The 72089-nt window shown below is 42.8% G+C and overlaps 1 protein-coding gene and 1 pseudogene across 1 annotated transcript; one reads left to right on the top strand and one right to left on the bottom strand.

Moving 5' to 3' along the window:
* The first annotated feature begins 40368 nt into the window (after positions 1-40368).
* On the top strand, positions 40369-44686 carry LOC103595430 (chromosome unknown open reading frame, human C16orf47). The gene is given in 3 exon segments (XM_008578831.1): positions 40369-40519; positions 44440-44529; positions 44532-44686. Coding segments are annotated over 3 exon segments (396 nt in total).
* Positions 44687-66907: 22221 nt separating this feature from the next.
* The window catches only part of LOC103595419, a 17335-nt pseudogene continuing 12153 nt past the window's right edge, over positions 66908-72089 (bottom strand).

Here is a 72089-nt window from a genome sequence, read left to right as displayed (position 1 = left end):
GTAAACACCGGGTTGGGTAAGGCTTGGTACTCCATTCCACTTTCTTATTCATGTGCTTATTTACTTCGTACTTATTGTGCTAAATTGGTAACATTCTTTGGTCATGCAGTGTCCTGATTTCATTATCACCTTTGACCAGAATTGCTCATGATCTCCTTGATGGTCAAGATAAAGCAATGAGGACTTGATAGTCGTGAAGCTAAATGAAGTCAAAGCAGTCTTAAGAGGCTCCAAGGTTCTGTGCTAAGCTACTTGTGTTACTTGTAGTAGCCCAGAATTGAAAGGAATGGCTTGATGCTGGAGGACAGGGTCTAGATTCACAAATGATCACAGTGAACTGAAATTAATGGACTGAAACTTAACAGGACAAAATCAATGCAAAATGCTAGGCTTTGGTTCCAAAAACAAATGCCAAGCCATTGAACAGGGCAATCTGTTTAAGCATAGGTTTTGTGAGAATGTATTAGAAGTTTAAGTGTCCACAGTTTAAGTTTAACCATGACCCATGGCTGGGTTCTTCCCACCTTTAGAGTAAGGACACCTGTATTCTTGAGGTTCATGATACTGCATACATGTTTCATATGCTTTCATACAAAGGTAATCTATAAAATACTAATAAAATCTTAGGTTGTGTTGGTACAAGTATGTATTCCTCCAACTGCTATCTCACTAAACTTGACTTTCATTGAAGTTTTTCATTGTTTTATCCCCTGTAGTAACTAGAATAGGACCTCATACCACAGAAGCTTATTTAAGACCATTGGACTGGGCCGGCCCGGTGGCGCACTGGATAGTGCGCCGCTTGGGAAGCGCGGCAGCGCGCCCGCCCGAGGGTTCGGATCCCACATACAGACCAGTTCCTGCTCACTGGCTGAGCGAGGTGTGGGAGCAACAACCAAGGGTTGCGATCCCGTAGCCGGTCCCGGTCCAGTACGGGGGCAACACTGAGGGTTGCGATCCGTTGCTGGACACGGAAAAAAAAAAAAAAAAAAAAAAAAAAAAAAAGATCATTGGACTGGATGAATGGGTAATGGGAAGAAATAGACCCTCTGGTCAACACAAGTCTAAAATATTGTGTTGAATTTTCAACACCACATTTAAGGATGAACCTGAATAAAACAGAATGTGTCAAAAGAAGAATATGCCCAGACAGTGAAGGATTCGAGAATCATGAGGTCGAAGAAACTGGTATATTTAATCTGAAATAAGAGATGGCAAAGGAAGGAGCACAGGGAGAAGAGGAGAGAAATGTCATCCAGATTTAGAATTTTGAAGGCTGGTGTGTGTAAGCGAGATTAAACTAATGGACATTGCTTCAGAGAATAAAGCTAATGGTAGAAGCTACAAACAGGTAGATTTCAGCTCAGAACAAGGAAGGGCGAAGGATTCCCTGGTGCCCACAGGGAAACAGCCTGATTCTGCTTATGGGTCATTCCCTTTGTCCCTTAAGGCTGACTGTCATAGGCAGCCCCTATCCCTAGCAGCTCTTCATCTAAGGTCCCTCCACAATGAATTGCCAACACTCCTTCCTCGATGGTTTATTTAAGAATGCTTTACATTAAAGTAAGTTTAGATGTCTGTCTCCTCCACTAAGCTATAAATTCCTTGAGAGCAAGGCCTATGCCTCTCTCATTCTTTACACATAGTAGACACTCAATCAACATTCACTTTATTTGCTGAATTAAATAGAAGTTGGCTGCCTCTTTGATTCAAGTCTAATACCAAAAAAAATTCATTTGGTCTAGTCTGAGACTTGTGGAAACACAGAAACTCTGGAATGGCAATACAGCAGTGTTGGCTGTGCTCCCACATTCTGTGTATTCTGGTAAAGATGACATCTATGAATCTGTTCTTCCCACCTTTGGAGTAAGGATACCTGTGTTCTTGAGGTTCATGATACTGCGTACATGTTTCATATGCTTGCATACAAAGGTAATCTATAAATTCAGGGTGCCATTATGATATATATGACATTAAAGAAACATTTTTTTCATTCCCTCTTAACATCAGCCTTCTCTTTTGTTCCCCCAAGTTCCCACTATGAAATTCTAGAAAATTAATTTCAATAAAACCCAAACATCTGCTATCCATTCAAACATCTACAAACCAGTGGATTCTCTTTTGCATGTGAAGGAAGAGATCTTTATTCTCCTCTTTTTAAAGAAATTAGTAAGTATTTGGAGTTTTCCTAATAATGCAAATCATTGAATACTTTAGACTGAGAGATATACAGACTTCACCTTCAGATCACTTAATAAGATGGAGTGTCTCAAATGTGCTGATGAGATAGACTTGTTTCTATGACTTGGTCACACTGATGGTACGCATCCAGGTGAGGCCAAGGATGAAATGTTGAAGGCTCTTATCTTTATGCTTATTCTGTGGTTGAAAAGAATCACTCTAATGCAAGCCTTGTGCTACTTCTCATTATTACATCATTGCAGGGTAGGGCTGGACCAGCACTTCAATGAGAAGACTTTTCCTGACACTTAGCCTACCTACATTCCATTACACTGTCACATTCTTTCCCAAAGGTGGCAGCATTCTGGTGAATGGTAAAGCGAAATGATTTCCAGAGAAGTAATTAGCAAAGTGCATGAAGGCTTAAGGGCAGGAAAAAAAAAAAAAAATGAGGCTATCAATCAATAAATAATAAAAAATTCAGCCGAGGGCATTTTCCATCTTGGTGTTCTTGGCTATGAGGACAAGAGAGAGATTCATGAGGACAGGTCAGGTTACCCCTTCCTAGCTTATGTTACACAGCTTCAGTATAACACAATGTGCACACCTAATGGGTGGTAATAAGGATCAAAAATGGGAACTATGATTTTACTTCCACCTGATTTCCTGCCATCACTTCAGGCTTTCAGGTAGGACCAGAAGATACCTTATCTTGGATATTTATGGAGTAATTGCACAGACATTGATCTCTTAATGGTAGACAATGAGTTAATTCATCCCCAAACCCTTCTAACTTGGCAGATGAGGAGTTAATATTCACTGAACTCACTCTGGGCATTAGATATTCTATTATTTATCATTTACATATAAATGAAAGTGTGAGCCTCTCAAAGGAGAAACTGGCCTACAAGCAAGAGAAAGAGTGAAGGGGTCAGTGCCTGGATGATTGAGAGGTTTTCCATCACCAACAGACCAGGGTCAATGATGCCAAAAGGGTGAGAGAATTCATAAGCACCAGATCTGGGGAGGAGAGTGTGGCGTAGGGGATAAGATGGGTTGGGGATGTCTCTGTTATTGGGAGAGGAAAGTAAGGAGTTACAGTCATTCATTTATGCATTCATTCCACAAATATTTCTTGTGCTAGATGAGAATATCAGACACCCCTGCCCTTAGGCAAATAAATAATATGTGATCACAAGTTGGAAAAAGTGCTATGAAGGATACAAATAGGGTGTTATGGAATAAAAATAATGGGAATGGGGGTTAAGTTTTGGGAATCTGAATAGACTGGTCAGAGAAAATGGCTAAAGGGTTAACATTTAAACTTGAACTTGAATGATAAGAAAGAGCCAGCCATACAAAAAGGAAAAGATGAGTGACAGGGGCTTCTGTGAAGGCCTTGAAGCAGGAGAGTCCTTGGCTTTCTGTTAATGGCACTTCCATTGACTGAGCGCCTATCATGGCGGACCCTGGTCCGGGTGCTTTGTGTGTTAATACGTTTACTCCTCCCAATCCTGTGAGGCATCGTTACTGTCCCCACTCTACTGGTGAAAGAAATGAAGTTGGCCTGGCTGGGACATAATAGACAAAAGAGAAAAGGCTCAAGATCAAGTTGGAAAAGTAGGCAGGGGCCAGTGGGGTTTTCAGCAGGGAAATGGGCTTAATCTGATTTGGGTTTTTAAAGGATCCCTCTGGCCACTCATGAAGAAGTGGATTGAAATGGGGCAGGAGAAGAAGTGGGGGACCCTTTGGAAGATGTTACTGGTCCCAGCAAGAGTAGATGGGACCAGCCAGGAAGGTTAGAGCAGAAGCAGAGCAGTGGTGGGTTGGAGGCATGCTTTGGCTGTGCTGAGATTTGAGAGGCCGCCCAACCGGGAGGACACAGAAAGAAAACACAGAGACTCAGGCCTAATACCAGCCGCCTTCTACCACTAAAGAGAGGGAAGGGAGAGAGAGTTGGGAAATAGACTCCTGGAAATTGGAAGATTTTCAGACACCTGATCAGGATCCTGCTTTGCTATCAGTAGAAGATGTAAATACCCATTGCCTGCATGTTGTGTTTTGGCTGCCCTTGTTACCCCCGTATTTTTCTAAGTGGACACACAAACGCACACATCCCTTCTGATTTGCTGAGCTCTTAGAAGGAATCATCAAGTGAGGCTCCTGCCTATGACCAGGGCAGTCTCTGTGCAGAGAAAAGAGACCTGCCACCCAGAAATTGCAGTTAGAAAAAAGAAAAAATGAAAGAAAGATTAAAAAAAAAAAAAAAACACTAAAAAGTGAAGATAGCTCACCTGGGGGAACAGATCCAGCTAACCTCAAGCCAGTCATTAACTCTGTCCAAGGCCTTGAGCACACTCACACAGGGGAATTTTAGGAGCCAGGAAACTAAGAGAAAGTTTATCTTCAGAATAAGGCCCAAAGAAGGAAGCAAAGGATAAACAGGGACCTAATGTTTTAATTATTTTAAATGGCTTCCTCCTCAACACCATTCCCCAAATCTTAAAGGAATGAAAGTCAGGGAGGATTTACGTGAGATCATTTTTCTTCCACTCTGCCATCCAGGCTTGCAACAGGCCCATGCTCCCACTTCCATGGCATTTCCTTAATGGGAATGGCTGGCTATATCTGTGGCCATTTTGTGACTTTGCCAAGCCTGGGTGTCAGGGCCTGGTGAGTTTTCCGGGCAGCCACGGTCGGCTTCAGAACAGTAGCCACAGCATGCTGTCCAGGGACTGCCTCTGGGTTTCATGTGATACGGTTCTTCATCTAGGTTTTACAGAGAACGGGGGTCTCGACCCTGGAGTGGAAGAGAGGAGAGCCTTGTTAGTATCAGGAAAAACTTTAAGGAAAACGAATGTGGCGGAGAAAATGGAACCGGGGAATGTCTGAAGGCATCCAGACCCCCCATCACATCTAGGCCTGAACAGGCTCCCTGGGTGTGGCCTTCAGACTAGCAGAATCAACTCCAGATATCTGGGGAGAGCAAGGAGAGGGGACAAATGTGTCGGGGGGTGAGGGGACTGACTGCTAATACGATCGAATTCAATACGAAAAGCTGTGGCCTATCGAAGATCTCAGGAAACACAGCTCCAAAAAGTACAAAAGTCCTTCAGTGGGAGGTAATGAGGCACATCTAATTATATTTAAGAAAGACACAGCAAGAATTACTTTAAAAGCCTTCCCCGTTTCTTCCCTCACAGATGAGTCCAAATCCCAAACTGAGAGACACCGCTCTCAGAGAAAGTGAGGAATTTCAGAGAGCATCACGGGAAGCAAGATTGTTATTTTCCCAGAACTGAGAAAAACTATCACACCAACCCTTTTCTGCCCATTCTCTTTTCCCCTCCCTGCAAAAAAAGTCCCACCAGGAAACAGCAGGGGGAGGAAGAAGGAAAAAAAAGAAGACAGGCAGCCCCACCATGAGAAATCGAGGCAGTCGAAATGACATTTGACACCGCCAGGCCACAGCTGAAGAACAAGGGAAAAGTTTTAGGGCGACTGTCATTGACCCATAGTCCCTCACTCCTAACCTTGCTCTCCAACATATGTTTCTCATTTCCTTGCTTATAGCTGGTCCAAGCTAATGATATGTGTTTTGGCCGGGATCCCGTGCTTGGCATACAGCCGGGCTTGTTCTCATTGTCCGGGCTACTTACAGAAACCTCTTTCTCTGTCTCTTTCTCTCTCTCAAAAAACCAGCTTGAAAGAACAGTAAATATGCAAAACAGCCCCCGCGCTCTATACAGCTACCATCTTGAACATGGCCCCCGCCACCCCCACACACCCCGTCCATAAAGGCCTGAAGAGACTGCCCACGGGTGAGGGGTAAGTTCAACACAAAAGCAGTGGAAATTCAAACAAATTGGCCCATTAGAGTCTCACACGGCTATAAATACAGCTCGGCGCGGGCTATTTTGAGGGACGGTGGCATGGGAAAGTTCGGCCTGGAATCTTGAGTCTGTCACAGGAGACGGATCTCTCCCAAGACATGGGAAGGAGACGAAGCGCTGGTTGGGCAGGAGGAAGGAGGGCATCGAATCTGGCCGGTCCCCCAGGCAGGGTTAGAAGTGGACGCGGAGAAGGAGCCAGGCCTCGCCCCTGCTCTCCGCGCCGCTGGCCCTGCTGTGGGAGGCTCGGACTCTGGTGTCACTCAGAGTGTCCATAACCTCTAAAAAAGCTGAACATGCCCTTTTGCTCCTCAGGGGTCAATGGACCATTTCAGTCTTCCAAAGGCCCGGCCGGCGAGTGGAGGAGGGGTGGGAACCAGAGCGGCCTGGCCAGTCTGGGCAGGCCCCGGGCTGCAGTCAGCGTCTCTGGCTGCCCCAGAAGGGAATTCTGAGGAGACCATCTTTGCCGGTCAGACCCCAAAGGGTGGCACCCAGTACATACATATTATGAAATTAGAGACACGGTAGCACAGATTTGAGGAAATGGGGGCCCACAGATGAGAGTTAGCCAAATATGTAGGCAAAGAACACATATGCAAATGTCGAGAACTGCTTAACATTTCCCCTGGGGTGTGTCAACAGATGGCAATTAACTGCTAACAGCGAGGAACCAGCAAACACAGAACACACGTCTACTGACTCGTGCCTGCCTACTTTTTATGAACACAGACTGCCCTTTGCAGCCTCCCTGCAGCCTGTGAAACTGCAAAGGACTTCCGGGTCTGCTCTGCCTTCCCTATTTTCTGTTCGGAAAGCACACCCTGGACAACTGTGGATTTGCTCCTTTGGTTATTTAGATTGAGCACCTACTGTATACCAAGCCTTGTTTAAGGCTCTGGGTCACAGCCCTGTCCTCCTGGGACTTTCAGCCCAGTAGATATATTTGATCTGTCCCTGACCCTACAGTTTCCTTGACTACGCATCCCAGTTTGCCCAGGACAGCCCTGCTTATATCTGTTGTCACAGTGTAATTATTATTAGCACTTCTTTTCACTCTCAGAATTGTCCCTCTTTGGATGATAAATTGTATGGGCTACTCTATCTGGAGTCCCTTTTTAAAAAGTGCTTTTTTGGTATGAAATCTAATACACAGAGATAAAAGTGCAAAAATACAACATCTTCTATTTTAGAGGCTCTTTGGAACTTTCAGAAGAGAGGGTTCCCAAATTATCGAGCAAATGGCTTTCACAGATTAAATTTTAATTAGTTCAGGAACAGGCTCCACTGCATTCTGGGCATGAATCCTTGCTGCATGCTGAAGTTGGTTCTGTAGTTACAGACAGTGTTGGCTCTGGATTTTCCATGATGCATCTGAAACCTCAAACCTACTGGCCTCTGCCACCAAGCACAGTGACAGCTAGGGCACATGAGGGCACTTGTCCCCTACAGCCTGGAGGGGAAGAGCCAATTCAGGTTACCATGACAACACCCTTTCCTGAAAATATCTGACTGACACTTCCTGGGGAGACAGGAAGTAAGAACAGGAAGACACCAAGGACATTCTCTTCTCACGTCCAGCTTTTCCCACCCCCCAGATTCATCTGATGTTTGGCTTTTCCTAGTTCAGCATTTCTTCTCACATTCCCATCAGCAAAGCTGTACTGGGGGTAAAAGCAACCAACTGCTCCTGTCCCCTTTCTCCCAGCAGACCAGTGGAACTCCCAAAATATTTCAATAATAACCTGTATAGAAGTAACTAGTGCGGTAATGATGTTTCACGAAGTTATGCTAATGATTCCAAAGTAAAAAATAAATGATTTCTGGACTACCTTGCACTTTTGCAATCAACATCACAACATTAATAATTGTTTGACAAGTGTTATTGAGTGCCTACTATGTACCAGACACTGTGCTAGAGACTGGGCACAGAGTATTGAACAAAATGGGCATGGTCCCTTCCTTCGTGGAGTTTACAGTGTCCTGGAGGAGACAGACATTACAGGAATAATCTCAAGATAAATATGTAACTACCAATTATGATAAATGCTACAATGGAAAAGTACAGAATATAAGAGAATATACAACATTTGTACCTCATTTGGATTTGGGCAGACCAGAGAAAGCCCCCCAAATAAAAAGCAACTTTAATCTAGGGTCCGAAGGACGAATAGGAGGTAGGCAAAGAATGTCTACTGTCCATTTATATCAAGAGTCCATGAGGCTCCACCACCTTGGGCATAACCTTTATGCTTTACTGAAATATTTCACCTCAAGGCCAGAAGAGTTTTGCGGGTATGACTTTCAAACCCACATATTTATAACCTGCATCAAAAAATAGTAGTGGTGATACCTCACTTCTAGATTCTAGATTGTTTGTTAGTTGTGCTTGAAATGTAGAAAATGTTCAGAGCATGACTTTCACCTCTCTGGAACTGTTTTAGCAAATGTAGGCTCTCTCATATGTGTATCCCCTAGCACGATTCAAAGTATTCTTACCATGTAGTAGTTTTATGTATCAAGTGCTCAATATACATTGAATGAATGAAGGTATTGAACAAATGAATGAATTTTTATAGAAGGTTTTCTAAGGACCAGGCTCTGTGCCAGGTATGCTCACGAATATCCTCCAAAGGCAACACCGTAACATGATGGCACCTTTATCGAGGACGGGATTCTAATGTGCTGAACCAAACAATAGTTCTGAAAATAATTTAAAAATCTAACCCAAATGAAGTTTGGAGAAGCAGATAAGGGAGAAAATGCATTTTCAGCAGCACTTTGAAATAGCAAGGAAAGATGCCAGCCTGTGAAATGAAAGGGTGTAAATGCTCCAAAGAGTCATGGAACTAGGACGAGGAGGAGACACAACAGGGAGAGGAGGTGCGGGCAGAGAGGGATGGGCAATGCTGCTAAAACCCAGAGAGCAGTCGGAGATCCCCAAACTGTCCACAGAAGGTTTTGTGGGTAGAAGTGACGCATGTGGATCCTGTCGTTCTTAGGGCAAGTGCTGATTACACCCCCAAAAGTCTGGGGGAGTGGGGAGGGTAGGTATGGAGAGAATGGAGAGAAGAGAATTTGGGCTCAGTGGAACACTTAAGTGCATAGAAATGGTAAAGTTAAAAGGCTGGCATTTATGGGGCAGGTGGTGATAGGGAAATTTTCTGAAACAAAAGTAATGAAAAGAACTGTGAATTCAGAAGGAGCTTCAACTCTCACTGGTTTCAGAAAAGACATTAGATAAGGAAGGAAACTAAGCAGATGATTTTATATTTCAAGAGGCTCCTCTAGTCTAAAAGAAGCAAGTCTTACTGTGAACGATTTAGACAAAAGAAAAGTTTAAACAGAGTTAGGAGTTTATTTCATCAAAGATGGCAGCGGGAAGCATCGAGTCGATTTAGGGTCGGAAATCTCTACATTTTAAAACCATTCACATTCAACTGGGGATGAATGGAAAAGGGAAATGTCTGAAAAGGGTTCAAGGTAAGAAAAAAAACTGAAAGCAGAAATTATTGCCCCTGGTAGGGAGCTCTGATGTTCAAGAGAATTTTCTGCAGACACGGACATTGGTTTAAAGTTGCTGCTCCTTGGTTGAATCCCTGCAGTTCCCTGAGATGGTGACAAGTTCCATAATTGTTCTAGCTTTATTGTTTTTCTCCACAAACCTCTTTTTGAAAGTACCATAAAATTGTCTTACCCAACACTCTCAGTTTCCAGAAATATGATACACAGCAGATCAGGAGAAATTATTATTTTTTCCAATTTCATAGCATCTTGGCACAAGTTCAGCACTGAAATGGTTAAAATATCAGCACGTTTCACTCGTCTTGGGTTACTCATAAACATTCAGCAAAGCAATTTCACTCAATCGCACATATTAACTGCTTAAGTTCTTCTCTCTGAGGATGTGGACTGTTATTTTATGCCAAAAGTCCTGTAATTAAGTTTGACATAAGCGCATGGATTAAATATGTGGTTGGGGGGTGGGGGGGCAGGCGTGCAGAAAGGAAGGTTTTCTCCCCTCGCCTTCTTGCCATATGGAGACTGTAACCAAATAATGTGCAAAAAATTTTAAGAGAATTTCCAATCTTATTACTCAGTGTTGTTTATCAGGTAAGTCTCAAGGCCAATCCAGTCACAAAACCAGTTTTTCTTTCCCCCAATAACAACAAAACACGACCCATGCAACAGCCCAGGACCTTCACATTATAATCTTCACAAGGCCGAGAACAGCACAGCTATTGGAAACTCTTCCGATGGGCAAGGGACGGTGGCTATAGTTTGGAGCTAACTTATCAAACTTATCCAGTTCAGGGATATCTTTTAAATGCTGAAACCATCCTGAGAAGGGCTGCGCGTTCTGTCGTCAATTACATGAAGGCGCGTGACATTCAGACACACGTCGTTCTCGTGGCTCTTTCATCTCGTGATTTTCCCTGTCTGAAGGATCCTCAGGAGATTCCGAAAGGCCCAAATCACTTAAGTGGCATCATAACAAATTTACTTTCAATTTCTGGCCATATTCATGAAGGTTTCTTGTGGTTTGAGAGAGGAATGCTCTTCTTCCTCCCTTCCTAAAAACAGCTGAAAATAGCTTTTTCAAGTGTTTAAAAGAGAAACATCCTCCCTGAGTTTCCCAAATCAGAGGTTGCACTCAGGAAATTAACCCTAAAAGAGAAGGTAGGCAGCAGGCCACCTCCCTGTGTCCTTCCTGGTGAACCTGTTCCAGGGCTCTTGCCCAGGCCCAGCTCTTTGCTTCTCTTCTCTGCCCTGGTTTAACTGGGTTGACTACTCTCTCCGTGGCTTTGTCCTGCCATAACTTCCTCAAAGCATCAAGAAACACTATACAAATCGCCACCAGGCTCAAGTCCTTTAGACTTAGCCATCATTCTGAAACATCTCCCTGCAACTATTCCCAGCTACGTTCTGATTCGTTTCTGTTTCTCTGAACTCGACTCCGAATCTTTTCCTGTTGGAGGGCCACAGACCAGGAGGCTCATAACATTGGCATAGGAAGCCCCATAAATCTCTATGTCCCATTGACTCCTGGCATGCGTTTCCGACCATTTTAGCATTTCCATTTTTATTTTATGATAGGTGGCTCAAACCAAGCACAGTGTTGAGATAAAAACCTTAACATTTGCTACACAGGAGTGAGAATTATTTACTTAGGCTCAATGCAACCGTCTGTATTCCCCATAACTTGGGGGAATATCTGTCACATCTTTCAAAAGCCCATCCCAAGCCCTCCAGGAATATCCTTGTTTCTTAGTTTTCCTTCCTGGTTTTATGACTTATATTTCTGCTCATTAAATTACATAAGACCAATCTTAATGTATTCCAGGCATTCTGAATTTTACCATACTCTTCCATATTATCCCCCTATTTGGTAAAAAATATAATTACCTTCGACTCTACTATCCATGTCATTGCTGGGAATTGTCTGGTTCTCTTAAATGGCTTTTGCTTACCCATGGTTTCTTTTCCTTCGATATCACAGGTAGTTCTTTTTATTCCCAAAACATAGTCTTTAGAGGGGCCCGCTCATAAGACTTGCCCAAAAGAGGTAATGAAATGAACGCATCTACCACATTGCTGGGCTCTTGCTTTGGTCATGAGGAATGGGGAGAGAAGACTCTGGTGGTTTGCCATTCCATGTCCAGTCCAGTGACTCAAGCTTAAGGGGCTGACCCAGGCCACTCTGAGAGAGGTGGCCCCTTCTGCTTTCTATCTGTGGCTGGTTGCATTTTCCATGGATTCAAGTCTGCCATTTTATTCTGTCAATGTCCAATCCCTCCACAACTCCAGACAGAAGCAAAAGCCAAAGCCAGGACACGCATTGCCACAGGCTAGGCACCAGGCAGAGTGTGGCTGGGGTCACATGTAGCTGATTGAAGTAGGGTGTATTAGTCTGTTTTTGTTGCTTATAACAAACTACATGGAACTGGGTGATTTATAAAGAAAATGAAATTTATCATTTACACTTTCTGAGGCTGGGAAGTCCAAAGTTCACCTGGTGGTGGTGACAGCGGCCCAGGGTCTCACATTGCAAGACGGTGGAAGCAGAGAGAGCACAGCAAGCAAGAGAAACATACTCTCTTCCTTTAAAGCCCTCAGAACCATGCCCTGACCACACTTTAAATACATTTACTACTGCACAGTCCTACAATCTAATCCCCTCTTCAAGGCTCCACCTTTCAATTATCATAATAGGATTTCCCACCCTCTTAACAGTCACAGTGGAGGCTAAGTTTCTAATACATAGAACTTGGAGGACACAATTCAAGCTCCAGTGAGTTTTGGGGGGTCATAATTCATTCCACTACATAGGGCAAAGTATGGTATGTTAAGATCCGGAAGCCCGAGCATGGTCGTGCAGACCTTCATGGAGACCTGTTGAAACCTTTCTGCACTTGAACCTTTCCCACCTTTAGACCCAAATAAGAACCTACCTCCATTTCCCTCTCAGATGCTGTCACATTTTGTCATGAGGCTGGGGTAATTCCAGCTTTGATCTTGCATTTCTCTTGCATTTCCTGTCTTCCCTCTGAGAGATCTGCGAGACTGAGAATGTGTTAGGATCTTTTGAGGTCTGTGTGCACAGCATTCTCAATCTGACCACAGCCACACTGAAGAGCGTGGTCATTTTTCCTGCACTTTATGCATAGTATCCTTTGATTGCAGTCTTCTCGAGCATGACTCAGAATTACAAATCTCCATGCTTGTCAGCGAGTGGCAGTGTATAATAATACAGTGAATAAGAATGCAAACTCTGAAGTCCTACCACCTGGATTCAAATCCTGACTCAGACATTTATTAGCTGTCTGACCCCAAGCATGTTAACTTAACGCTGTGACTCATCTGCCTCACCTGTATAATAGAGATATAACAGTACCTTCCTTGTGGCCATGGGGAGGGTTAAACACATAAAGCATTAATGAGAGTACTTGGCCCATGGCCAGCCTTCAATAGGTGTCAGCTATAGCCACATAGATGGTTTGGATTCCAAATTTTCTAAAGAATATCAGCCACATTGTTTTCAGTTTGAGACGAACTGGTCTTTCAAAGATCTAAGATGCTTAGACTCTCACATGGATGAGTAATAAGCACTTCCATATCTCCAGGTTGCACCAGACTTGGCAGGAATTGAACACAACCTTACATCAAAACTAACACTCAACCCATGCGTGACTCAACCTCTCGCAGCCTAGTATTATTTAAAGATATGGAGATTCAGGAAATGAAAAAATTGGTGTAAAAATTGATAAAAGGATTTAGTTTCAAAATTCTTATTGTTTCCTCTGCACAAGTAGATACAAATTGTGGGGTTCTCATGTGGGCTTCTTGTAAAAGCCAGAACCTTGCTACAATTGCAGGGTGGGCTCAGCAGCTCTGCAACCTCCAGCAAGACTTCCAACCAACCTCTCTGACCTTCATCTGCCAAATTGGGGTAATCCACTGCCATGCCTGCCTCACAAAACCGTGGCAAGCAAAGAAGTGAGTAAAAACATTTAGAAATATAATCCTTGTTATTATTAATCATATAGCTTCTGTTAAATAATCTATCTTGAACTCTGTTGAAATTAGTAATAATACTTTTTGTTTTATTTATTCTTTTATACAAAATACTGCTAAATACCCTTGGAGTACTCCATCGCTCCCATCTTCTTGTTTAAGTCCTACCCTTCTCTAGGGCGTAAATTAAATCTCATTTCCTCTAAAATGTCAGATCTGCACATACTCACACAAATGCTACAGTAAACTTTCACTCTTCTGAACTGTTAGTCAACTTACTACCGTACTTTCCATTTGCTTTGGCATTTAATCATCTATTTCTAGAAGTCAGCAGACTTTTTCTGTAAAGTCTCAGAGAGCAAATATTTTAGGTTTTGCAGGCCATGCTGTCTGTGTCACAACTACTCAACTATGCTGTTGTAGCACAGAAGCACCATAGACAATATATCAATGAATGGGCATAGCTATGTTCCAATAAAACTGTATTTACAAAAATAGGCGCTGGGCTGGATTTGGCCTGTGGACCATAGTCTGAAATCCCTAATCTATAGCCTGATTTTGTTATTGAGCCCCTTTTTTGTCTACCCAATTTAAATTGTCAGACCTCAAGGACAAGAGCCATTGTTTAATTCTAAACAATGCTCTGTCTCCCCCTCTCCAGATCCCAACACCTGGCCCAGTACATACTTTTTGGAATAAACTGTTTCATGGGAAAATTGTATATTGTGAATAGGTGAACTTAGGCACTCAAGCCAGGCAGAGTGCCCTGATGAGTTAAATCAGGAAAAAGAGTTGTGTTGTCCCCACTGAATGAAAGATGGCCATCTGTGTGTCAAAGATGTTGAGTGTCGGAGAAACGTTGGCCACTGATCACTGTCAAACCCTGAGATGAAAGCTGTGGAAAACATCTCAAGACCACACGTTCCTGGAATCTGAGGTCTGTCCATGAATAATGCCATCTAAGACCAGTAACATGGGTAACCTGACACTTTCCTTAGGACATAGTTTTTACTCTGAATTCACAGATGACTGTCATCCTTTAGAGGCAACTCTTTCATCATTATTCTTGAGTTTAGAAGAATATCTCTATCATTCTGCATTTAGATTCATTTGAAAATTAATATTATTTGTGGAAATATGACACTCTAGGGACAGATAAGCGGTTAAGAGCAGCAGGTCCTGGAGTTAGACCTATATTCAAATCTGTGAACCTTCCAGTAAGTCCCTAAACCGCTCTAAGTCTCAATCTTCCCTTCTGTGAAATGGAGATTTTGTGCAGATTAAATGAAACCATGTACATGAAGAACTGAGCAGAGGGCTCAGGACAGAGTAAACCCTCAATAATTATTAGCATCCAATAATAGAAGTAGTAGTACCAGTCAAAGTCACAAAAGTAGAAGATATTTCCTTAATCATAGAGCTACTAAATGACCCAAGAATTCCACTCCTAGGTATATACCTGAAAGAAATGAAAACATATGTCCATACAGAAACTTGTACACAAATGTTCATAGAAGCATTATTCATAATAACCAAAAACTGGAAACAATCCAAAAGTCCACCAACTGATGAATGGATAAGCAAATGTGGTATATCCATACAATGAGTATTATTCAGCCGTAAAAAGCAATGAAGTATTGATACACACTACAACATTGATGAACCTTGAAAACATTATGCTAAATGAAAGAAGACTACATGTTGTATGAGTCCATTTACATGAAATGTCCAGGATAGGTAAATACATAGAGACAGAAAGTAGATTAGTGGTTGCCAGGGGCTGAGGGAGATAGGAAGGAACAAAGAATGACTGTTAATAGGCTTAGAGTTTCTTTTGAGGATGATAAAAATGTTCTAACAACTCTGTAAAATATTAAAATCCACTGGATTGTATACTCTAAAAGGGCAAATTTTATGATATGTAAATTATATCTCAATAAATCTGTTAAGCATTTCCTTAAAAAAATGCAAATTAACTCAGCCATTCCCATCAAAAATTAATCTATAGTATATGCGTTTTTTATCCTTGATATGTGCTAGAAGTTTACAGTTTAAGAATTCCACACCAAAAAAAGTATTATGTATAGACACCTTTTAAAAGCAGAATAGTTATTAAATTCATACATCCATGATGTTTAAATGTAATTATTGAGGGTGGGCATATATAACCTTCATTTATAAACTCTAGTTAATTGTAAGAATTACTCAGAGTCAAAAAATATGTGTTAAAGATCTATTATGTGTTGTGCATTCCCTTGGACATGGGGAACATAGATGAAATAAGATCTTCCAGGCATGAAGTTTATCTTCAGGAGTTCTTTGTACCCCACACCAACCAAGACTTGATCATGCTCCACTTTTCAGTAATTTGTATCATTAGAACAATGGTACTGTTCTCAAATATAAATCATTTTATTATCTTAAATCTGCCTTTTCAAACCCTCCTCCCCACAGGCATACCAACCTCATTCCCAGTTGAAAATTCACAGATTCTAGAAGTGTCAGTAAGTCTAAGACCCCTAGATTTTGCATAAAGAAGTGAGGGGTCCACCAGGCCATATAGGGATTGCATTTTCTCACTTGAGGACCTGCAGTAAAAGAGAGATTCTCAAATTTTTATGAACCTATGAGTCCCCTGGGAAGCTGGTCCACCATGCAGATCCCTGGGCCTTCCCAGAAGACAGACCAATTCAGTAGGTCTGAGCAGGAGCCCAGGTGATGGTGTTGTTGTTCACAAGCACCCCAAGTCACACCGATGCAGGAATGCATGAGCCACACCTTGAGAAATACTACTTCCAAAGACTGGAAACCAATGCATTGCCGGCTGTGTCGAGCACCAACCTTAACCACAGCCCTCTGATAAGCACTTTGGGGAATATGAAAATATATATTCCATCCTGAAAGGAGCACATGATCAAGTCTGGAAGACTTGAAAGACGTGACAATAATAACTGACCATACAGGCAGAACATAATCAATAACCGATGAGTGACTGAGACTCTGAGGACCGTGAGAACTTAGAAGAGCAAAACAGCTCTATGAGAGGTGGCTGGAGAAGACTTTACAGAGGAGAGGGGTCACTTAAGCCTAACCTTGAAAGGTGACTGTGATTGTAAGGAGGAAAACGGAAGAATTTGGAGCAGACAGTGAGGGAGATTTGTCTCAGAGCAGTTGGCAATATTGTGTTTATATGAGGAATAAAAAGAGGCCCAGTTAGTAACACAGAGTGAGGCCACATTGTGGAAGACCCTAGACGGTTGGCCAAGAGACTGGGACTTTACCCAGAGTGTGGGGACCCACTGAGAACTTCTGAACAGGAGAGTGGTAGGCTGAGGCCAGTGCTTTAAAAGGATAAATCTAATCATCAGTCATGGTGAGCATTTGGAATAAAATGGCATACCAGTAATGGGGCAAGCACATGACAGAAGTATAATCCAGAACGGATTGGAACAAGAGTGTGTCTGTTCAGGCTGCCATAACAAATACACCATGGACTGGTGATGAGGGCACTAATCCCATTCATGAGGCACCACCCTCGTGATGGAATCACGTCCAAGGACCCCACCTCCTGATACCACCACAATGCGGGGGTTAGGATTTCAGCATATGAATTTGGGGGAACATAGACATTCAGTCTGTGGCAAAGAAGAAAATGAAAGATAAAGAAACTATTTGGGGGTTCTAGGATTGGTCCTTCACAACAGCCGTCTCCCCAAAAGAATAAGCATGCCATGACAGAATTACTGTCTTACTTAAAAGGGCAGAGCAAGACTCATAGCCTTTCTTTCTTACACTCAGGAGAAGAGAGATGCTCACTCGAAAGAAGCAATTAAAAAGTGAGATTGTAGGTTTCGGTGATGGGACATAATAATCAACTACATTGTATATTGACAAAATAAAAATTTTAAAAAAAAAGCAGACTTTACAAATAAAAAAAAAAAGTGAGATTGTAACAACAGTAATAAGGGGCATGTAGATAGAAGAAAGGGTTTAACCAGGCTTGGATATCAGTAAAAGTGACTATGGGGTAGGGAAGAGGAGATAGAAATCCACACCTGCAGCCCTGTTTAGAGTTCTTGTCCTTAGCTCTGTTCACAATAGCTAGAATGAGAAACACTGCTTCCCAGGACAAAGGGCAACGAAAACGTGAGAGGCAGCCTTAGCAAATGATCACACTGACTACTTGGGATTACTTGATAAGACTCTTAACCAGAAAGGGAGCACAGTCATTGTGTAACAGATAATAATCATATACCCAAACAATGCCTTCTGTTTAAGGAAAGATATCCCTATCAGCAGAGCTTAAGGGAGAAAAATAACAAGTGTGGTTATGACTTGTTATGCAGCTTTTGGCACTTAACAAACCACCCCCAAACTGAGTACTTAAAACAATAAATCATTTCTCACAATTCTTGGGGGAAGCTGGACAATCTCCTAGTCTGCATCAGCTTGAGCAAGATGGATAGAGAATGGCCTCACGTTCATGGCTGGCAGTAGGCTCTGTGCTGGTGCAGTGGTTCTCTTATCCTTCAACAGGCTAGCTCAAGCTTCCCTGCATGGGGTCTCAGGGTTACAAAGGGCAGCAAGAGGACTGGCCTCAATGCACAAGCACTTTTCCAATTCTGGCGCACGTCACGTTTGCTATTGTCCCATTGACAAAAGAAAGTCACATGGCCAGACCAGAGTCTGTGAAAGGACCCCACCCAGGGGCATAGATAAAAGGACAGAAAAATGTGCGACCATTTTTACTGCCCCAGTAATGTATGCCTAATATATCACGTACCTCTGACGGAAATGGTGATTATTTACTTAACTCTGCTTAAAGGATCTGGAAAGGTAAGGGTCAATGTTGGGCTTATGTTGTCCATGTCTGGATGTGAATGTTTGAACTATTGTGAAAGAAATTTATAAATGTATACAACTGATAAAAAGTTTTAAAAAGGAGGAGGGGGCTGGCCGGGTAGCTCAGTTGGTTAGAGCATGGTGTTATAACACCAAGGTCAAGGGTTTAGATCCCCTTACCAGCCAGCTGCCAAAAACAAAAACAAAGAAATAAATAAGAAGGATGAGAGAGAGAAGGAAAGAAAGAAAGAAAGGTCTTTCTTGGCATATCCAATTTCATTACATTGCCTTGGCAGAACACTACCAGTCTTATAAAAATCCTAAACTATTTGGTTGTCATTACTGGTCTTGTAAAATAGCCTCCTATCTCCTGAACTCCTGCACCGGTCAGATTTCGGCACTGTGGAGGTGCTCACGGCACGTTTCCAGGAGCCCAGGTTTCCCATCCATGGTGTGGTCAATGCTTGGACTGTTGGCTCAGCCTTGGAAAGACCAAAGATACAGAACAGCAACACTCCCTTCTTAGAACATAATTAATGTGCTGTTAATTTTTTTTTCATCAACAAAGGATTACCAAAATACCGCATGATTTCCTTCAAAAATGTGACCCTCCCTTTCCTGTCTCATTTTTCTTTTCCTGGATCTGAACATGGTTTCCATTGGCCTCACGAAAACAGTTACTTCTGTTCATTTGCTTCAACTCGTCTCAGTTCCTTGATCTCAAGAAGTCCAGAAATACTAATGTGAGTTATTAGTAGAAATTCGGGGGGCTGCTTCTCTCGCTCATAGGCTCTTCTCTGAAATGCTTCTCCTTGTGAGGCCAGTGGCTTCCTCTGCAGCCCACAGCAAACCTCATGGTGTTATAAAAAGCCAACTAACTAAATAATGCCATAGGAATCTTAATGACTAGGTCATTTGGCCAACAACATTACACAGTTTTTTCCTTTCAAAATTCAAGCATTCAAAATTACAAATATCCCATCCCATCCAGATTTAATCACCACTGTCTAAACTTTAGGAACCTTCTCAGTTTCAATTATATAAAATTGGAAACAATGAATTACTGCTAAGGATGGTGAATTGAATTCTTTTTTAAGGGGGAGCAGGAAAGTGGTGTAATTGTTATCTCTTCCTGATAAAATCTCTATCATGGACTGTTCATTTCTTTACCAAACATCCCTAAATCACCCAGGACAGCTTCTCCACATTCATCATCACAAAGAATGATGTTAACCTGTGATGAGCCCTGATGTCTCATTTGGCCACAGAAACCATAGTTTCCACAGCAGAAGTCCATGTCTGAGAGCGTGGCTGATGTGAGCTTCACCATGGCAGAGGGCATTTGAAAGAATAACTGTCGTGGAAATCACTGGACTTAACAATCACCATCGACCCAAACAACCTTGGAACTACTCTGTGCCATCTGTTCAGTAAAGAAAGGAACTGGAGGGGCCAGCGCCTTTGGGGCTTCCAAATGACCACACTCTCCACTCATCCCCTCCTTCCTGTGGAAGGCTAGACTGGAGGGTCGGGCACATCTGGTTGTGCTTTAGAAACGTGGCTGCTGAGAAAGCAGGGCCAGGAGTGAAGGCACCGTTCAAGAGAGCCCTACCTGTTTGGGAGGTGTGTCCTTGAAATAATAATGGATTCGGGGTAGCAGTTCTCTGAAAATCCATCTTGGTATGCTTTGCAATCTAGTCTATTGTCTTTAATGATCATCTTTAACTCACACATTCACACACGCACAGTTTTCTTTCAGTATCTAAAATCATTTTTTTAAATAGGAACTACCCACCTACCTATTCGGTAGTTCTTAGAATGACCCTGACTTTTATGTTACCAAAAAAGAAAGCTGCATATATGAGGGTACTTCAAAACGTTCATGGAAAGATTCATATTATCTTTTAATTCTATTTTTCCACAAACTTTTTAAAGTACACTAGTTTGTGTGTGTGTGTGTGTGTGTGTGTGTACACACATCCATGTATATGTGTATGCATATATATAGAATTACATATATCTAAGCTATGTCTGTATAATGACATAGATGACAGATGATGGATAGATACCAACACGTATCATTATATTGCTAGCATCCATTTAAACAGTGCTATACCTTGTCCCCACCAGCAATTCTGTTCACACGGAAGGCTGAGGGATTAGGTGAGGACCATGTTTTCACTCGGCTTGTTCTTTGGCAACAAGGGCTCTGGTGTCTGGGAGATCCCCCCGTCCCACATAGAAACAACATCTTTGGTATTGATCACTAAAGCCCAAAACCCTAAAGATGATTTACCCTTAGGGGTATGCTGACAGGCTTTGTGGATCAAGGAAAACTGTGTTTAAGGGTATTTATGCCAGCTAGGGGGAAAAAGTCTGTCTTTATCTTTACACTGGAATTTAACTCATACTTCATTTCCACAGTCTTAGCTTTTGACTTTTTTAAAAAATCGGCCTCCGCTACGACATCTCCCCCATTCTTCCCCCATCTTTAGTATTATGAGGTTTTCTAAAGGTTGAGCATTTTGTATCTGACTTACATTTTAGGGACTCTTGCTAGTGACTATGGTAATTTGAGATTTTGGTAACTAGATATAGGTTCTGGAGAAGAAGTATAAGTCACCTCTATTACCATAGTCACTATCGAGAGTCTGTAAAATGTATGTGGCTTTTTCTGTTCTCAACCTGTTGCAGAGCCACCATCAATGGCCACAGAAATTGAAAGAGAATTACATGCTGGGCTTACAGCCGCCCACCCCCAACTCATTAATTTCTTTCCATTTTAGAGTGTCTTGGGGAGACCGAGTGGCAAGCCTACGAGGATACTGGAGTCATTCATACAGACTCTTCTCGTTATGTCACAGACAGGGAGCGGCTGGCCGGTGGCTGTGTGCCCCAGTCTGGGGGGCAAGAGAGAGAAGAGGAAGTGTTGAAAAATGGAACAGGAAACAGATGGGAGACCTGATCTCTCAAAACTCCAAAAATTCTGAAAAACCTCAGACTGGCCTGGCTGCTTGAAGATTAGGACAGAACTGAGATCTGTGCATTTACACCAAGAGAGGGCCTCTGGAGCGGGCACAGCAAGGAGACTGTCACATGAGCGCCAAACCCTGGGGGCTGCAGTTCAGCACTGCTGAGGGGAAGTGAGAAAGGGAGACAGTGACGGGGAGTCAATTTGAGCCGAGATGGGGAAGCAGGTTTATATTCTTGCAATGATTGCACCAACTCTAGCTTCACATTGACAGCTGAAATCTCTGCAAGCAGGTTATTTCTGGTTAAGAAGACTTCTTTCTTCTTACGAGGAGGCCTTAGGAGGTATTTATTTACTAAGCATTCAGCCCCTAATGGTGCCCAGAGGAAAAGGACTCAGTCTTTCTCATCTGCAGCCATTAGGGCTCATGTAAGGGAAAGGAAAGGGGCAGAGTCTGGAATGAATATGTTGGGGCCATTTTCGGTGACCCCAATGCAGAAACATCAAAGAATCTAAACGGGATCATTAAAATTCATCCCAAGGTGCAATTATGAAACAGTCTGAATTATGATTCCTGAATTATGTCTGAAAATGATTCCTACACCCCAAGCTCAGAGCTCTGGGAGAAACTTTTCAGATGGGAACAAACATCCAGCCTGAATTTTCCTTTCAATCCCCGGTTTGGCGATTCGGGTGTGAGGAGAGAGGGAGGGATTGCTCCCTAACAACCAGAAAGTTGAACCTGCTTCCTCAGGAGACCCTAAAATCTGACAGTCCAGCTGACCTCTTCCTAACAAAGCCTGATAGCAAAACCATCCAAAAATCCCAGACGCCCCTCCCCCTTCCCGGCAACTGCATTTCACTTGTGACCTTGCTCAGCCTGTGGTCAGGAAAGAGCCTTTGAACACATCTCCAGAGCCGCAGCGATGAGAAGGGCTGTGATGACCCGGCTCAGCTGGTCCCCCTTGGCTCTGTTCCTCTTCTCCCCTCCCCCAACCCCTTCACGTGCCTCCTCACCCAGTAGCCCAGGCAGTTTTTTTTAAAGCAACCTATTTCTTTTCTCTTTTCATTTTCCTATAGCATCCTAAACCTCAAGATGTGGTTAACACTAATCCTGATTTATTTAGGGTTTATCTGCATTATTAATTCCAATCATGTGGGGGGGAAAAAAGTGCTCCAGGCCCTCATTTGTATACAAAGTTTGGGTGTCCATGCAAGGAGCCAGCAATCCCTGAGAAGCATATTTTCTTTAGATATCTTTTAAATCCAAACAACTTTCTTTTCTAGTCTGGAAATATTCCTTGAGATGGGACCCGTTCTTAACAATTTCATTTATTATTATTTCTCCCCCCGTTGATATCCTTTGAAGCTGCTTCCTGCATTAATCTGGACTTAATATGGATTTAAACATTTACAATGGAAAATAATTTGGGTTAAAAAATAATCTCCCTTGATAAAGCTAGAAAGCCCCCCACAACTGTCACCATCTCTGACAGCTAGGAATGGAATGAGAGTCTTGAATATGCATATTGGAGAAAAGGAAAAGCAAGATGCACAGGGTGTATATTATATTTTATATTTGTCACCTGTTATGACTGACTGGAGTTGTGATATCCAGGGTCCTGACTTGTTTGAATGAATTCAACATCATTCGGGACATAGGAACAGTTATTTAGTGCCCAGGATATACTAAAAACATCTGTTGGAGTGAGGGAAGGCTGTCACTCAGGGGTAGCAGCTGGATCCATCCCCCACAGAGGGGCTCTTCAATAACTCACAGGGCTGAGAGGAGGCTGAGGTTCCAGCCCCCTTCCCACCCACCTCTCCACTCCGTTCCTCTCTGTTTCTTGCATTCTTCAGTCAGTGACCTGGTATAATGCTGGAAATAGAAAGTTCACATTTCTTTGGGTAGGCCCCTGGCAAGGCCAGTGTTGTCAAGTGCATTGTTCCTGGATTTTACTGAGGAGCACATGAGGACTGGAATATGTTTATAGGAATTTGGAGGAATTCAGATGAGACCGTCAAGTCTACTTTGTCAGACTTCAACACGTAAGGTAGACTTACATGTGTTTTGATTTCTCAGGGACTTGCAGAATGAAACTAGGCTGAATTCCAGTAGTGCACCTGCTGGGGTAGAAAATACGTGGCATGCATACCATCACTCCCCATTCCCATGCCTGTGGCAGACATCACTAATCAATCACAGCATTCTTTCTCACTGAGCGGGAGGCAGTCTCCATATCTGGGTATCAGACTCAGACTCTTCTTGCAGGTCCTCAAGGCCTTACTCCAACTTTGCTCAGTTCACCCTGTTCATTCCTCCTGTGGCCCCATGTGACTTCTCTGTTACTTGAGCCACTTGCCATTCTCCACATGTGACATTTCTTTCCCATCCAAGAAGCCTTTTCTAATCACCATACACCCTTGTTTCCCCTCTAAGAGGCCCGACTTAATTAACCATCTCTCACCTTCACTCCATGTCCTGCACCACTTTTTATTTGTGTTGTACATTTTTTTAACAACACTTACCTCTTTCCAAAGTAATGTAAATTCATTGTAGAAATTTTATAAAATACAGGTATGCAAAGAAGTAGAAAATTAAAATTACTTACAATTCCATCAAGATATACATATTGAGATATACATAGGCTTCCAACTCTTTTTATGAAATATTTCTTGTTTTTGTTAAAAAAAATTACACCTAAAGTAGGTGAATTTTATAACTTTTTGTACATGAATTACACCTCAATACATTTCAATATATTATACATAGAAAAGAGTATATGTGTGCGTCTGAACTGCATATGCATTTTTAAACAATTTCATGCCTTCTATAGAAAAGTCTGTAAACTTTGTTGTCTGTAAACTTTTAGATCCTAAAGCATGTAATTGAACAGTCTCAGAGCACTTACCTGTATTTCCGATATGCCAAAGATATCTCAATGTGTTTGCCCATTCTGTTTTACGTTTTTAACAGTTTTCTTAAGATATAGTTGACATACCAAGCAATTTACCTACCTAAAGTGTACACTTTGATGGTTTTTAGGGTTGTGCAACCATCCCCACATTTGATTTTAAAACATTTTCATCACCCCAACTTTTGTTTCTCTGCAAACTCCCTCAGTTCTTGGCAACCATTATTCTACTCTCTGTCCTATGAATTTTTGTGTTGTGGACATTTCATACAAACAGAATCATTCACTATGTGGACTTTTGTGACTGGCTTCTTTCACTTAGTATGTTTTCAAGGTTCATACATGTGATAGTTTTCCTTCAGTCCTTTTTATTGCCAACCAGTATTCCATTGTATTTACCCATTCTCTGTAAGAGTTTATGTATTGCTTTTGTTTCAGTGATATTGACTTTAATAGTTTACTGATTTGGGTGGCCCTCACCTCTCCCATCTGTGTGCACTTGAGTTGTGCCAGTGGCTTTTTTTTTTTAATAGAATCCTACTGAATTTAAAAAGAAATCCAGTTCAGTTCAGTTCAATAGACACATAGTCAGTACTGAAATGTGTAAGATTCTTTGCTAGAAAATACATCAAATTATGAGAGCAAGTCATGTCCATGAGTCACTCTGGTACCCTTAGTTTTTAATTAATCTATTCGTTTACATTATTTGGATATGGATGTGTAAATGTTTTTTCATGTTTACCTCATGCATTTTTATGTTTATACCATGCTATCCTTTAAGCCACCCCAAAACGGTAACTATGGGTTCTAATTCTTTTCCATTATAATGGTACAATGATGATTACAGCAGCTACCGTTCACTGTGTATTTCTTTTACTGGATGTGCAAAGCAAGGTATGAGGTAGTTATTGTTATTGTCATTTACTGATGAGGCAGCTGAGGCTCAGAGTGATAAAGCAACTTGCTGAAAGTCATCTGGTGTGGTGCAGGGGGAGGACTTGAACCCAGGGCTGTCTTACTTCAAAGCTAAAAACACTTGACCAGTGGGCCACACTGGCCCCCAACTATATGAAGGACATTCTTAGCAGCCAGTAGATGATACTGTCCACCACCCTGGCCGGCTGCTCTGCCAGCCGAAAGAGACAAAGGTTGAAGTCAAGGGGCCTCAAGCCTTCACCAAGTGGCATTCGTGGCATGTCCATTCTGTTATCCTATTGACAGTGGTGGAAAACATAGCTCCCACTGCTTGGCACAAGAAGTCATTGAATGTCATCTTTGGACACTACCATCTCGGAATCAAACAGTAGAAAATTCACTTAGGAATTACAAATTAGGAACCACTCAGCCCAAAACGTGCCAATTGACAGAGCAGCGTGTCAGATGACAGCATTGCAGAGCCTGGGCCTCTGGAACTGTCCCACGACTTTCCTGAGACGTCCTGACTGTGCTGTGCTGTGCTGTCACCTTTAACCACAAGGTAGGTTCTGTCTGTGCATCTACACGTCACAATGCAGACACACAATAAATATTAAATAATAATTATTGTTTCTTTCACATTCGCTGACAGGATAAAATCCTGGCAAAGAGCCTTTAAGGTCTAATTACTTTGTAGGCATTGAAACCAAACTGCTAGTTGAAAATTAATTGTGGAGCAGTCAAAGATGGAGTCGTAGGAAGTTGTTTTGAGCAGTAGTGTCACTCTGAAACTCCCTGTGAGATGTAGTGCAATAAATGCCAATGCAAACTGCGGAAAATGACTTAGCAATAGAAGGCCAGGCATGCAGCTGGCATTGAATGGACTTCGGTTCATTTACTGACTACTTTGGGACACAACATAGGTGTTGAATGAGTGACCAACTGCATTAATTAGCTAGTTAACATAAATGTTGTTAGGGATATTTAGAAAAATATGAAGATGATCTCCACAGCATGTATGAAGGTCCAAGATATTAATAACAATAATTACAAGGTTATTAATATCTGTATTAACATTAATATATATTATTGTACTTAATGTGAAATATTAATACTACTGTTGATATTGATATTATTGATAAACACTGTATAGTAATATTATTAATATCAGTGTTAAGAATATATCATATTAATATAATTAACATAAAATTTCAACAATAATTACTAACATTTACTGAGCCCCAACTATGGGCCAGGCCCTATTTCAAGTGTTTTAGATATATAATATCTATATAAGTATTATCTCATTTAATTTTCACAAATTGTGAGGCAAATACAATTATCCTCATTTTTAAAATGAGGAATGCAAGCACAGAGAAGTTAAGTAACCTGCCCAACATCACACAGTTAGTTGAAAAAAAAAAAAAAGACCAGGATTTTGTAGGCAGAGGCAGATTTACTATGCCATTCCCTAATTTCTTAAGAGATCACTGGGTTCCTAGGACCTTAAAGAAGTATCCAGAAATTATTCAGTCCATAGTTTTCAAACTGCTTCAGGGAACCATGGAAGTTGCTCCAGAAGTTCTACCAGCCATAAAGTATACAGGCCACATAAGAAAAAGTTCAGCTCCCTGGGGAAACATTTATTGCTTAAACTTGCTTTGCAGATTGTATTTCCACACAAGAATTCATTTTTAAGCAAAAGAGAGAAAGAGTGTTCCATTGGTATAGGTCAGAGGCAGGCAAATGTTTTCTATAAGGGCCAGATACTAAATATTTTAGGCTTTGCAGGCCACACTGTCTCTGTTACAACAACTCAACTATGCTGTTGTGGTGCAAAAAGAGCCATGAGCAATATGTAAATAAATGAGCGTGGCTGTGTTCCAATAAAGCTTTATTTACAAAAGTAGGTGGTGGGCCAGATTAAGCCTGCCATAGTTTGCCCACCTCTGGCCTACGTCATCCCCCTGTGGTCAAGCGGAGTTTGCCTAAACTTTCTAAATATATGATTGTCTTGCTTGCTCACAAAGAGAAGGTATATTGTCCAAGATGCCATATTTATTAATGTCCATCATCAGAAAAGCCATGCCACAGTTTAAGGGAGAAGGAAACCTGTGTTTTGAATGTGGACTTTGTGCCAGGTACTCTACTAGCAGTTCTTCATCTGAATTAATCCCCATTGTAACTGTGTTGGGTGAATGATCCCCTTTAACAAAGAAGAAAACTGAGGCACGAAGAAGTGAAAACAATGCCTAGAGTCAAGCCAAAGTCTCACCAAATGCCATCACACCATATTGACATGGCCACAGCCACATCCCTTGTCCAGTCATGTAATATAGAGAGAGGTCATTGATGTCACCCTCAGTGTATTCTCCTCCAGGAAAAACACTTCAAGTACACTTCGTAATCTCACTTTGCTCTCTCTGGATGCTTTATTATCTCTGTTAAGTTAGAGACTTAAGGACGAGCACTACCATTTCCATGTGGGGTTTCCCAATGTATAACACAAGAGGAGAATCACCTTACAACTTCAATAAGCTGTTCTCCCATTTATGATTTCTAGTCATTTATTGTCTGTCTTAGCAGGCTGCTTTGGGGGTGTGTATTAGCTAGTGATCCTTCATGATCCATATGTCTTTTATAAAGGTCATTTTTCATCTCTATACTTTGTTTTCCATCTCTTGTTTTTGTCTCTCTTGAATTCATATTATGTTGGGAAATTTTGGAATTCTACGTCTTCAGTAATCTCCTTTTCTTCAAATACTTAATGGCACCACTAGCCTGGTTATATGCCACCAAAAGAAATCTAATTTCTCTGTCCTGCAAAGAATAGGTTGAAAAGTTGAGGCTGGGATAGTATTGATAGAATACTAAATCTCTTCCAGAACATGTTCGTTGCCTTCTTTCATGCTCGCCCAAATGCCTTGGACTTGAAGGACCTCTTATATTGATTTTCAATTCATTCTGGATTTGTTTCCTTTCAATAACCAGTCAGCCCCATTCAACTGGTGCCAATAGGAGGCTGGTGCCATCCCCAGAGTCAGTGACAGCCATCACTTCCAGTGGTTCCTGGTTCCAGAAAAAAATCTATGTCCACAAGCCACCACAGTCCACCTCCACAACTGAATGGTAGTCCAGCTGCATATGAAACAAAAGAGAAATCCATCATATGTGAAAAACTCAGCCATCAATAAGCAGCTCTGCAGGCCTTTCAGTTGGAAACCAACCACAGAGCTGGCTCTCCATCAACAATCAAGCAGTCGTTAGCTGTGATCAGCCACTTCCATCACCTCTGAGACTGACAGGTTTCCAATAAAGCCAATAGTCCCCACCCCCAGGGTAAGGTCATCAGCAGGAGGCAGCCATTGTCTTTCAGCCCAGCAATTTGACAACAGTGTTAGCTTACACTCTATTAGCCAGCAGCTACACCCTGACCCCTGACCCTGACATTGACCTCAGATGGCCCTCTCCTGAGGTAGACTCTGATCATTTGAGGTGGCCCGCCCGGCTGGTTAGCACAAGAGAAGGCCCGTCAGGACTGAGCAGGGCTCCCTGGTTACCCCTACACCCAACAGGAGTCTTAAGGCTTGAAGTACAGAAACAAGCCAGAGGTGAACTTAAGATGGCAAAGGTGAAAGTTCAGAAGCATATCCATCAGCAGCCTGTCACCAAAGGACGATGTAAGAACTATGGAAGCTTTCAGCGCAAGAATAGCTGTGGTCTCCAGACAGTTCTGCTCCTTAATGGAATAGAAATATCAAAATATGGCTTACAAAATACAAAATAATGGACTGAGATGTACATTATATGAGGGTGTTAGATTGCAATGTACTTTACAGTGGGGGAATTAGATTGAAGTGTTATGCCAGGGTAGTTAGGTTGAAATATGGATTATCCTAGGAATGTTAGCTCAAGATGTGCTTTATAACACAGTTGTTAAATTAAGATGTGCTCTTCAGAGCAGGCATTAGCCTGAGATGTGCATTATGGCAAAGTTGTTAGGGAAAGATGTGGATTCCACTTTGGTAGGAGGGAGGGGAGAGAGGAAAAACACCTTGGGTCGAATATTATTCAAGGTTACGGAACATTTTCTGTATTAGATGGATTTCGGGGGGTTGAACAAAGGGGGTAGGAAAGAGCATGGAGTATAACGTTCCTTCCCTTCTCCTTTCTTCCCAGCCAGATGATCTGCCACTTTCCCCACTTTTCCTGTTAGGGCCTTAAAGGCCTCCCCCATCAATAAAAACATTAGCTCACTAAACAGCCTGATGGCTTTTCCTTCCCTGGCTTAACCCTTCGGGAGCTGGGGTTTCCTTTGGATTTGTAAAGATATTGATTCCAGATAATGTTTGCCTTTCTAACTCTCTCTTCCTTAGACTTGATGGATAGGTTCAGGGCTGCATCTCGGCAGCCAGCTCACCACAGCTACCCAGGGAAAGGGGAGTGGGGAGCGAGGCAAGTGTTCAGTAGTTAACACCGTTTGAATCCTTTCCCCCCAATGGGCGATGGACAGAGGGCAGCAGTACTGTGGCCTGGGAGAAATGCAGGGGCCACGGTCACTGGAAATCAGCCTAGGATTTCACTTCTGGTTTCCCTCATTATTGTCCTGATCCCTCTACCAATATTTCTTTAATTCAACTTGGAGCGTTTTATAATTCTAATTAATATCAGATGCCATCTTGAGGTTGGCCTCCCTCAGTTGCTTTTTTTTTTTTTTTTTTGGAGGCTGGCCAGTACAGGGATCCGAACCTTGACCTTGGTGTTCTACCACCACACTAGAGCTAACCAGCCAGCCCCACAGTTGCATTTTTAAAAACTCCCTCTCCAGCTAAAGGATAGGCTTTTCTACAGCATCATCAATGAGTGAATACAGGTAACTGTGTCGCTTGCTTGTGACACTGGCTATTGTGGGGATGACATTAATAAACCCTCAGCCTCGCCACAAATCTTATCCAAGAAAAATAAGAGGGAAGGGAGGAGTCATCTCATTCATTAACCACTCGGCCTGCAAAGGTTCTCCGAACATCTCCCCAACAGTGTTTTTGTGCTTTCTTCTCCTCCTTAGCTCCGAAGATGTCATTTCCAGCCTCCAGAAGTCTGCTCTAGCGTGACTGGATGGTGTCCAGCTTCGCCGGAATCGGCGAGGTGAGTTGCAGCTTTCTTGTTTCTCAATGAAAGAAAATGTTATACCAGGTGAGTTAACGCAGTCAAAAAGACTAACCCGCCAGACGAGGACGGCAAACAAAACTAAACAGTTCAAAGGAAATTGCAGGGTTACGAGACACCTCTGCGTTATGCCTGAGAGTCCAAGAAAGAGGCAAGTGGGCATTTCTGTGTGCGTTTTTCTGTTTCTCTGGTTAGAAAAGTGGGTTTCCTACAGGACTACAGCATCTACCTTCCCCGGCTGAGGTTTCTGTGGGCAAAACACAATGAAGGTGACAGAAATACGCTGTCCAGGTAAAAAAGCAGTTCCACATGCCCTAGTATGTCTTTGCCAATGTTATCCTGGTCGATGTTCCCACTCCAGCATTTCCCGCTGGAGCACTCTTTAGAAGTTGGCCTTATTCTCCAGCTTGGTGTGTTCTCTTCTCTTCTTGGTATCCATCCCTGCCTCATTTTCTGACATCACATTTTCCTTAAAAATAGGCTGTGAGAGCTATTTCTAACCTCCGTCCGGGGATCTGTGCAACCAGACTCCCACGGGATGTGGGAATGAGCTTAAAACCAATCCAGGAGAAAACAGAAAAAAAAGAGTTGGCTTCTTCCCAGACTCAGTTTTTAAACGAATCTTCTGTTGGGTCAAGTGAAATATTTGGGGCCCCTCCCTAGAAGAGGAATTACAGTATGGTTCTCCTTAAACACCCCCTAAAACCCCACCCCAAAGAAGAGATTAAATAGTACCAGGACAGAATCATGGTGGCCTGGTGGTCAGGAGCAGCTCTGGGGTCAACTTCATTCCCACCACTTAATTGCTTTGTGAATTTGGGTCCGTCACTGAGCCTTTCTGAACCTCAATTTCTCCATCCATAAAATGGGGATAACTAGAGTATCTTCCTACTCTACAGTGATATTATGAATATCAAACAGGCTAATGCTTATGAAATGCTTAGTCTTTGCCTGCTACAGATAATCACTCAACGAATAGCAGCTGTTAACTTTATCATTCTATCCCCAAAGCACAACCAGCAGGAGCAGTGTAGCAATTCACTGCAGGGTCCCCTGGCAATGACTTATCACATGCCACACTGCTCCTCACGCGCTCATTACCACATCTGGTGTTGGAAACAGTGTCTCTTAGCTTTGCTCCTTTACAAGACTAGTGCTTATAAGGATTTTCTCTGTACAGGAAGAAGGGTAGCCCTGCCAATGAGGGGAGAAACCGATTACGAGGGCCTCACCGACGGAATATAATCCCCTCTCTGTACTCACTGGTAACTAACCATTATTGTATTTCAAAGGTAACAATTCATCTCCACCACGGGTCCTGGCGTGCAGTCCATAAACATGACCTAATGGGATCCGACAGGCCTGATTTCTCTAGATATATATTAAAACAACATGCCCAGTGCTGATGGCTCAAAGGTCCTGACCTTTAACAAGGACTCATGACGTAAGACAACCTGCCCGGGAGAGGAAGCAGGACAGAAGGCCAGAGGGACAAGGTCATGGGCTAATGAAGTGGTCAGTATTGAGTTTCTGTCACTCAGCTGGTTAAGAGGAAATGGAGAGGGAAGTAAAAGAAAATGGGAACATTTAAGAAACAAAGGGAAGGACCACATTTGAACTGATGCTCCGAAGGTGCATTCGTGTTGTCAGAAGGTGGGGTGATGGTGCACGGCCCGATCCACCCTTCATTGTGACCTTGCTCCATGATACCTGCTGAACACAGGCTGGTTGAAAGAGCATTTGCAAGAAGCTAACTCTATATAAATCCCAAGTTAGAATGAAAATAAACAGGTCCTAACCCACCCTTTGTTTCGAATCTGCTCCGGACACTCAGGAATCCAGAGGTCAAGAGCACGGGCTTGGAAGTGTCTTCTGGACTGATTCCCTCTGTGCATGGGCACCCTGCCTCCTGCACCTCAGAGTCACCATCTGGGAAACTGGGGTGATCACAGCATCTGCCTCAAATGGAAGTTGGTAGGATTCGATGAGAAAATGTAGTCAAAGGGATTAGCATGGTGATCGGCACAAAGTGATCACTGAGTTGTCAACAATTTTTTGTTATTCCACATGCTTTAACAATCTTAGGTAGTGTGAGGTTTAAAAAAAAAAAAGGGCAATAGATCATATATGGTAGAGTAAGACAGTTCCACGAGTTTCACAGTGGCGATTTCTAATGCTTCCTATTGGTGGAGTGCTTCAGACTTTGGAACCATTCCCACAGTCAACAAACATGTACCGAAATCTGCTGTATCGGTCACAGGCATGGCGTTGTACTGAATCAGAGTCACTCTTGACTCTGTTCCTCACAGCCTCACTGGGGAGGCCGAACCATGAAGACACCGAGCATAAGTGGAAGTGTGTTATGAGAATGTTGGGAGGGGGTGTGGGGGCAACAACAAACTCTTCTTGAGAAGGTCAGGGGAAGCCAAAGAGGTGAGGACTTTCATGTCTGTTATATCACTCGATCCTGCAAATGATGCCTGGGAGCACATAAGGACAGGTTTCTCTCCCCATTCATTTTATGTAGAAAAAGTTTGAGACCCAGTCAGGTTCACTCTTACTTTTGTTTGCAGCAATTAGTAGTACAACTGAGACCGTTATCCCCATATCCAGTCTTCCAGGACAGCACCTCCCAGTGGCATCAGGATGAATTGGGACCAGTGATGGTTGTCTGAGGTTCAAAAACGTTCCTCTCAATGAGCACTCTCCTCATAGCCAGATTATCATCCAACTCTTGAACATCCCAAGGCACAGACATGCAGAAGGTTTCAATTCAATTTCCTGAGCTATTAAGAATATTATTTTAAAACTTTCCCATCTCTCTTCTAGAAGCAAAGCCCTATTGGTTAGTGGAAGGCACACTGAGCAGAGAACTCAAGGGCCAGCATGCTGGTCTCAGCCGTACTGTGGTCTCCCTCCAGTCCCACAGCCACTGGTGTCTCGGTTCCCCAGATTAGGAAATTTTTCCTCATATTCCCTGCCTGCCTCTGCCTTACCACAATAATATGAGGATGAACTAAAAGCATTGATCCGAGGAAGCACTTTGAATGTTTAGTGGGGAGCAGAAAGTTCCAGTGGAAATGATTATCAAATTAGACTGTCATAGCCTGGGATAGAGAGTTGAAGCATCACCAGAGCAACCAACTCCCTATCCCCATCATGACCCAGCCAAACCTCACTTCCAAGATTCAATTCCTTGGGACGTTTTTGGGTTTGGAGACTATGGCAGAGCAGCACAAAGACAGCTATATATTTCATTAACCAAGGCTGCTCTCCTTTTTTTCTTTTAAATATGGACCTAGCTTTAAGCTTTTTTTTTTTCTGATTATAGAGATGATGTACAATATCTTGAAAAATGCAAGCAATTTATAAAAGCACAAAGAAAATGAAAATCACCTAAAATTTCACCACCTAGAAGCAAACACTGTTACTCTGGATTTCATCCTATCAGATGTCTTTTATGCATACGCATGTATGTATGTCTTATTTTATGTCAGTAGTGTATTACATGCTGTCCACAACAGTATACCATGTCAGTGAATTACAGATTTACGTATTCCTTTCCAATGGCTGCATTGCATTTGAGCGTTGTATTAGCATTTACTTAACTAATCCTTATCAATGGGTAGTAATGGTATAAACAAAGCTCTAGTGAACATCTTTGTGTTTGGTGCATCTGCCCAATTTTCTTCTTAGGATAAATTCCTATAAGGTGGACTTGCTGGGTATGCTGTCCCCTTCAAACAGCCAGGGAAAGGTATTCACATGGAGCAGTGAGGGAACAAAAGGGCAATGGCCAGCCAATCTGAGATTCCCATCAACCCCAGTGACCTGTGACAATTGCAGGAAGCCTTATCCATTGATCCCTGGGGAGTGGAGGGTGAGAGAAGAAGGATTTTCATATCCCTGAGAAGAAGCATCATGCCATGATGTTCTAAAATTAGGTATTTGTTTTCCTTTACTTCCCTGCCTCCCATTCTTCTTGTCCTGGTCTTCAGAGCCCTCTCTGCAGCCAGAAGAGCCACACTTCATCCCCTGACCCTCTGACCATCAGCCGCTAGATTCCATCTTCTCTTGAATGGGTTTTCATCCTGGTCGCTTTTCCCTACATGTGACCCAAAGGTTGATTAACTCCTTTGGGTAAAAGTAAGCACTTGGGCCAGCCAAGCAGTGAGTTGAGTTGGGTGATTACATTGCAGTGTTTTAATTTGCCTTTGGACAAATTCTCATAAGCTTTCACGAGAAAATCTCCCATTAGACTTAGTCATTTAATTTAAGAACAGTTGGGAGAGGAAGATGAGCTAAGATGACAGATGGAGGAATGCAGATGTATGTCTTAGAGGGACTCAAAGGCACTCTGAGGATTTGGCATCCGACGAAGAATAATGCCAGCTTCTACTGTGTGCGTCCATGGACTCGAGAAATTGTTGAGAAATTGTTAAAATGCAGGGATTTTCTCAGATGTCAGGCAGGTTTCATTATTTTCTCTTATCTATAAAATCACAACATGGTCAACTAGATGCAGCAAACACAGAAAAACAAAATTTGAGTAGCCTTATAGGGAGGCAAAAACAAAACAAAAAAATAATAGCAAGGCTGCCGTTAGAAGTTTCCTCTGGTCACATTGCCACAAAGATTAGTTTTTAATTCCATGCTTACTCTGGCTTCCTTCAGACAGATTTTCTGGACATCCTAATTTGGTGTTTGTATAATTCAACATCTCTTATTGTTTTAGGACCTCAGTTATTATTATTTTAATTATAATTTAAAGCTGCCTAATATATCCAGAGGTCACCGGGCATCTAGAAGAAATAGATAAAAACAACTTGCCATTTTTAAAAGCAGCATGTTTATTTGGAAGTCCCACGAGCCACTCAACCAAGACATCATAAAACCTTCAAATAAACTAAAACGGAAACAAAATAAAATGTCTGTTCTTAATCTCCTTAGAAGGCAAGCAGGAAAAAGTTGCAGCTAGCTGAATGCTGGCCTGAGAACTCTGATTACTGAGTTTGGGAAGCGCACAGTCTATATCTCAATGTCCACACTCCGTATTCCAGTCTGCATAGCCTCACCCTAGGTTTACAATCCCTGAGCCTTGGTGTGATGTTTTATCCAGTGAGAGGTCAGTATAACAACAGATTTCATACAGAAAAAGAAAAGGGTATACTAGAGGTTTGGAAATGCCTTGCCACTGTCTACTTGATGCAGATGGCTCTAGATGGCTCTCTCTAGTGTAGATGTCAATAAAGCATATAGAGGTCCCATTAGCTCTGATTTTTTTAAATGTAGAATTGCTGAAATATCAAAGATGAAGGCTAAAGAAATTTTCAAAACAGTTCCATAATATTCCTATATGTGAGTTTCCATAACAGAAATCAGTAAAATCATTTTCAAATCATTTGCTGCTAGTGTTCTCCATGCAATCAAAGTTGTTATGGTTTGTTAAGCAACAGAATTATCTAGTGTGCAGGAGGCTTATGCTGCTCAAGACCTTCTAGCTATGCGAGTATGAAATCAGTAAGTGCTACAGAATCCATTGGATAAACATAGTCACAATTCCCAGAGGAAAACATTTATTCCTTCTACCCCCAGAATGGTCTTAGTTTAGAGTGACTCTCTTTGGAACCAAAAGAACTGGGCTGATAAGTCTGGGTCACTTCAAATTCTTTTTTTTTTTTTTTTTTTTTTTTTTTTTTTGTCTTTTTTTGTGACCAGTAAGGGGATCGCAACCCTTGGCTTGGTGTCGCCCGCACCGCGCTCAGCCAGGGAGTGCACCAGCCATTCCTATATAGGATCCGAACCTGCGGCGGGAGTGCTGCTGCGCTCCCAGCACCGCACTCTCCCGAGTGCGCCACAGGGTCGGCCCCACTTCAAATTCTGAGAACAGGGGACAGAGTGATGTCCTCAGAGTGGTAAAGAAGGAGCTCCCAGAGAAATCCTTCATTACTATGAAAGACGTGAGAACAAAAAAAGGAAGGAAGTTGATCCCCAGGGTGGCAAACTCAAAGGCTGCATAGATTAAGCAAAGAATATAAATAAGTGAAGTGGACCTGGTATAAGGCAACAGGGAGAGGTAGGGACTGTGGAAAACATGCCTAGCCTAAGGGTTAGCTGCTGCTCAGCTCCAGCTGGTGATTCCCAAGCCCAGTGTAACCAGGACTCTCAAATTTTCAAGGCAAACGGGAAGTAATTTTTCTTATGTGAAATATCATGTTTTGAATGTTGGCAGTCAATTGATTCAAACACTTAGAATGGGGTTTTATTTGGTATAGACCAAATAAAAGACTTCTACATGCCACGTTCAGCTCATGGGTCATAAGTTTGCAACCTGTATGAGAGAGAAGTAAGCAGCTGGGAACTAAAAACAGCAAGAGGTTCTAAAGCATGGAGTGGATAATTTACATTGAAGGGTTCTTTCATTTTCTGTCCTTGGATAAGGAAGAGTCTCATCAAGTCTGTCCTATATCCCATCTGTAAAGTAAAATATATCCTATTTCTCTCCCATTCTATCAATATCATGGAACGTAAAATAACCTTTAGTCTGCTCTATCCTTTCTTTCTGATTCTGTTCGTAAGTATTGGGCTGGTGAATGAACTATGGGTGTCCTGGGCTAGGGAAATGCTTATGATCTCTTAGCCTTCTGACATGGGGGTAGATAGATGCATAAAGTATTTGTGGAAGGTGGACAGCTGCTTTGCAAGATTGCTTGGTTAACTATAATATAATTTATTGATTATTTAAGGATGTACTCATGGAATATTTAAGAATATCATCCTTACAATATTCCTGGCATTTCACATGAAATATATTGATATTCAGAGAGAGTGTTGGTCAGTGTTTACCAAGTAATGCTGCCATAATGAACACCCTCAAGTCTCAGTGGCTTGTGGCAAAGATGTACTTTTCACTCACAGGTGGTTACATTCCTCCTCCTTTTTATCTTTATTCTGAGACCTGAGCTGAAGGAGCAGCCCTGCCCTGGCTTCAAAACATCCCTGTTCTAGAAGGGAGAAGAGAAACCTGGAAGCAGGCATTTAAAGCTCCACTCAGCAGCATACGTCACTTCCTCTCACAATTTATTGGCAGCCAAAGCAAGTCACGTGGCTAAGTCTGATGTCAATGAGGCAGGAGAAGTAAATCCTCTCATAGGCAAGGTCAATACTTACGAATAATTTTTTTTTTTAATCTCCCGCAGAGGGCACATATTCAGGGATTTCCAAAGGGAGAAATAACAGGGAAGGTCCTCAACAGCTTCTGTTGGAAAAACAAAGCGAGCCTGCAGGTTCTGTCCTGAACTTGGTAGAGACCACTGGGGTCGTTTGAGCAGTGAGTGGTTGATAGCATGATATCTGGAGTCAGACTTCCTGGGTATAAATCCTGGCTCTATGGTTTACTGTCTGCAAGACCTTGGATATGTTACTCAACACTTGTGGGCCTCAGTTTCATCATATAAGCACTGCTACTCATGGCTGTTTGGAGGATTTAATGAATGAAGGGATAGAGATAGAGCATTTAGAACAGCGTTTGGCACATAATAAGTATTGATTTTTACTACAATAGTGATGATTGGAAAACCATCAGCCCAAATGCATCTCAGCTACCTTCTTGGTAGGGCCGAAACCCCTCTGTTACAGCTAGATTACTCTAGGTAGTCTAACTTTAAGAATCCCATATTAAAATACAGGCACTTCTGGGAGGACTAAAACCTTAAATCCTTATTCACTAATACCCCATTGGAGATTACTTTGAGAGCACGTTCCAGAGGGATGGGACCTAGGAGAGGGTCCTGGAGACAGAGAAAACAGACTTTGTGAGACAGGAGCCCCCAAAATACCACAAATTGGGTGCCTGAAACAACAGAAATTTTATTTTTCACAATTCTGTAGGCCAGAAATTTATTTTCTCACAATTCTGTAGGTCCAAGATCAAGGTGTGAGCAGGGTTGATTTCTTATGAGACCTCTCACCTCAGCGTGTGGACGGACATCCTCCTCTTGTGTGTTCACAGGGTCTTTCCTCTATGTGTGTCCATGTCCTAATCTCTCTTCTTACAAGAACATCAATCCTATTTGGTTAGAGCCCACCCTTGTGACCTCATTTTACCCTAATTACCTCTTTAACACCCCACCTTCAAATACAGTCACATTCTGGAGTACTGGGGCTTAGAACTTCAACTTATTAATTTATGGGGGACACAATTAAGCCCATAACACTTGGCTACACATATGAATCCCCAGGGATGCCCTGATCTTGCTGCAGACTAATGACATCAGAGTCCCTGAGGGTGGGACGCAAGACTCCAAACTTCATCAGGCTCCCCGAGTTCTTGCCCCATGTGCACGGTTGATCAGCACTGGAGCAGCTTACCTTCCACACACAGCACCTGCAGGCCTCTTTCTTTGTCCAAATTCTGCTGCACCACAAATCTTCATGAACCCCCATCTCTTCATCATGATCTGGCTGAACTGACCAGGAGAGGAACACTTGCTGACAAAGAAGAGGGGACCTATGACCAATGCTGAGTATTTGTCTTTCCCCTCCTCCTGATTGATCACTTTATACAATAATAAAACTTTTAAAAGGTTGAACCTGAACTGAGACGGTGACTGTGCCACAATTAATCAAACTCTTGAAGAATCACGTTACATTATGTGCTTCAAGCATTGATCCACTTCACTAAAAGTTGGCCTGAAATACAACCGAGACACAGGATATCAGATCCATAAGAAATGGCCAGCATGCTGCCGATGGCTTTGTGTCTCCATGGGATAGGTGGTCCTGCAGCAGACCAGATCATAAAGCAGGACAAATTCCAACACGTCAGAGAGGATATCAACCAGTCCCAGCTTGCCCCGAATTGCTAGGGAGTGGAAGTACAGAGAAAAGAGGGCTGACTATGATGTGTTCCTCAAACCTGCTATCACTGAACCTAAATAACAGTAATACTGTTCATCCGTGAGGCTCCCAGTCTCCTTACCTGTTCTTGAATTGGTGATAGACAATATCAAGATCTCTAGTCCTATAAACTCTTCCCTGGAGAGGTACATGTTTGGGGTCCTTGCTAAGCTGAAGTTTTATAGGACCAAGCACATCCCCCTTCTGAATCACAGGTATGCATCATGCCAATAACAATAGCTAGCATCTCTGTGCAATTCTTTCTAGTTAACCAGGCACTTCAACATCCCCAGACTCATTTGAGCCTTACAACAGCCACACGAGGCAGGTGAATCAGGATTTATGATCCCATGTTACAGAAGAGGAAACTGGCTGGGGAAGTGATGTGAGTTGCCAAGGTCATGAAACTCACGGTAGAACTGGAATACCTAGTTTTAGGTCTTGGATCCTGTGGCTTCCAGCAACTCCCTGCTCCAGGCAACATGGGAGACCACAAAGGAAATCAGATCTTGTGCTGGCCCCAGGCAAAATCACATTAAGGGCAAAGCTCCTTTGATGCTTCTCCTCCTCTTTGCAGCCTTCCCCTCTCCTCCAGGCATGCCCCCTACCCTGTTCTCTCCCACTGCATTAGCCCCCACTGTGCCTAGCATCTCTGCGTCCAGAAGTCCCGCTCTGTGCTCCCTTCTTGAAACTACCCTGTGCTTAGCTGGCCTAGTAGAATCAGAAGATGTGCCCTCAAAGCCCAGCTTCCCATGCAGCTTAGCTGCATGACCTTGGGCAAGCTGCATTATGCTTTTGAGTTGTCTCTTCTGTAAAATGGATTTTTACTAGAACCCCCTTCTTAGGGCTATATGGAAGATTGTACGAGTCACGTACATAAAGCACTTCAAATCATGTTAGGCGTTGCTTAGGCACTCCAAAAGGGCAGTTTTAAAAATCATTTCTATTTAGGTATTAATTATATGTAATAAATATAATAGCTAACATTTTTCAATACCTACTATGTAATGCTATGTATTGCCTTGCTCTCAGTACTTTTCTATACTTTCATTGAATTCTCATGACAGCCCTAGGAAGCATGTACTATTATTACCCCACTTTACAGATGCAAAAACTGAGGCACAGAGAGGTTAATTAGAGCCAGCAAGGGATAGAACCTGGATTTCAGCCTTGGTGGTCTAATTCCAGAACTAACCCTCTCAGCTCAGGCACCAAGCTCCATTTGGAGGGTGATGGATGACAAATGTTTAATATTCCTTCTTGACATTTGCATTTTTAAATAAGAATATTTTTGAATAAAAGAAATAATTTAAGCCTATGGTACTTACATGGAAAGTTCTGAATCTACAACGGTCAAACTTCAGGCATCACAGCAGAGAGCACAGACAATACACAGGAAGCGGGCCTTTGTAGGTGCCACTAAAATTATATCATGAATATATTTTTTAAATGTTAACAGTAGGAGTTTTGGTTGTGAAGGACTGGGCTAGAATGAGGATAGCAGGATTTGTCATTTTCATTTTGTACTTTTCTGTATTATCTGAATTTTCAAACTTGGCTCCACAAATTGGTTTTGTTTTATACCAACAGGATTTAATCTGAACTATAAAACGATTGTTTTATTTTGTTCTTTGTTACTTCTTCCTTTTCTACTTCGGATTAAAAAATTAATGAATGTACCATTTAAAAATGATACTGTGAGGGGCTGGTCGGTTAGCTCAGTTGGTTAGAAAGTAGTGTTATAACTCCAAGGTCAAGGGTTCGGATCCCCACACCTGCCAGCCACAAAAAAAAAAAAAAAAAAAAAAAAACCAACCACGTGCTCCACTCCAGTGTCACGCTCCTTGCCCTCAAGTTGCTTATCATCTCAATGCAGAGTTAAGACCGAAAAGATGAAATAACCAGAGCACACAGCAAGATGGGATATAATTAAGTACCCAAGAAAGCAGAGCCATCTCTTGAGACTGTCGGAGTATAGCTCTCTTCCCAAACATGGTATTTTCTCTGACTTTTTTTTTTTTTTGTCCCCACCCAAAATTTTCCACTTTAATTATGTGGGTTGGGTTGGAGGGACTCACCTTCGGCACTTTGAATGCACAAACAGCTAATCCCTTCCATAAGACACATTTCTGGGAAAGCCTAAAGACAAATGTTTACAGCCTGTTCTGGGATCATAGAACCCAGCAAAATCAGAAATGATTTAAGCATGATGTGCCCGTGCCCTAAAAAACCACGTAGGGAGAGCTGCAGCCTCCACGTTCTGGAATTCTGGCGTTCGTTCTCACAAAGAGTGGAATCGTTGGCAGTGCTCAGAGGTTAGATGTTTTTCTCCCTTTTCCTGGTTTTGCCTTAAACACAAGGAGGATGGTAATTAAAACCATACTTAAAATATTAAGTCTACTACCTAAAGGAATGAAGTTTATTAAAGTTGCTAAGCGTTAAGTACAGAAACTCAAAATAGCTTGAGCACACTCCCCTGAGCACATACCCAAAATATTGGCTGAGAGGAGCCTGACCACAGAAATTGGTGAGTACGTGTTCACACACACACACACACACACACACACACACACGTCATTGCATTGATATATCAATAAATGGAATACATTTCTCAAGGAGCTAGCATTTGACCAGCAGTGAGCAAAGATGATCCCCTAATTAAGGTACTTAGAAGGGCTGTTACTCAGAAAATTGTGAAATGGTCTCAGAAGGGCTCAGGGAAAACAGGGACCAACACTAGATATCACTTATCCTCTCTGAGGCTCAGTGTCCTCACCAATTCCTTGGGCTCAATGGTGTCCACTTGAGAAGGATGTGGGAAGGTTTAAGGAGAGACCTACCACGATACCCAGCACAGAGTTATCAGTGCTTGGACTGTGTGGGACCCCTTTCTCCTAGGGGATCTCATGGGGGTTCACTTGATAAGAGATGAGAACTCTTCCTCTCTCCCACGGGGCCAGATGGAACACACAGATGAGCCAGGCAAATCCCAATTGTGGTCAAGCAGTGTCAGTCACCAGCCTTCTCTCCCACGCCTGAGGTGAGGTCTTAAGGAAAGGGCAGCATGCTGCAGTGGCCAGAAGCTCAGTCCTGGGTTCAGATACCAGCTTTGGACATGGGACAAGTATGTCACCATCCTCAGGGGCCTTGGGCAGATTGCACGTCATCATGAATGATCTGTACTCTCCAAGGGTTCCTCTCACTTGGAGGAAACTTCCAGCAGTCCAGACCTCCTGCAGGCTGAAGTGTGGCTAAAGGTGCTTTGCAGGAGGACTGAGATGCACTGAGGAAACCTGTCAGCATGGTGAGAGCTGCTGCTGCCCCCTGCACGCTGCCCACCTGTCGGCTTGGGATCCCTCTGTTCAGTGCTTTCTAAGGATTTGGCACTGCAGGCAGTTCAGAGATGTCTTGAAACACAGCATGGACAAGACTTCCTTATGTGTTTGTTTTCAAAGTTCCTTGAAGAATTCCTTTAGGATTTTCTTGGGCCACACTACTTAGTGCACTGTAGATGCTCAATAAATGTGTATGAATGAATCAAAATAAGTGTTATAATTCATTGAGCTGCTATTATGTGTCACATGCTGTACTCCAACAAAATCTTAATTTTGCTATTTAATTTCAATTCCACAAGAGGGAGGGAGGTATAGAGATTAAGAGATAGGAGAACAGGCTTTAGAATATTGTTTGAACTAACCCTCATCCTCTTTTCTAGCTAGGTGGCCTCTGAACAAGTATTTAAATTCTCTCAGCCTCAGTTTGCTCATCTGTAAAATGTATATAATATAATATCTTCCTCCTAGGAGTGCTATGAAGATTTGTATACAAAATCACATAGTATAGGGTCTAGAACCTAGTGATTTTTTTTAATGAAAAATATCACTATAACAACCCAGTGGGGTGGGTGTTATCAGCCCCATTTTATAGATGAGAAACTCCTCAAAATAATTTTCTCTGACAGCCTCCTCCAGTGATAAGGAATTCCCTTTTTTGCGTTACAAATGAGCAGTGGATTGATCTGGACCTTTAGAAATAATGAGCATTTTGGGAACAGGTGAAGAAGAACATTCCAGACCGTCTCAAACCCTACAGAGGCTTATAAGGGTGCAGGGGGTATGAAACTAGCCATATTTTTTCTGCTTCTCCCATATAAGATGCTTGGGTGTGAGTCTGTCACTGGATTTATTCCCAAGCCTATAATAAGAGGATAGTTAGTTATTAAGCACCTAAGCTGAGAGTCAGTATAGGATAATAGGTAAGAAAAAGTGCTCTGGAGTTGGTCTTCCTGGGTTTGAATTCCTGCCTGTCATTTATAAGCTGTGTGATCATGGGAAACTCTTTCAACCTCCCTGAGCTTTGAGTTCCACATTTACAAAATGGGGACAATAGTAGACTGTTCACAGGATTACTTTGAGAATTATATGCGTTAATATGTGCAGAGCCTTTGCTATGCCTGCCTGCACCTTGTAAGCATTCAGTACCTGGTTATTTTTATTGTGGTCATTGCTGTTTTTATGTGCTTTATAGAGATTAAACCAAGATCTGGATGGATTAAGTAATAGGCCCAATCACCCAACTACTAGCACCTTGCAGAAACAGGATTCTATACCAAATTCCCCTGTATCAGTCAGAAAAGATTCAGTTATGCTGCATAACAAATGAGCCCCAAAATTCAGGAGTGTGACACTGTAGAACTTTAATCCTCACTCACACAAAATCCAGACCGTTTCCTTCTTATCCATATCAACCCAAGCATCTGGGTCACAGTGGCAAGCAAAGAGCAGGAAAGTTGTCCCCAGCAATTAAATGTTCACCCAGAAGGACACATGTCACATCTACTCACATTTCATTGGCCAAAACAAGTTACATGGTCACACCTAATGCAAGAAAAAGGACTGCAATCCTTCTGAGTGAACAGAAGTTCAGGAAAACAAGTTATTAGCGAATGCCATACCCCCAAAGCCAGTGTCTTGACTTCTCTATAAGGCACTGTTCCGCTTCCCTCTGTGATAGGGCCAGCTGATGTTCATGCCGTTAGTTTCAACAGCTCTTAAGTTTGGAGAAAAGTATGGAGGTTTTAAATGAACTAATTAATCAGCGACTGTTTCACAACTTCCAGCCTGGCCCTTGTCCCTTTCCTGCCTGTCAGCAGCACTCCGTGGTCAGAGGTTGTCCTCCAGTGCCCCAGTCAGCTCAGCTGAGACCAAAGCCATTCACCCCTCCACCCAGGGGCTCGCCTCTTCCCCATCCATCACCAGGGCCCAGTGATCTCACCTGTCGATGCCCAGCTCCCACTTGATGTCTCAGTTCCGGAAAAGAGATGCTCCAGCTGCTACCTAGGAAGGATCTGGCCCCCAAAATATTTAGTTAGCAGCCATTCAGTTAAATGGAATTGACTTTTTATCGGCTTACCTCTGTACAGCTGCCAACAGCGAAGGCTGTTTCCTTCTTCTCTCTTCTCTGCCTGTCAGTTCACTTCACATTCCTATCGGCAGCCTTTAGCTCTGATCAATACTAACCGCTGTGTAACAGCTCACGCACGGCTGCTCTGGTTTGCATCGATCAGACCCTTCTTCCAACAGGTAGTCAGCTATTTGAGGCAATGACTTGAGATAAACACCTACTTTTACTCCAGGCTAATTCATTTCAGGTGGATTTCAAGGAGGCTCTGCACCCCGTCTCTTAGACAAGCTGAAATCGGAGAGTCAAGATCAACTTCTCACGTGCTTGAGATCCTAGGAGACCTTTCGTCCTCTCCCCTTTTTTCTTTTCCCTTATATTGTGTAAGTGCCACTTATAAACAAGATACCAGGACTTGGGACATTGAAAATGCCACTTCAGAAAATGTGTCAGCCATCCTTCCCTCTTTCCTTTTAATGAGATGCATCCAGGACTGCAGGAAACCAAGGGCTGCTGTGGAGACTGCATTGTCGCTGGGCAACCAAGCATCCTTCCAGCTTCCACAGAACTAATTTCACCATATCCTGAAATCCTTGAATCCATCCCCATCCTTGTCCCAGGCTCACAAGTGAAATTTCCAGGAGCTGACATTGCAAAATGGGTTGGTATTTTGAACTGATTATGGTAGGCGTGGGTGGTACAACTTCATGGTATTTGCATTGTAACCAGAAAACACACAAGAATGGCTGATGTACACTTGATTTTTTCCAACATGTACACTAAGTGTGGCTGAGTGGTGCATCTGATACCATCATTAACCTGTCACCTGAGTCCCAAACCTCCTGCTTTTCTTTCTCCGGGTCCCCTTAATACCCCCAGCTCATCAGTCCCCAAGTCCTGTTGAGCTTTCCCTCGCAGTACAATTCCAGTGTCCCTTCCCCCGTCTCAGTTGGTATCATCCTCACTCATGTCTGGACCTGGTGCTTGGACCACTGCAGTACCCTGTAGCTGATGGCCTGGCTTCTACTTGCTCCCTGCTTTGTTAGTTGGGCCCTGCACACTGATCAGTTTCCTGGTGCACTGCTGTGATTGCCTTTCTCTTCTCTGAAATCCTCGGTGGCTTCCTATCACCAACCAGAAGGGAGGCCAAATTCCTCAGTGTATCCTTCTCACCTTCAGCAATCTGGTCCTTAGCACTCTCTCTCCAGACTGTCTCTTGCTGTCTGCCAGCACAGACCCCACCCTCTAGTCCATCTGGAAGACTTGCTACTTCTTCTACATGCATTTTCCAGCTCTCTGCTTAAAGAAATAAATGCCATGTCCACACCCCCTTTGAAATTGGTTCAAATCCTGGCTCCACTACTATTAGCTGTGTAACCTCAGTTGAGTTATCTAACTTCTCTCTGCCCTAATTACTCATCTGTGAAATGGGGATAACAACAGTATCTACCCCATAAGGTGGACATGAGAAATGAACAAATAATTTGTGTAAGGCATTCAGAGTGGTACCTGCACATAGTAAATTCCTTGTGTTCACACTTATCGTTATTGTTATTATTTTTCCCATTCCTCTGAACAACTCAAAGAGTACCTCCTCCATGATTATTCTGCAGGTCACCCTAGCAAAAAAATACTCGTTTCCTCATCTGACACCCATAGCCCTTGGTTTCTACTGATAATAAAATTACGGTAAAGCCTGGCTGGTTAGCTCAGTTGACTAGTGCATGGTGCTGATAACACCAAGGTTCAGGGTTCAATCCCCTTACCAACGAGCTGCCTCACTATAATTATTATTATTATTATTATCATTATTATTATTATTAATTATTACACCAAATAATTACTGGGCATTAGGTACACGTTCAGTGCTTTTACACACATTGTTGCTTTTATATTCTTGGCCAAGATACCTTCCATTTGCCCCAGATCTACTCTTCCTCCTTCTCCACCTTGCTTTTTGCCACAGGAGGCTGATCTGTATGTCCAGTGGCTTCTGGTTGGATTTGGCCAACAAGAGGCACAGGCAAGAAAAAGGTGGGAGGAATAAGCTATATCAGAGTTTCTATTCTCCCAGCTTCTTACCAGCCACATCACTGCAGAATGGCTTTATCTCTCAATGCAAAGTTGTGGCTCCTTTCCAGTGGCCCTCTTGACCCTCCTGCTCTGTCCCTAGCTTTAGGTCACTGTGCCCTCTCTTGCTTCTCACACCTGGGTGGTAACATGACCCCAGGGCACTATACTCCCCCTTGTGTTTCCCTGAACCCTAACCACACCTTTGTAAATACAGTAATCTCTATATAAACTCTCCTCAAAGTATCCTAATTCAGGTGTGGCACCTTGGCTGACACAGTTCTCATTACAACCTTGCAAATTAGGTACGGTCATTGTTACTGCTGTTACCAAGGATGCCTGACATCACACCAAGCAAGCAGTGGGACCATATCCGCCTGGCTCCAAAGCCCGCACTCTGAGTCACTATGCTATGGTCTGAGTATTGAAACCTAACCCTCAATATAATGGTATGAGGAGGTGGGATCTTTAGGAGGCAATTAGGTCATGAGTCTGGAACCCTCATGAATAGGATTAGTGCTCATATAAAAGAGGCCCCGAAGAGCAAGCTTGTCCCTTCCACCATGGGAGGACACAGCAACAAGGCACCATCTATGAACTGGGAAGCAAGCCCTCACCAGATACCGTATCTCCTGGCACCCTGATCCGGGACTTCCCAGCTTCCACAACTATGAGAAATAAATGTCTGTTATTTGTAAATTACCCAGTTTGTGGTATTTTGTTACAGCAGCCCAAATAGACTAAAACATTCTATTATAAGGGCACTTCAAAAATTTCATGGAAAATAGAATTAAAAGATAATATGAATCTTTCTATGAATGTTTTGAAATACTCCTTTATAGTAGTTTTCCTATATTAAGTTGTAAGGTGGCTATTTCTACATGGGTTTTCCTGTTGCTTATCAGAATGTATTAATGGGATTGGGTTTTGTTTGTTTGTTTGTTTGTTTGTTTGTTTGTTTGTTTTACCACATTTCTTAGTCCATTCAAGATGCTATAACAAAAATACCATAAACTGGGTAGCTTATAAATAACAGAAATTTATTTCTCACAGTTCTGGAGGCTGTGAAGTCCAAGATCAAGGCATTGGCAAATTTGGTATCTAGTGAAGGCCCATTCCTCATAGACAGCACCTTCTTGCTGTGTCTTCACATGTTGGAAGAGGTAAACAAGCTCCCCCAGGTCTCTTTTACAAGCACACTGATCTCATTCATGAGGGCAGAGATGTCATGACCTAATCACCTCCTTAAAATTATCACACAGGGGATTAGGTTTCAACATATGAGTTTTGCAGGAACATAACATTCAGACCACAGCGTCACATAAAACAAAACAAAAAAAACCTACCTCAAAGCTTATAGACAAAACAACAATCATTTATTAACTCACCATTCTGGTGATTGGCAAGTTGGGTTGGGTTCAGCAGGGAAGTTCTTCTGCTGGGTTCACCTGAACTTGCTTACATGGCTACAGTCAGCTGGAGGATTACCTGAAGCCTGGTTGTTCCAGATAGTGTCATTTATACGTCTGGCAGCTGGTGGGGATCCACCAGGGTGGCCAGGCCACATGTTTCTATTATCTAGCAAGCTAGCCTAGACTTCTTCACATGGGGGCTAGATTCCAGAAATAGCAAAGGAGAGCAAGCTCCAGTGCATAAGCATATTTCAAGCCTCTGCATGCATCAGGTTTTCTAATGTCCCATGGATATAACCCAGATTCTAGGGCTAGCAAAATTGATCCTACCTCTTGGTGGGAAGGGCTGCAAAATACTGCAGGCATTTTTTTCTAACCACACAGGACACTCCTTTCCGGAAAGATCTATGCCTTGACAATTTCACATCCTGTATCCTCATAACACAAGTCAGAAAAGCAATGTGGGCCAGCCTTGTGTTGTAGGGGTGGGGAGTGTCCTCTTTATAGCTTGGTGAACATCTGACACTCTTCCTGCCTGTTACCACCAGACTGAAAATAATTCTGAAAGGGAAGTCTCTTAAAACTCAGCATGAGGGAGTGGAATTTTTTTTAATTAGGCTTCAGCAGAATTTTTAAAAGAATCTTTCTTTTCTCCAGCTGCCTCTCCCTTGTTATAAATTTTAACTCCACCCAGTGGCATACCACAACCAGCCCAGCTTCTCCTTCCCACCCTTCCCCACTGCTGTTTGCTTGGCAGCAATGCTCAGCTCACATTGCCACAGAAGGCAGAGAGGGAAGTCTTGCTTCCAGCTCGCTTTACTTTCCACTTTTTTCCTCCACTCCTCTTGGAGTTCACCCTTGTCTGCTCACTCTGCTCTGCACTCCTCTGCTTCTCTCCTAGGAGCAGGATGCTAGAAAGAACCAGAAGGTTTGCCTGTAGGACTGCCCTGTACAGCCCCCCAGGTTGGGCACTGCACATGATGGCCTAGAGACATAGCAGGAAACTGGACCTCCAGGAAGCTACAAGACAGAAAATTAATCTAAAAAAATAGTTGTTTGCGAAATTAAATTTAAAGATATCTGTGAACTTGATGTGGCTAGTCATTCATTAGTTTATTTCTAAGTATTTATTGAGCACCTACTATGTGTCAATTCTTGGAAATCTAAAACATGGTCCCTACTCTTGAGAAACTTATAGTCTACAGGGGTAGAGAGACATGAAGAGAATGTCAATCAATGAAATAAGTGCTATGTAGGAGGGTGTCATGAGAAGATGTTAGGAGACCACTCAACAAGACTTTCTCAACAAGATGCTGCCTGATATGATCTGTTCCAATAGAAATATAGTAAGAGCCATGTATGTAATTTTAAGTTTTCCAGTGGCCACATTAAAAAAGTTAAAACAAACAGGTGAAAATAATCTTAATAATATATTTCATTCAACCCAATATATCCAAGATATTACCATTTCACTATGAAATCAATATAAAAGTTATTAATGAGATATTTTACATTCTTTTTATTGTACTAAGTTTTTGAAATCCAGTGCATATTTTATACTTACAGCACATCTCCATTTGGATGCCAGATTTTTAACAGTTAAAATAAAATGTAGTCCTATCAAAGCAATAAAGTCGTTTTTAATGGAAACATATTTTACATTGCTTCAGTTTAAATTTTGTAATTTAAATTAATTTAAATGAAATAAGTAGAAAATTCAGTTCCTCAGTGCACTAGCTACATTTCACATGCTCAATAGCCATGTGTGGCTAGTCGCTATCATATTGGAAAGCAGAAGTCTAAAAGGATAAATCTATGTAATCCAAAGAAAGTAGAGGGGATTGGGCAGAAAAACAAGCAACAAAAAACTGGTGTGAACAAAGGCACATAAAATAGTATGGGTTTGGAACCCTAAGCAGTTAGTATTACAGTCACATAGTAGGCAACACTAGTCATGGGAAATGGGCCAAAGGTGGAGGGACAGGCAAAGGAGAGTCATAAGGGCCTTGGGTGCTCCAAAAAAACTGAGATTCATACATTTCATACAAATGTACGTAGCATGGGGAAATGGAGCACAGAGGGAACTCTCTGGAGGAGGCCTTGGCTGGAGTCACTAAAACCTATGGTGGGTGAGTCCACCCTCCTGGCATCCTAGGACAGAGGCCCCACAAGTCCACATCTGGAACTAGAAAGCTTGGCCTCAAGCAAAACAAAGTATAGAGTGGATGATATGTGTATTTTGTATGATATAACTAACAGAAACCAACTCACACAGATTTCAATAAGGATGCTTACTGTCTCCCAGGGGACATTCCACAGGTAAGGCAAGTCACATGGCTGGTGATCCAGATGCTTGCAAGTATAATGAAGGGCCCAGTGCTTTTCTTGCTCTCCACCCTGTCATCCACAATACTGACCTCGTGTTAAGGCTTCCTCCCCCTGGAGTCACACGGTGGCTGCCTGCCGAGTTTGGGGCCCCATGTTTCCTCACTCATGTTAAGTGGTCCAGGGTGCCTCTGTACCATCATTCCAAGTATTATTCCTGAAATCCACCTTATGGGACCATCCTAGGACATGATGCCCACCCCTGAAGAAATTACTGTAATCAAAGAAATAAAATGTGCTGCCTGGCTAAAGACATTTGGGGGCTCACAGCTAGAACAGACCACAAAATCCATGGGCTGCATGGGGGTGTAATCACCTGAAGGAAAACCTGGATACTGTTAGGATGGGGAAAGGGGACATGGGTGCTGGGTAGCAACCAACAAATGTCAGCTACAGTCCACCCCTTTAGCTCCTCAACACCTGTTCATACCTATCTTCCACGGGAACACTTTCACAAATGCCCATAACCACATAACAACACCTGCAACTCAAATGGAAAGAACCCAAAGGCTCGTATAACTACTATCCTGTGAAATCCCTCTTCCTGAAATCCTCAGTGGTCCAATAACCTGTGGTTAAATAGTGTTATCTACCCCCAATACACCCAATCAGCAGAGGAAAAAACAGGATGTATACAATAAAAACTCTGTTTGGGGAAATAGCACATATTGTATCCTAGAGAAATAGAAATAATTAAGACTCTTGGCAGTAGAAAGAATTATTGGTATCCAATATAGACCAAGAAGGATCATCTTTGTCCATTTTCCTTCCATGGGCATATCTGAGGTAGGCATTGGAAGAATGTGCTCTCTCAGGACTGTACTGCTTTAGCAGTTCACTACCCTCTCGTGCATGTATGGGGTGTCTTATCCATTCAGACTGCCATAACAAACTACCACAGACTGGGTGGCTTACAAGCAATAGAAATTTATTTCTTACAGTTCAGGAGACTGGGAAGTTCATGATCAAGGCCTCAGCAGATTTGGTGTCTGATAAGGGTCCACTTTCTGGTTTATAGACAGCTGTATTTTCTCTGTGTCCTCACATGGTGGAAGGTGTGAGGGAGCTCTCTCAGGCTGCTTTTATAAGGACACTAATCCCATTCATGACAGCCCTGTCCTCATACCTAATCACCTCCCAAAACCCCCACCTCCAAATACCATCACATCGAGGGTTACAATTTTGACATGGATTTTGGGGGGGACATATTCATTCTGCAGCAGGGAGCTAGGAATTGTCCCAAAGTTCGCCTAAAGATATGAGCACTCGCAGACTATTGTCACCCTTTCTCAGAGTTTCTTTGGCAATACCCATCTTATGAAAAACTAAAAGTCTGTTCATCTTTTAGCTTCTAGACAACTCCATTGTGTTGCATCCATAACCAGCGGTTTTATTTGGTCATGCATTTTAAAGCTGAAAATTTCTATTTTCTAGCCCCAAACCTCTATGCTTTCTCTTTTTGCCTAGACGACTAGTTTTCAAACTTTTTGGCCATGACCTATGATGAGGAATGAAATTTACTTCATGACCCAGTATATAATTATGCATGCATCTGCATTAATAAGTATTTATATACTATATAATCAAATCACTAGTTTCACACAAAAGTATTTACCCTCAATGAATGTGGTACATGCTGATTTTTCTATTCTAGTCCATTTAAAAAAAGAGAGAGAAAAGAAAAAAAAAAAAAGCAAGCTGGTCACAATCCACCAAATTGATTTTACAACCCACTAACGGGTCAGTCCTATTCAGAGCTTGAAATCCCTACCCTTAGTTCAGGCATGACCAACTACTGTATGGCCTCTCCTTTCATTTTAGCCTCTGCTTTGAAGGAAATAAAGACAATAGCCTTGGGTAGAAAGATTCTTCTAATTTCTTCTTGCCCTTAGACTGCTCCCAAACAAAACTTCACACAGCACATGAATCCCCCTTTTTTAGACAGAGGCTATTTAACAGGACAATCTGAGAGACCCTAGGATAAGGCAGGTCAGGCTTTTTCTCTGTTCCAGTCTCATCTTCTGAGAACCCTTCCTGCTTCTGCATGTGTTAACCTTGGTTTGAGATAGAAAACATGGCTCTTCCAGCCCTGCAGGCCCCAGAGTTAGGTATTTCTGTCATCTGGAATTAAGGCCAAAGGCAGAGCGGACCTCTCTTAGCAAAGCCATAGTATAGTCTCTTTCCTTTCTGCTAGAAAACAGGCCACCTTCAGCCTGCCTCTCATAGTACTTTATTGAAGGCTACCAGAAGTAGTCAATGCACTCCAACATCCTGATTTTTTTTCCTACCAAATTAAGCTTTGATAGGTACGTGGTCTGCATCCCCATGTATAAAAAATGACAGTTTCACCCTCTTCTTAATGAAGACTTCTGACTTCCCAGTCTGGGGTCTGGCACCCTCACTGGCCACTCCTGGCCTCCTACACATGCAAATTCCACAATGTAGAGAGTATTTCTAATACTTTCTAGTCCAGTCTCATTTCTCCTCTTGAGAATTAGCCTTGCTTCTCCAAGCCCTCCTTGTCCTAAGGAAAATGCCTAAAAGTGAGTAACTGTCATCAAATCCCTGTTAACAAGTTAGCCAGAATTTCCAAGGGACACCTCTCCTCTCTGGAGTATTTGGATTCCAGCAGGGAGATTCTTGAAGGTAGACATAGTGGTCAAGACCCACAGGGACTGATGGCAAGATCATGGAGTGGAAGGAGAGAACAAGCCTTTAGGAGCCAGGCAACCCTGGATTTGAGCACTGGCTTCATCACAAACGATGTGAACTAGAACAAGTTACCTCTCTTACCTCAGTTTCCTCATCTGTGAATTTGTAAATAACAATACCTCCTAAATTGTGAGAGTTAAATGAAAGATATAAAGTATCTAGCACCATACCTGCCATAGAGTCAGTTTCCAAAAATGGTTGGTATCTCATTTGAGAAGCAAAAAGTTCCAGGAGGTGGGAGATGCTAAAGGAAGCCAAGTATGGATAATGGGCTCCAGGTCTCCATAATCCTGGGTGCAGGTGTAGACCTTGAGGTCATACCCGATGGTGTCCCATCAACTCAACGGTGCCTGCTGAGACCTGGAGATGAGGGACAGCCAGATCAGGGTCTGGTTTCTTCAGCAGTCAGCCTGGACCCTCCAGATGTTCACTCCCCCAAGGGAAACCCATGCTCTTAGTTGGTGGCCAACAGAGAGGGACTAGAGAGAGGAGCTGAAGACATTGTTTCTGTGGCTTTAGACTCTTCTGGAATAGGTACAGCAGGGCCTAGGATCCTAGGGATGGAAAAGCTCCCTTTGCCTAGGAGCTGCCCCTGGGACCCAAGACAGTCTGGCCATCTGCCCATGAGGTAGCAAAGCTTAGATCCTTGCAGAAAATCACCAAATGAGTCTGCCCGATTTTTGATAGCAACATAAGGGATGATTAATAAAGAATATTAAAATGTAACTTCAGTTAATAAAATTTCAACTTATCTTCAACCATAGTATGAGACCATCACCAAATAGCCTCAGAAAATGAGGAGCATATATGCAAAAGCTACCCCCCTGAAAGTTTCTAAAAATGAGTCCTGGTCATAGGGAAACTACTTGATTTAAACCTTCTATCCTTGAAATATAGAAATGGACACATTCTACCCCATCAGTAGGAACCAAGACCTCCCATCTGTGTTTGATTCCACTTCCTGTTATCTCTTCTAGAACATTCCTCCCTGTGCGTGTGTGGCGGTGCTCACCTCCTTGCCTCTTCCCAATAGCTCATGCAGTGGGTGTATGTGATTATAGCCTGTGGGGGTTCTTGCTTAATTATAATTACTCACATTAAAGCGATGCTCTGGAGGATGCCTTATTCTTCAGGCTGTGATGTGAACACGGGTGTAGATAGAAGTGAGCCACACTCATATATCCTGGCCTGTGAATTCTAATTTCTAGGAGGCAGCTTTATGGAAGCTGGCAAGAGTTTTTGTACTTCCTCGGGCCTTTTGCTGATCCTCAACCAGAACTTGTTCTTCATCTCCCAGCCCAGTGTATTGACCTTCAGGATATGGTGAAAGGTCGTATGCGGTTCCTTCCGAGGAATGTAAAATACCGTCATTCTTTTCTTGACTTCCTTCTGCCAGCCGCTCTCCTCCTCACCTTTTTTCTTATCCCCGCTTTTTCTTGGCATCATCCCTCTCCTCTCCTGCCGTCCTTCTTTCTTTCTGTCTTTCTCTTCTCCTCTGGTTCTTGTCTCTCTTTTCTCTCTTCTTTCCCTCTTCTCACTCCCTCTTTTCTTTCTTCCCACTCATCTCTCCCTCCTTCCCTCTTCCGTTCTCCCATGACTCATTTAGCTGGTTTGCTGCTGCACTGTCTAATCTTTTCTATCATTTTGAACATGTGCCCAGACACTTTGGGGCAAAGGACAAACTTTGAGAATCCCTAAGACAGGAACAGTCCAGGTGCAGGGCTGCATGGGGAGTGGGGCCTGAAGCGTGCACCCGGCTCTAGAGGGTCTGCAGGCCCCCTTTCCTGGTCAGCCAGGTCCCCAGGCAGCAGCTGGGGACCTGCTCCACCAAGGCAGAGAGAAGTCCTCACTAGCACTGTTCCTTATTTCTCTCCCTCTTGTCTCTCTTGAGAGGAGGTGCCACACGTGGACAGGAGCAGAGAAACATGGAGCACTCTGGAGAGAAGTTTGTCACACATGCCTACAGCATTTCCCCAGGATTTTTCTAGAGCACCCCTAAAAATGGAGGAAAGGACTGTGAGACACCCACACCCACACGTTCAAGATTCTGCAACTGCAAACCTGTTTTCCAGCCCCTCTGAAGTGATTCTTAGTAGAGGAGAGTCAGTGAGCCTTGAGTCAGGAAGGACCTAGTCTGAATCCAGGATCCCTGAGACCTTGCACAAATGTATTAAACCTCCTGAGCCTCAGTCTTCCCATCTGTAAAACGGGGGACAGTAGTGCTTCTGGGATTCCCAAGAACGAAGTAAAATAGTAAATATGGGAAGTGTTTGGAAGATGTTAGGCACACAATGAATATTAATTTCCATCTTTCCTCCCAGAGAATATGGAATCTGTGAAGACCTAGAGTAAATAACAAAGCTTGGCAGCTGAAACGTATGAGAGCACAGCATTTCATAAATGGGTTTCTGTATGGGGGGGTGCAGTTTCCTGTGGATGACAAGAACCTCCACGACAGTTTTTTTTTTTTCCACGACAGTTTTTATTCTGAGTGTGCTGTAGTAACTGCATTTGATTCTTTAATGGTTAGAATTGTTCTTTAGTGGCTGCCTTCCCTTAGCTGGCATGATCATTAGACCTCTCATTATGTGCTTATTTATTTATTTATTTATTTTTAATTTCACTAGCAATGGGTGGAGCATTCTTACAGGGAAAAAAGCAAAATCACGCAAGACAAGATAAAACAAAAATGCCCCTTGACCACCGTCAGAAATCCTAACCCTGTCCCAGAGGTAGCAACAGCTCGATGTGTCCTTTCCTGTTTTCGTTCACATGCATAAATGTACACATAGAAATGTGTAGATTTATATTATGATTTTAAACAAAATATGCATCCTTCCTGTTATTCTTCTGTAACTTTGCTGTTTATTTCTTTATAAGTTTGAAATGCTCTGGAGATCTTTTCTTGTCATTACATAGAGCTCCATCTCATTTTTTCCTACCTGCTGCGGTGTATTCCATAATCCTTCCACTAGACTGTAAACTCAACAAAAGTAGAGACATTGTGTTTTTCATTTCTTTCCCTTGAACCTCTAGCATTACCTGTCACATGGCAGGTGCTTTACTACTAAGTTAACAACTACAAATATACCTTAAATGCTAAATAAATTAATATGGTATACCATATGCATTTTTAACCATTCCCCTGCTGATGAACAGTTAGGTTATTCCCTCCCCCAACCCCTTTACAAATAACACTGTAGTCAACATCCTTATGCCTGCCTTGGGCACACGTGCATGTATTTGTCTGGTGAAAGTCCTCAGAAGTAGAATTCCTGGGGCAGAGAAGATTTTTTTTTTTAAATATTGATCAATACTGCCAAAATGTCTTTCAAAGACTGTGATTCCAGTCTACAATCCTATTAATAACACCTTTTCTTAGGTGTCTTTTTGGCAATGTGTTTCCAAAATAATCATAGGTAGCCTTTTTTCTGTTCTGATTTCATGGAAAAAAGGGAGAAATGTGATAATTAGACAGAAATAAGGGGAGGTGCAGAAATCCATTCATTCATTTACTTTTCCAATCATTGATTCCATTCCAGGCCTTGCTTTAAATGCTAGGAATGTAAAGATAAGTGACACTGGCTACACATCTTGGAGGATTTCATAGTCTAGACTTTATACCTAAATACCTAATTCTTAAAATGCAATGTCATCAAGAGACATGACAACTAAATGCAAAATGTGATCCTAGACTTGATCCTGGACTAGGAAAAACAACAGTTGTAAAGAAAAATATTGGGACATTTGATGAAATTCTAATATGGTCAGTGGATTAGATAATGTATTGATGTTAACTTTCCTGATCTAGATCACTGTACTAGGGTTATATAAGAAAAGGTTCTCGTTTTTAGGAAGTTCATATTGAAGTGTTTAGGAGTACATGGACACTTTTTCTCCAACTGACTCTTAAATGGTTCAAAAAATATGCATGCATATAACTCAGAGTTGTCCAGTGGAACTTTCTGTGATGATGGAAATGTTCTGTATCTGCTCTGACAATATGGCAGCCAGTGGCCACATGTGACTACCAAGCACTTGAAATATGGTTAATGTGACTGAGGAATTGAATTTTTCACTTTATTCAATTTAAATTTAATAGCCACATGTGGCTAGTAGCCACCATATTGGACAGTACAGATATAAACATACAGAGAGGGAAAGAGCAGCAAACAACTGGGACAAAATATAAAGAATTGGTGAACCTATATAAAAGGTGCGTGGAAAGTCTTTGGATTATTCTTGTAATTTTTCTTGAAGTTTGAATTATATTTTTTTAATTACATAATAAATGCAATATGTTAGGGAAATTCAAATTAAAATATCACTGAGATATCTTTTATTATAATTATATTATTACAAATAAATAAAATTATACTATCCAGGGATCAAGGAAAAAGCATGCTCAGACATGACTGATGGGTGTGCAGATAGGCACAATCTTTTTTAGTGTATCCTACAGAAATAGTTGCGCCAGTACATGAGAAGGTGTGTGTAAGATCTCTGTTCACTGCAGCTTTATTTGTAATACCAAGAAATTGGAGACAATCAAAATATTCAACAATAAGAAAATGGTTAAATGTATTTTGCTTTCTTATTATTCTGGATTACTATAAAGCTCTTCAACAGATTGAGGTTTAAATCTTTATGCACTGATATGGAAAGGTGTCCAAGATAGATTGCTGGCTGGAAAAAAAGAAGCTATTTGCAGAACAAAATGTTTAGTATGATTACATTTTTGTAATAAAAACACTGAAACTACACACACTTGTGCATTCACACGCTCATTCACTCCCTCACATTTGTATGCATGTAAGAAAAAGTTTGGAAAAATACACATAAAAGAGTTACCAGACCATTCTCCAGAAATTCCTAGAGTCCTGTGGAAAGACCACCCCGCTCCAGCTCTTGGGTCCTCGGGCTGGCTGTGGAGGGTCCTCTCTGAGACGCCTTACGCTATAAACCAACAGAGGTGCCTCCCACCAGCCAAACACCCCGTGCCAGTGCCCAGCACTTTGTTAGCAGTGCCTCTGAGCCTGTACCCAAACTCGGGAAACCCTCCCTACACGGCCTGCCACTTCCAGCTCCCCATAATGGCCAATGTCCCTCCCCTTAGCCACCCGGCCTGCAGGGCAGGCAGGGTCATTACTGAGTTCCAAAGAAGGGAGTGTTTATTATTGTTGTCGGTTTGATGCTGATCCCAAAAGGACCTCATCAACAGGTAATAAGACCTCATGGGAACGATTAGAAACCTCAACCTTAACCCTGTTGTAACTGCAGCAGAGAAAGCTAGAGTCACTGCAGTACTGTGCCCCGTACTCTACAGGGCCTGACTGGGGCAGGGAGGGGGGACAGCCAGAGAGTGTGCACAGGTGGTGGGTGTGCACAGGACGGGCTGAAGAGGGAAAGTGGAGGGAGGCAGGGAGGGGGGGCCCAGAGTTCATTATCACCATTTCCCAACAATGTACATCCTCCTCCTCCTCATCATCATGGTTAATTGACACCCTGTGCTAGGTACGTGGGGTTCAGAAATAAGTAAGCTACGGCCCTGCCCTCGAGATGCTCACAGCATGGGCATAAAGACTTGCAGTGCACTAGGAGCTGCACTACAGAGCAGGTTTATTCGGGGCACAGGAATGGCACAGAGGAGGCCAGTATCATGCTCGCCGGGTGAGTGAGGGTACGGACACGTGCCATAACGTGAGCGCTGTGGCATGCAGCTGTGCCAGCATCCCCCAGTTGGGCATAAAAGGTTAAACTCCCACTTCTAACATGGATGTCCTCTTGTCTTTGAAGCTGCCTTGGGTCCTTTTTCTTTTTTAATAAGGTTGGATATAAATATGTAAAACTAAAGTGTAATGATTTTAAAAATACATACTTAAATACTTGCTTTTTGGCATTGCAAGTGACTCACCTGCCAACCAGTTAGATGGAAAGTTAGTCCCATCCATTAGCAAAACTTAGTAATGCCTGATAAGATAACTGTGTCATGACCCATTTCTCATTACCCACATAGTGACCAAGTGTGTTGTTACATAACTATCACATGAGAACACCCTTGGAACTGGACTAACTATACACAGGCGCACCGTCATTATTGTTGAGAGTTGATAAACGTTTTGATGACTTAAACTTTCCAAAGCAGAGCCCCCATGACAAATGATGGGGACTAGAGGAAGTCACATCTACACAGGCCAAATTGGCCCCTAGTTTTTTCCAACTTGCACAGAATTGCAAATTGCCTTTCTAGTTATTGTTGTGCAAGATTTTGCATCTTGCATAAAACTAGCTGCAAATGTCATGTCAGCTGGGTTGACTGATTTGACCAGATCCAAGAGCACAATAAGGAGAATGAAACTGGACGGCAACATGGCAGCCTTCTTACTGCTCAACCTTTCGTATCCTTTGAAGAGCACTTGCCCTTAGAGATGGAGGGTTTGTACATTCCCAACTTGCTTAATCCTGGGTTCTCATCCTGCTAGAACAAAAGTCCTGGACACCAAAACTGGCACCGTGCAAAAACCAGTGTGCATTTAAAGTCTTCTCAGAGCTGGTAAAGAGCATCAACTTCATTAAATAAACAAGGAAGGTTAAATTCCACAGATTTTTATTTCACAATTCATCCAGCTGCCTAGCTCCTGCCACTGGGTGTTGAAAAAAGGAACAAGACAAAATACTTGCCCCTAAGAAGCTTGCACTCTGATTGAGGGAAATTGGCAGAAATAATCGGAACACAATGAGAAAGGCCAGGCAGTAGCCAAAGCTCACGGAACTAAGAGGAGAAGCCCCTAACATGTCATAGGAACAAGGGGTCTGGGAAGGCTTCAGAGCGACAAAGGAACTGGGTTTTGCATGATGGAGATGACTCCCTGGCTCTGGGCTGGTGTTCCAGGAGGAGGATATTACATGTGCAAAAGCACAGAGGTGGGAGATGGTAGGTCAGTGCACACATAGGGCGTTGGGGACATGAGGAGATGTGGGGAAGACTGGATCCAAAGGAGTCTCAGTCACCAAGATCTTGAAGCAAAAAGATCATGAAAAAAAAATTTGACCTGGAAAGCCATGGAAGTGTAATTTTTTAATTAACAACAACAACAAAAATTGACTTTAAAGAAAAAGAAAACAGTGGCCTAGGGTATATTTGTGTAGGAGTTCACATCACCAAGCATATGAATGGCTGGGTATAGTGACCTGATAATTTTGTAGTCCCATTTCCTATTAAAATATCTCACATGTCCTTCTCAGAACTGTCCAGTGACAGACATACTTGACAGGTCCCTGCCTTCGGGGAGTTCACTCGAGTCAAGTGAGGGACAGACTTGTTTGATCACTTGACATATGATGATGGAAGGAAGCACAAAAATGCTTTAGGAGCACATGGGGAGACAGAAGGGCGGGGTTGAGGAATGGCCGAGGAAGGCTGAAGAAACTGACATTTGAGCTGCATGTGGAAAGTTAGTCAGATGAAGAGGATGCACAGTCAGGCCAACACCTGAAGTCAACCGAGGCATGGAAAGGGTTTTCCTCTAGGGGTCCTGTTTGTCTCCATTACTTTCATATAGCTAAGCCTATGGGCTATAAGCCAGCCTGCATTCATTGGCAAGTACCCCTTCAGAGTCCCTCTGAAAGAAAATGTCCTCACTCCTTCACTGAGAGATTTGCCCAAATGGTCATCTTTGAATCTATAGGTAGTACCTAGTGTAGAAATTAAACCTATCATGTTACCCAGTTATTGTGGCAATGGTCTCAGTGCCTGTCCTTCTGGAGACTGCCTAACACTCCAGGTGGAGACAGGTGCCTTTCATAACCTACCACATCAGTTGACTTTGTCCCAAAGGCACTTGGCCAGTTCTTCCTCAGAGGCCAACATCACAAATGTTCCATGAGAAGCCATGAGCCACGAGACAAGGAGATTGACAAGAGGGATCAGATTATCTTCAGTGAGTTTGGGACTTTGGCCAAATCATTCAACTCCTTGCCTTGGTATTTACATTTTTCTCACAGTATTTACCAGAATAGCCTTAGTTTGATCTGAACAGCCAGAAGATGATCTATGTAACGTGTCTCTGTAACGAGATCGATGAATTAGAGGTGTTGTTATTTTATTAAGCCCAGAAAATATCCATTGAACTCTTAGAATTTTCCAGGCACTGTGATTGGGACAGAAAGAAGCATGAGACATAATCTCCACCCTGAGGAGTTCAGATACAAAAACAAATGAACTGTAACACAAGATGAAAAGTGCTATAGTAGAGGGGGGTTCAAAGAGCTGTGGAAACCTGGGTGAGGAAGTAATTAATTCTCGGCAGACATCTTCCTGTGGGCCACCAAGGAGTGGAGAGACACTCCAGGGGGAGAGAGCTGCTCTAGGACAGGGCTGGAGACATGAGGGCACAGGGCCTGTCGATGAAAAAGGGAGAGTCTGGTTTTCGGTGCTTAAGTGTGGGGTGCATGGGTAATGCCTGGAGATAGGGTTATGGGCCTGAGACACTCTTGGCCCAGGATTTGAAACCTTATGCAGTAGGACTGGAAGCCAGTGGAGACCCTTACAAAGGTGTAAATGTAATAAATGACTACCATGTATTGAGCACCTCATGTGCCAGGAACCAGACTGAGTACTTCCATGTGTTTTCTCCCTTGACCTTTACAATAACCTATGAGACAGGTGCTATTATTACTCCCCTTTTACAGAAGATGAAACTGAGGCTTAGACAGGTTAGGAATTTATCCAAGATTCCCTAGTAAGTGATAGAGCTGACCTCAGGCCCAGGTTGTTGTTTTGTTTTTTTTTTTTTTAATGTCAGTCTTAGCGAATGCAGATAAATTAAAGGTAGAAATACCACAAAGAGAAAGACTAGCTATGCTTATAATTGTGAAAGTGCTTTGGAAAGTCAAAAATCTGTATGAACCTCGCTGCATGTCAGCCATGGGTATGCCTGTGATAAAGAAATTCACCTATTCGACTCAACTCAACAAATATTTTTTGAAGCACCAACATTATGTGAAGTCCAACACTAGAGAAAAGCAAAGGTGACTTAGAGAAACTCACTTCCAGGAGCTTCAAGTCCAGTGGAAGAAACAGACAAGCACGCATAGATGTATTCCAAAAAGTAGACAGAAAACAAGTGCTGGAAAGAGGGGCAACGTGTATCCCAGATCAAGAGGCTGCAAGAAGCAGCATTTAAGATGCACTTGAGGTGAGCACACACGAATGGCTCCATGTTCTTAATCTAGAGGAAAAAAAAACTGAATGAAACTCAATCAGTTTGGCTACTTGCTAATGGTTTTATTAGTGAGCAGCTGGATGGTGGAGCCCTGGAAATTGTCAACAGTGGAACTTACAGCCTCTTCCCTAGTGTCCTTCATATGAATTCCCCTTGACTCCCATCCTCATGTGTAACAGGCTGATTGGACCCAGTTAGCCAGAAGCAGAAGTTCCACTGGGATAATATCAAGATATGTCAGGTGCTAATGGCAGCCCAGATGACCCACATGGAGCTGAACTTGAGACCTACCCCTGTTCCCTCTCCACTCCCACTCCACAGCTGTTACTGCTAGGAACTGGAACACAAAGCTCACCTCTTAATATTTCCAAATAATGTTGTGGTAAGAACCTGGCTGTCTGGTGTGTGACAAAAATAAAAAACCCCGACAACAAAAATTACTATTCAAAGTAAAGTATTATTTTAGGACGACATTATTTTTTAAATTCACATTTTTCATTTGTTATAACATGTAGCAGTTCTGTGAACACATAGATAAGAGGATACAATGGATATTTGACAGTGTAGTTCTCAGAATATTTGCATATCCAAGAGATTATTTCAGCAAGTATACTTAGACTGACCCTATTAACCATTCACAATATTTTGTCTTGAATCCAATTCACACTCTATAGACATGTCCAATTCACATTTCAGCTTCTTACGCTGTTTTCCCTTTTGGACTTTATATTAGGAAATAAATCCATAACATCAAATTTCATGACAACATCTGCTCTGGCTGAAATGATTGAAAGGGAATTTCACTCATCCCAGGATATTCTGTTTCTTAATTTGTTCTTTATCATACCTGAGAAGCAGCCTGTTTTGTCAAGTCCAGTGCAGGGAGTGAAGGCTACTGGTGCAGAATTCACAATCAGCACCAGCCTTGGCAATGCCAGAGAGTAAATGTAAGAAAGTCCTCTGGAGCAGAAGTGTTGACAGCATGGCCAGAAAGGAATTTCCAAGCATGAGTGGCTTTGCCATTGGTGCCCAGGCCAGCTGTGCCAAGCTAGCAAGCAGAGCATCCAAGATAAAGGTGGATCAGAGTATATAATATACCTCTAATGAATAAAATGTGATGATCAAAAAATAGATATAATAAGGACTTAAATACTTGTACACCTCTGTTCATAGCAGCATTATTTCAATAGCCAAAGGGTAGAAACAACCTATGTGTCCATCAACAGATGAATGGATAAACAAAATGTTGTGTGTATATAGACAGCGGAATATTATTCAGCATAAAAAAGAATTAAGTTCGGGTATGTGCAGTGACATGGACGAACCTTGAAAACATGATGTTAAGTGAAATAAGCCAGACACAAAAGGTCAAATATCGTATGGTGCCATTTATATGAAATGTCCAGAATAGCAAATCCATAGAGAAAGAAAATAGATTAGAGGGTTCCAGGAGCTGGGGGGGAGGAAAGAGTAGGGACTTATTGCTTAATGGGCACAGAGTTTCTATATTTAGGGTGATGAAAACTTTTGGAAATAGATAGTGGTGATAGTTGCACAACATTGTGAATGTGGTTAATGCCACTGAATTGTATACTTTAAAATGGTTAAAATGGCAAATTTTACATTGTATGTATTTTACCACAATGAAAAATTAAATACTTTAAATATATATGTAAATCCAGGTAAAACCTAAAACCAGGTAATTCAATTGAAAAGAATCATAAAAGCTATCAATGGGAAATTAAACAAACTGATGGTACAGGAAGCAATAAGTGCTATCTCAGAGCTGCTCTATGCAGACTGTCCCAGAAGGAAATATACCTATTTTTTTCCCTTTAGCCTGGCCTTCACCTGTGGAGGTGAATGTTTACAGCATGTACTTGTGGCTGCATTTCAAAATCTCATCTCCCACATTAGAGGCAAATGCACCAATCTCCCACGGCGGACTTCCGCTCTGTGCTAACATACCTGATCTGAGACGAGGTTCTAGAAGCAAGCTTGCTCCCGGCATGCTTCTGCCTTGAGGAGGAGTTCTAACATGATGTCACATTCTCTGCCTTCTCCTGTCCCCTGCCTCCCCTCCCACCAGCAGAAGTTCAGCTTCAGCTACGACATTCTAGCAGTTCTGTGTTTTGGTTGAAGAAAGGTGAAGGGACACTGCAAGAGAGTCTGAGGAATGTAGGGAGGTCTCCTGAGTTCAGGCCATGGGAGACCCCTCCACCTCTCAGCCCCCAGCTTCTACTTGCTGCCATAAGGAGAGAAAGCTACCTTCTGCAACCATTATGGGAGAAACCCAGCAGAAGCAGCAGAAGCAGGCAGGCAGGCAGTAAAGAGTTTCCAGATCCCCAGGGGACTGTAATCACATTCCCCAACCAGGTGCTGGGAGTAGGACTAGTTGCTTCCAACCTTCCTGGCCTGGGGCCAACGTTTCCAGGCCTCCCTCCACCGCTGGGCTCCTTCCCATCCCCTTTCCAGCCAGAAGCTTGTTAACTGTTTTCCTGTGCTTTTATTCAGATTTCAAGGCCCCCTCTGTGTGCTAAACTTCAAAGAAAGTTTGCTGCAGTAAGTGCAATGCTGGGGCAAGTGGAAGCTGCAAACGGCTCTGTTGAAAATGGTTTGTTAAACTGAAGGGGCCAGGGCTCTTCTCCCCACCTCCCCATCCCCATCTTTCAAATAAAATTGCATTCGTGTCTGGATTAAGTTGCCCAGTATCAATCCTGAAATTTTTAAAGATGAAAAGCAGAACAGCCGCACACTATTTAAAATGTAAAATGATTACAAAATGGCACCAGGCCAATGTTTATGAATCATGGAATATGATCATAAAATCATAAAAAATAATCACCAAAAGGTAAATAAATTACCCAGCTTACTGCTTATTTTCACGTAGGGTCTGACACAAAAGCTGCAGCCATGAATGATTTATACCTGTTTTAACAATAATACTCATTTTACTGAAAGATGGTCAGCACTTGGGTTCTGTGGGCAATGTGCCAGTTGTTGAAAGGTTAATGTTTCAGCAGCAATACATTAAATTATGAATAATACCAGTCCCAAAATGGAAGGTTATTAGCTCAGTATGCTTAATTAGCCCAGCTAGAACTTTGCCATCAAGTAGCACTCCCAATTACTTCAGCAGGAGCTAGGCTGGGGAATGGTGACATTGGAACTCTAATACCAGAGCGGGGACAGGTAGAGGCAGGAGGGGTGTGGGGCATGTCTTTTATTTCCTTTTCATTCAGTATAACACTCTGAGAAGCATCTCAGAAGCCGGTTTTCAGGATTTTGAACTCTCCTACGGTTTATCCCTGAAGACTTCCCAGAAGGAAAGAGCAGAAATTGTTTGGGAGAAGCTTGGTATTTAGTGTTGTGGACCCGCATGATCTGGTTCCATATGTGTTTGTTGCTCCTTAAGCTTAAGTCCATGCCAAAGTAACACGAGGTACCACGCACAGGCTGAGCAGCACACATCCAACACAGTATTTATTGAGCAGCTACTATGTACCTGGCACTACAAAGTAGGTAACAAGACAAACACATTTTTAGGTCCAAGGGAGGGAACAGACAACCAACTATGCAATTATTGCATCAATTACGGTCACGTGGCTGCTATGAAGAGAAAGTTTAAAACACCAGCTCCTGGACTGTAGTCAAGAGTGGGGGTTCTTGGAGAGGGCTTCCATTTGCTGTGATCTCTAAAGGGTGAGTGGGAATAACTGGGTGAATCTCAAGGAAAGACTATTCCAAGGAGGGATGACCTAAACCATGCCTGTGTCTCCAGAAAGAACCGTGCCGGAGAAAGATCAGGCATGGCTTAAAAGGAATGTTGGAAGAGCATTTGCCTGCCAGGGCTATAAGAAAGCTATCAAGCACCTAGCTTGTGTGGGTATGCATGCTGGTGTGTGTGTTCTTGTGTGCACATGTGTGTCCACACTCAACCCCATACCCCTCCCCTCTCCCTTGCACCATCCTGGCTTTGCCCTGCCAGGTATTCCCATTTTAAACCCAAAGTTTACAGCCAAGAGAATAGGAGAAGGGCCGGGACTCACCCAAGCCCTGCCGGCTACATCCCTGGTAGAGCTGAGCTGTCTGCACCACCGCCTAGCTCTACTTAGTACTATTAGTAGCTTGTTTTTCTAAGCCCTAAAATTCATTTTCTTTTCCCGCCTCGCTTCCAGAAAAATAAATAAAAGTGAACACATCACTCATTTAAGACGAGGAATGGAATTTAGGTTGCGTTTTTCTTTCTATTTTTATGATTAGTTAGAATTTTCCTGGGAACGCCGCCAGGAGGGCATTATGGTGAGATAATGTCCTGTATTTAATCAGTGCTGCAATGGCGAACTGTGTTCTGTGGGGAGAGGCCGAGTTAACGCATCCTTCTCTGTCTTGTCTGTCTTCAGGAGACGACCAGTTAGCCCAAGATGAAGACAAGACCGAGAGGTGGCAGGGCTCCAGGCTTGTGGATGGCTTGTGAGTGGACAGGGTGCAGCTGTGACGCCATCTCTTCTTGCAGGACCTGTCAGCCCTGAGAACCCTGAAAACCCCAAAGAAGCTGAGTGAGAAAGGCCCCAAAACTGACCAAAGTGATTTGCTGTGGTTCTGCATCCACTGGATTCCTCCAGCGTTTTCCTCTGCAGCTTTCAGACGTCTGTTGACCTGAACACACTTCTGACTTTCAAATGTGCACCTTTCCCCTTTGCAATCCAAACGCAATGTGCCAGGGGAAGCACAGGGCCTTTCAGTGAACCTGGAAGTCAGCGCCAGGTAGGACCAGATCATCTCCTGAGCTCTGCTTGTGTGTGGTCGTCCAGAGTGAGCTGAAAACCTCCACTGGAGGTGACAGCTGGTGGCGTGAGCTTTCAGAGTTATTCTTGTTTTCAGAGTTGTTGGATGCATCGCTGAAGAATGAAGGGATCCCTGGCAGTGGTGAAATAGAAAAGGATGTCTTAGAGAGATGTCTGAAAGGAAGGTAGAAAATGAGGGCCCGAGGAAAAAGGAGAAGGGATTGAACCTAGGAAGGGAGCGTGGAGAATAGGTGAATGGAGGCAGATCGGCCTTTCCCTGCAATTAGCACGGGGTCAGGAAAGCAGGAGCAAGGGGGGTGCACAGAGCTGCTTGCAGATTTACTGTTGTCCCTATTAAACTCGGGGTCTGCGGGAGCCGTCTGTTCAGGTAAGGGCAGTAGAGAGAACAGGATGCCCCAAGCAACCCATAAATAGCAGGGTGAAGACAAAGTGTTTATTACTTAGCCTCATGAAACCCATATAAGTGCTCTCCCAGGGTGCGAGAGAGCCGGAGCATTCGTGAGGTGGCCCACGTGTGTGTCCTGGGAGTGGGAGGCCCAGACACAGCGTTCGCGCTTGGCTTGATTCTATGAAGGCGTCTATTTGATGGAACATACTGGAACAGTTCATAGCCAGCCCAGCAAACGTTGTGTGGAGACAGAGCTTGCTTTTTCTCTTTCCTCTTCCTGTTTGCAGTGAGAATGAGGCCTTTCTCTTCTCGGCCCTTTGCTCTCCCCAAAGTTGTCTCACGAGGTCATTGCCAGCTGACAGGCTTCCTTTCAGAGCAAGGTTTGGATGGAAACAATACTCTGTTTTCTGGGGGGTTGGTGAGGCTCTAGGCCTGACCAAGCTGCCCTAAATTTAAATGGGCTATTGTTTTAGTAGGGCTGATGGTTTCTTCAGAGAATTGGATCTGTGTGATGCAAAATTTTATTATTTTATTTATATATATATATATATATTTATATTGGTGGTATGTACGACAGCAGCAGAAAGGCGATTTAAGATCATCGTGTTTGATTTCAATCCAGATTCTGCCACTCATTAGCCATGTGTCCTTGGGCAAGTTACTAAGTTACTCACCCTTTCCAGCTGGGCATTAGTGTCCTTAATCCAGACTAATCTATCTATAAGATACCTTCTAGTTCAAACATTCTCTGACTCTGTGATTGCAAGATACCACATTACCATGTTCAACAATGAGCTTAAAAGCACTTTCTCTGAATGGCTATATATCGACAGAACTGATTTTTAAGAGCAGTTAAGGACATGTGCTGAATGTTCCATTGAATATCCTAAATACTGAGTTTAATGATTGGGCAAGGTGAGTGGAAAGTAGAAGAAACGTCTCGAAAAATCCTTATAGATATTTTCAGGGTTTTCAGCTACAATAATCTTTGTCACCATTGGATAATATTTTTGAAAATTATGCAGCACTTTCAAAAGCTGTATATTGGGAATTTCTGAATGAGGATTCAGCTCGGCACACTCTTTCATCTGATGAATATCATCAAATAGATGAGAACAATTCGCCAAAATTATGGTTGACTGGTTTTGGTCATTCTTATTATCAAATACCGCAATATCACATTTATGGGGCCTTATAGGAAACTGGTAGGATAGAGACAAGACCCAGCAAGGCCCAGTTGCTGGGATGCTAGGAACTCTCTGCTACAGCCAACCTCAGACTGGTTCTGGCTGGCCCTGTAAGAGTGTCGCCAGCACAGAACTGTGTGCTGGCCTTCCAGGGAGATAAGTGGCTAGCTGATCCAAGAAAGAGGGATTCCCTGGGGGTTGGCCAACAGATTCAGTGGGAGTCACAGCCCTGCAGCTACTGAAAGCCATTGCCAGCTCTGTTGTAAATCTCCATGAGGTGGTCTCTCCCAGACTGGCTGACCGGTATCCTTTTTTTGAAGAGCCTGACACTGCTGTCTGCCTGGTTACTGGTCTTTATTGCTTCTTTAACTTAACGTTCCTTCCTCCCTCCCTCTTTCCTTCCTTCCTTCCTTCTTTCCTTCCACAAACATTTATTGAACATATACTATGTGATGGACACTATGCTAGGCACACAGCACTCGGACACTTAAACAAATGTTCCCTGAGTTCAAAGTACTTTCTGCTTCATGAGAAAGATAATCAAGTAGACAAATAATCACAAACATAGTTTAGGGTTATGTACAGTAAACTTGGAGAGCAGAGTAGGAAGAAAGTAACTCAGCCTAGAGAAGTTTGGAAAGGGTTGAGGTGTTCCCAGCAGAGAAAACAGCCTCTATGGGAATCACAGGTAGACATTTTGTGGATCTCGTGTAAGATTTGGGGAGGAATTGAAGCTGGAGATGAAATTGGGGACCACCAGCCTCAAAGCAACCACAGCAGGGTCAGGAATATTTCTTCCTCCTTATATCCTGCAGACAATTACCCAGGTCTGGACGCTGGTGGATCTCCAAATCTTGCCAGTCATTAACAGAGGACTCAATGATCATTATTAAAGCCTGCAGGTCAGTCTTCCAGGGCAACATCGTGTCTCTGGCTCTTTGTCCGCAAAGAGGAGAGCTCTCTGCCTGGAACATTCATCCTATCTAGGAATGAATCCTGAGTCACAGGAATTCTGTTGTCAGAAACCTGCCCCCAATTTGTGCCAGTCAGTGCAGGGTCAGTGGACAGTGTGGTCACTACATCTGTGATTTAATCACAGTGGAGTCCCTGATGTGGCTTGCACCAGACCTTTTGTTCAATGACACGGTTGGCTTCATGTGCACCCAGCTCTCTCCTGTTTGATTTTTCCTTGGTAAAAGATGTGCACAGATTAAGGAGATGCAAGTACATAATCTACACCACCTTTGCCTTATGAAGCGAGTGTAGGTCTGTGCAGACTGCTGAGATCTGGTCCCAGGGCTATATTACGTCCAAATTCAGAGGCACCATCCAACCCTGAGGCCTTCCAATGAGCCGTGCCCTTCTGCTTCTGCCTCTTCTGGCTACGCTCTGCCCTGTACCTCCTCCATAGATACTAAGTAGTGTGACCTCCCTTTCAGGACCTAAGTAGGGCCAAGATTCTGCAATGACTAGCCTGCAGGGCCAGCATCACAGAGGTTGGCAGACCAGCCTTCTCGTGGTAAGATGAGCTCCTATTAGTGGTTCTGCCTTCTGATACTGGTATCTCAATCTGCCTGATCTCCTGATTCTATGCATTTGACTGCCTTGAACTTCAACACCTACCTGGTAATGGTTTAACCCTCATTTGGTTACCTGCATTCATGCCCCACTACCTACTCTGACCTGCCATACCTAACCAAAGCCCTGTTAGAGTGCAGATCCCTAATTCTCATTATGCCCCACTCTTTCCTCCCTTGTCCTTCTCCATACCTAGATGTGACACTAAGATAGAGTTCCCTTAGGTGATTCCTCTTATATTGTAGGCTGTATGTAATCATGGAGATGGTGTGCGCAGGTATACGAAATAATGGGATGAAAGTCTGGCTCAGCTTGTAAACTTTTTTATCCTTTGCAATTTAAAACATTTCCTGATCTTTGGACCACATTAAATCTCATAATGTGTTAGAGTTTGGCAACACTATCCTTTACTACTAGAAAGAGCTCAAACTGGCACGAACAAAATAAGCTTCTCCATGAAAGAAGATGTACGAATGCCACTTGCTTATAGTGTCCCATGGGATTCTCGTCTGTCATCGCCCATTTTTAATTAGAATTATAATCATCTCTCAGGGGGCATCTGGAGGCTTCATTAAATCTACACGCTTCCATATGACATAAAACTGGAGGTGTTTAAAATCTTGGCCATATCACGAGAGCTTTGGCCACACCCCCCCAACATGCGCAACCAGCGCAGCAACGACCACCAAGCCCCAGCAAGAAGGGCCCTGGGTACCCGAGCTGGAGTGATGGGGGGGCGAGGGCTTTTGCCACACCCCCTGACATCTGCACCCAGCCTGGCAATGACCAGGGCACTGCTGGAAGCCCCCCGGTCTCCCCTGTGGGAATGAGGGTGGTGCCACAGGCCTCGAACACACCCCTCCTCCTCCCACCTTCTTCCATCCCATTTCCTTCCTCTTTCCCTCTCCCCCTCCCTCCTAACTGTTCTGCAACAACATCATAGAATGTAATAATATTAATAAAATTACATTTTCTTAAAATTATTTTTTAAATAATAAATGTTTATTCACTTCGTAAAAAAAAAAAAAAAAAAAAAAAAAAAAAAAAAAAAAAAAAAAAAAAAAAAAAAAAAAAAAAAAAAAAAAAAAAAAACTTGGCCATATCAAAAGTGATAGAAATTTACAGAAAATATATCTGTTATCCAGGGACCTTAGATGAAGTGAGTCTCCTTTTTAGTCTTATAGGATGAAGACTTTCCTGGAGTCAGCTTGAAAAGCAGCCCGCTTTCCAGTTGGCGCACTTGTTTTGCGTCTACCTCGCTGTATTAGTCCATTTCTGCTGCTTATAACAAAATACCTGGAACTGGATTTATAAGAAAAACTAAATTTATTGTTTATAGTTTCCAAAGTCCAGGAAACACATCTGGCGAGAGCTTTGGTGGTGGTGACAGTGACAGCAGAGCATCGCATTGCAAAAATGGTAGAGCAGAGAGAGGGAGAGACTCTTCTCTCTTCTTGTAAAGCCCTCAGGACCAGGCCCCTGACCACCATTTCTAATCCATTCACTACTGCACGGTCCTACAATCCAATCACCTCTTCAAGGCTCCACCTTTCAATTACCATAGTATGACTTCCCACCTTCTTAACAGTCACAGTGGGGGCTAAGTTTTTAATACATGAAACTTGGGGGACACAA

Source organism: Galeopterus variegatus, unplaced genomic scaffold (assembly GCF_000696425.1).
Source record: "Galeopterus variegatus unplaced genomic scaffold, G_variegatus-3.0.2 Scaffold77, whole genome shotgun sequence".
Classification (NCBI taxonomy): domain Eukaryota; kingdom Metazoa; phylum Chordata; class Mammalia; order Dermoptera; family Cynocephalidae; genus Galeopterus; species Galeopterus variegatus.
Note: the sequence above shows the minus strand (reverse complement) of the source record. Positions and strands in the feature narration are given on the sequence as shown.